The sequence below is a fragment of the Lepus europaeus genome, chromosome 15 (assembly GCF_033115175.1).
Source record: "Lepus europaeus isolate LE1 chromosome 15, mLepTim1.pri, whole genome shotgun sequence".
Taxonomy (NCBI): domain Eukaryota; kingdom Metazoa; phylum Chordata; class Mammalia; order Lagomorpha; family Leporidae; genus Lepus; species Lepus europaeus.
Window position 1 is genome coordinate 5,504,490 of NC_084841.1, and position 72,089 is coordinate 5,576,578.

Genomic DNA, 72,089 nt, shown 5'->3' on the forward strand with positions numbered 1-72,089 from the left:
ATGCCTGGCCCCCAATTATTAAACCATCAGTGCAGTGCCATCACCAAGTATTAATAGAGTGTGCTCAGCTGTTACCAGAAAAATACAGCTCGGGCTCAGGAGAGCAACTCTGTCTCATTTCATGTAAGCCTAGTTTGCTGATGTGTTATTAAAGGAGAAGTAATTGAGATAAAGTGGTGCCTATGAAAAAAGGAACTACTCACAGGGAATGAGAGTCCCCTTAGAACTCTGCCTTGCATTGCAGCTGTGAAACTGGAGAAAGGCTTTAGAATCTAAAGAGCAAGCTGCTCCACTGTGCCTACAGTAAGCATACAAACAATCCTAGCACTTGGGGTATTCCTCTCTGCCTCCAGGATCCCATAGGGCTCTTCCTGCTTGTGCTCCTCGAAAGGCTGGAATGCATGTGCTTCATGCAGCCTGGGTATGGGTGAGGCCTGCTGAGTCAGCAATGCAGGGAACACCTGGAGGCAGAGGGCAGCTCCTCCTCTTGGGTTCTTCCCCTCACTGGGAGGAAGTGGGAAGTTCCTGCCTGGCTGAGGCTCTCTTTCTTACTTGCCAAAATGAGGCTACATGTATCTGTGAGCACTTATGACCATAACCAAACAGAATTCAAATCTGTGCCTGGCACATAGTGGAAATGAAACATATTATATGTTATTATTTGCTCGTCTTATTTCTACACTCCGTTATCAGCTGTAAATGGCCTCCCATGTAAGCCAGTCACCGTTATTCCTTGGGGAAGTGTACACTGGTCCTTCATCACCTTCAGAAATTCACCAATGCACCTCTCCATCTTTCTGGGTCTGATCCCGTCTACTGGCAGTACCCACTAGGGGAAATTCTTAGGTCCAACCAAGCTCTAATGCACAAAACCAATGCTAGGCACCCTTGGTCCCCACAGTACATATATAAGGCAGAAACCCCAGCCTGTAGTGTCAGTGTGAGGGGGTGGTTTGTGCCTGTGGCACAGCATGCCAATGATCCGTGACCACATTCGCGGTGAACTGTGTGATTCCTCAGCCTTCCTCCGTGAAGGTGAACCTGATGCTCTGGTTTGCACTGGAGGGCACTTCCTGGAGCTCCAGTGGGGAACAGGTAAGGGATGTGTGTGTGTGTGTGTACCTCCAGCAAGTTTGTTCCAGCCACATACCCAGATTATAGTCCTTATGTAGCCTTGGTCTGATGACAGGTTTTCCACAATCATCTTGATCAAGAAACCAGAGCCCGTGCCCACTCACCCCTCTTTGCCACAATTGTTATGAAAGCCCCCAGTCAATGTTTGTGCCAGGACTCCCTCTGCAAGTCCTCGTGTGGCTGCACACAGCCACCAATGCCTGAGTGTCACTCTCTGTCACTCCTTGCAAACCTTCCCCTCTCCAACTCCCTTGCAACTGCTTCCAGACCCAAGGCATCTTCCAACCTGCAGGAAAGGGAGAAAGAACCAAGCCCTTGCTGAGAAGAAGACACAGAGACAAGAGTGAGAAGCCAAGCTCTCTAGATGTGATGGAATGCAGTGTCAAAGAGGAAATTTCACAAAGGGAGTTCCAAAAGGCTCTGGAGGGGTCCCTTTGCATCTTTGTGCAAGAAAGACAGACTCCTAACCAAGTGTGGAGAAAAACAACTGGAAATGAGTTAGCAGAACATCTCCAGGAGTTCACAAGGCTGGGGAGAACTTGTGTTTCCCCAGACTGGAAAGATCCCATCATTCATAAGGCACTGGGTAGAATACTTGACTACTTACAAGGGCATTGCTGCAGGGATAAGATATCACCGGAACTGCTCTCCATCTGCCTAACAAAACTCAGAAGCCAACAGTGGAAGGATCAAACTGATTCTCACTAACTTTGTCCCAAAAACAAACTCAATGCTAACACAAGAACATCTAGCACCCAATAAGGGTTAAATTCAAAATGACAGACATGAAGTCTTTCAAATCCAGGAAAGCAGAAACAAACAGACCTGAAAAAAAAAAGAAACAGACTCACAATTATAGTTACAAGTTTCAACACTCCTTTCTCACTAATTGATAGAATAAGTAGACAGAAAATCAGTAAGGCTCTGAAGAACACAAACGACACTAAGACCAAACTTGATCTCAAAGACATTTATAGAAAATGCCACCCAACAACAGAGTACTCACTCTTTTCATATCCCATGGGCTATATTCTGGGCTTTAGGTAGGCAAAAATAATTTTTTGGAGAATAAAAATTGAGTGAAGTTTATCTGATCAGTTAAGTAAAAATAATTAATTGTATTTATTATTTTAAAATACTGATTTTAATTAAACCATTAAACATAAATCAGTAACAGGAATATATCTAGAAAAATCCAAGATATATTAGAAATCAAATAGCATGCCTATCGACAGCTATTGAGATGAAGAGGGAATATCAAAATTTGTGTAGTACAGCAAAATCAGGGTTCAAAGTAAAATTTTTGGCGAAACCCATGTTATGGTTTGAATGTATGTGCCAGTCCAAATTTATTTTGTAGAAACTGAATCTCCAAGGTCACAAACACCCTGCTCTTGTGAGTGGGGTTAATGCTTTTAGAAGGAGCTGGAAGGGCCGGCACCGTGGCTCAACAGGCTAATCCTCCGCCTTGCGGCGCCGGCACCCCGGGTTCTAGTCCCGGTTGGGGCGCCGGATTCTATCCCGGTTGCCCCTCTTCCAGGCCAGCTCTCTGCTATGGCCTGGGAGTGCAGTGGAGGATGGCCCAAGTGCTTGGGCCCTGCACCCGCATGGGAGACAAGGAGAAGCACCTGGCTCCTGGCTTCGGATCAGCTTGATGCGCCGGCCGCAGCGGCCATTGGAGGGTGAACCAGCGGCAAAAAGGAAGACCTTTCTCTCTGTCTCTCTCTCTCTCTCACTATCCACTCTGCCTGTCCAAAAAAAAAAAATCCTATAAAAAAATCTTAAAAAAAAAAAAAGAAGAAGAAGGAGCTGGAAGGAACCAGCGAGGCCCTTGGCCCAAACTTCGTTTGCCTGTGAAGTGAGCAATAAGGCAATGTTTTGGAATCAGATAGCAACTTGCAGCAGACCTGAACCCACTGGTCCCTCAACTTTGGACTCCCTGGCCTCAAGAACTGTGAAAAATAAATCTCTATTATTTATCTCTATTCTCTCTATTCTATTATTCATCTCTATTATATTAGAAATAATAGGTATTTTGTTATGGCAGAAGAAGCAGGCTGAGACAACACATTAGAACAGAAGAAAAGGCTCAAAGGCATGGTCTAAATCTTCCCATGTAAAAAGATACAAAAGGGGATGGAAGATCTCTCTCTCTCTCTATCTCTATCTCTCTGCCTCTGCCTCTCTGTAACTCTGTCAAATAAATAAATCTTTTTAAAAAAAGATGCAAAGGGAAGATTAAATGAAAACAAATGTCAACAGAGAATATTGGTCAGGCAAATTATTAATCTATTTTACAAGTGTAAATTAGCAGTAGTTCTCCAGGAAATCTTGACGCTTTAATCAGTCACACATATCTGATTCAATCATAAGTGAACAGCGTGTTTCCAAAACTAAGTGCCCAAAACAGAGGGGGTATGAAATCAACAAAATGCCTAAACAAACATTGCCTCAGTGATCTGATTAGCCCAGAACTCTCAGAAGCGGCTCCAAGAACTACCCAAGCCTATGTGAGGTAAATCTGGGAAATGCATTTGAAAAAGCACATTCTCTAAGTAGGTTAAACTCAAAGCTTTAATTTTTGGTGGGTGAATTTAATTACTCATTTTAAAATGGTTAAACATGTCATTTTTGAAAACCAGGATACTCTGTTTGGCATGATGCTTGATCTCATATCACCTTACAAAACAAAACTTAAAGATCATGGCCATCTGCCTGAAACGTTTGTGATTGAGAAGGTTTTTTTGTTGTTTCCTTAAGTGAATTTTGGGAATGTTTTCTCATGGAACTTACTGAATTCACACAAACATTTTACTTGTACAAAAGGGTACATGTGAAAGTAACTGGACTTTGCTATCACTGCATTTGATCTGCTCCGTGCAGTGTGAAAGATGTAAGAATCAAAATGGAGCTGCTGTTGCAGTCAGAATACTAAACAAGCACATCCAGGAATTCAGAAGGAAGGGCTCTCACACAGGACTGCCGGACTGACTGTCACAACAGGCGTGGCCAAAACCACAACCTCCCACAGAGGCTCTGCTAGGACTTCTGCTTGGAAACCGTTCAGCCTTGGACTGGAGCCATCCTTACTGTTCATCTTTGTGACCAAGATGAATGTTTATAAAATAGATTATGTAATCATGCTCATTTTTTCATAGATCTCCCCTTGCCTCATCCTCTTTGATTTCTCAGTTTACTGTGGCAGGAGTATTCCCATTGCATTGCTCTACTATTCTCAAATAAATGTCACAATTCTTTGGAGACTCTCCCTATGATTATTATTAAAGTTGACAGCATATATAAAAAATAGAAAATATTCTTTTTGTAAAGTCAATGGAACTTATAATACAGACTGTCTCCATAAAATAAGCAAATATTTTTGTAAAATTCTCCAGTTCTCTGCATGAGATTGTAATTCCTAGAGATTGTAGATGATTATTTATATGTCCTGAAGGCAGAATTTTGATGGATTAATTCCTATAATCCATCATTCTTCTTTTCTCCCTGTCTCATACATCAGCTTTGCACTTGATTGCAGAACTTCGGATGCTGATGTTGAGAAAATGGATAGCTTTCTAGCCATCCGTGATATCCCATGATTATATGTACTGATATTTCCTCTTTCTCGAGACACTCAGCCTCTTTGAATGGATTTTGCCATTTTCACTCAGCCGATCCTTCATGTTTACTCGCTCTTCGACCCATCTTTCAAACCCTGAAAGCAAATTTCACATTTCCATTCTTATGAAGATATAATACCATGCTGCATCTACACTAATCATGGATCATTTCCTTACAGAGGAATAGTGGAAAATGCAGGTAAATGCACTTAAAAACAACTGCAAAATTAGAGTCCAGGCTGTGACCTTTCCTGAGGGAGGTTGGCTAATCGTTGCTTTACTAGTGAGATAGCACACAGAAATCCTAGGTTCATCTTCACCAGGTACTGCATGCGAGCAGTTATTAGAGAAAAACAGTTCTTCCAATATTAGATGTTTAGTAGCATGTGAGTGAGTTTTCCCAAAATATAACCCTGTATTAGAGGAAAAGGGAGGGACACAGCTGGGAGCAGGTTCCCCTGAACCCTCCCCTTGAGGATCTGCGCACAGAGGTGTTCTAAGGGGAAGGACCATGAGTGACAAGGCACCCACTGATCCGGGCTCAATCTGGACTGCTGATCTCACATGTCCATCAGTGCCCAGAAGAGCTCAGCTCTGCCGCCCTGCTGTGCTGTTGCTCTCATTCTCTCAGAGCCAGCACCCAACCTGGGCTGGCAGTGGGCAGCAGCATTCCAGCTCAAGTTCCGCACACCAGTGTCTGGAGAAAGAAAGAAACCCTCCCTGGGAGCATTCTGTTATGAATGACGCCACAGGGCCCAGGACGGCCTCAAGTCTCCCTGGCCAGAAATGCTTTACAGTTGGATAACAGAAATGCTTAATGGAGAATTCAGTGCACCCCCGGTCGGTCACTTTATTGGGATTCCAGCTGCAGCCTTGGGAGACCACTCCCTGCAGGCTCAGGCCCAGGCGGCAGCATGTTCCTCAGGCACATGCTTTGCATCCTCTGTCCCCTCCCCAGGACTCTCTGAAGCCTCACCCTCAGGACCAACCTCAGCCAATGGGATTCTGTGGCACAGGACACTTCTAGAAGGCCCGAGCATCTGACCTGGCAGCCGCTGGGGGATCGAGCCTCAATCCTACGCAGAGCTCTCCACAAGGAACCCTAGTTACTGCAGCCTACTCACCCGTCCTCCCTCCCACCTGCTGCTCTGCGAGATGATTTGCTCATCTCCGTGTCCTCTCACTTAGATGCACACGATGAAGCCACTGATAGTAACCAGTCATCTGCAGTAAGTCACCGGCTTCTTTCAGATTCCCTTTGTGAGGTTTGCTGAGGATCATATCCAGCTGTCAAGCAGACTTTAGGAGCATGTTGGAGTTTCTGTTAATATTGTGAAACTGATCTCTGTCATTCTTTAAATATTAGATGAGACCACAGAATGTGATAGCGAAACATGCAGGCTACTGAACCCACAGCTGAATAATTAACTAAAATTCATGAAATCTCAGCATTTAGTGAGCTCCTGCTCTGGATGAGACACAAAAGTAAACTTCATGCATGCATACATGTGCATACATACAGTCTGTGTGCCTGGAAGTGAGCGCGTGTAGAAAATTTCTGAGCTACATTCAGCTATGACCTCAACTCTGAATGCTAAAGGAGAAAACTTGACAATCTGGCATTCTAATATTAAAAAAGCCTGTGTTCCCATGTGCAACAAATAAATACTGTACACAAAATGGCATGCATTTATTGAAATAACAATAATGAAATCATTAATATTGAGGACTTATTATGCTTTATAAACCATGGTCCTTTACATGAATGAATTCATAGGACACTAACAAAAATCCAACAAGGCAAATGAAACACTGAAATCACAGAGCCATCCATCAAGCAAAGGTTACCCCAGCTGAGCAAGTCTCCAAGCTTAAGTTTGGCCAACACCTTCAGAGCAGGATTATCAAATACCATGGGGATTTTGAATTAGTTAAGTTAATAAATGGGTATAGAGTGTGCCCTAGAAGCAAGTGATTAGTACATTTAACAATGGGAGTGAGACGTGAAGAGATTTGTAGGCATTAGAAAGACAACTGGATGGCCGGTGCTACGGCTCACTAGGCTAATCCTCCGCCTGCGGTGCTGGAACCCAGGATTCTAGTCCTGGTTGGGGCACTGGATTCTGTCCCGGTTGCTCCTATTCCAGTCCAGCTCTCTGTTGTGGCCCGGGAAGGCAGTGGAGGATGGTCCAAAGGCTTGGGCCCTGTACCCTCATGGGAGACCGGGAGGAAGCACCTGGCTCCTGGCTTTGGATCAGCACAGCACGCTGGCCTTAACAACCATTTGGGGGGTGAACCAACGAAAAAGGAAGACCTTTCTCTCTGTGTCTCTCTCTCTCTAACTCTGCCTGTCATAAAGTAAAAAAAAAAAATAAAAAAGAAAAAAGACAATTGGTGTCTGTAATAAATGCCATATGAAGAGATACATTTCTCATGAGCCTCAATCCCCAGTATTCCATTCATGATGGTTAGGCTGAGTTGGAGTATATTTGAGATCTAAAGTCATATAACATCCAGTCTCTTTACGAGACTGAAATGATTAATCAATGTTGTTGTAAAACAATTTCCAAAGATCCATAAAATCCTTGAAAACATTTTAGCACAAGTTTGAAAGGCACCTACCACAACACTTGATAGTGTTACTACAATTTAGTGATTGTTCAGTGCATTTCCAGTTACTCTGTTTTTACAATAATGTTTTGGGGAAAGACTTTAAAAATCTAAAATAGCCTTAAATTTTAAATGATAAAATGTTGCTTCCTATACTATCTTTTCTTTTTCCAAAAAAATTATTTTAATTTTTAATTAGTTTCTAACAGATTCAATGTGGTTTGTAGATACAATTATAAGAATATGCTGATATTCTCTTCTTCTCTGCCTCCCCATCTCTCCTTCCCATCATCTTTCCCTAACCAGAAAATAATATCAATGGGGGCTGGTGCCGTGGCTCACTTGATTAATCTTCTGCCTGTGGCACCAACATCCCATATGGGCTCCAGTTCTAGTCCCAGTTGCTCTTCTTCCAGTGTAGCTCTCTGGTGTGACCCAGGAAGGCAGTGGAGGATGGCCCATGTGCTTGGGCCCCTGCACCCATATGGGAGACCAGGAGGAAGCACTTGGCTCCTGGCTTCAGATAGGCGTGGCTCCGCTATAGCGGCCATTTGAGGGGTGAATCAACGGAGGGAAGACCTTTCTCTCTCTCTCTCTCTCTCTCACTGTCTAACTCTATCTGTCAAATAAATAAAAATAATAATATCAATGGCACAAATTATGTTTCCAGGCTTGAAATAAAACATCTCCACAGTAATTTAAATATTTTCAATTTAAGAAAAATATTGTTATTTTCATTTTTATAGGTATACAAGCAAAAATAAATGACTTGTGGGGGAAATCCTGAGGTTACTATGGGAATCCAAATTTCCAAAAAGAGCATTAATTAGAGTGAGGTAAAATTCTGTGCAGTTTATGATCCAAAATAAGACAAACACTCATAGGAATCCAAGCAACATTTATTACTGGTTATGCTCTTGAAATCTAGCTGGTTCTTGTATTACTAACTGCATTACCAAACAAATGTACATGATACTTTTCAGAAATAAAAATTGAGGCTAGAGGCTAGTGTTTTGGCATAGCAGGTAAAGCCACTGCCTGCAATGCCGGCATTCCATATGGATGCCAGTTCAAGTCCTGGCCTGGGAAAGCAGAAGAAGATGGCTCAAGTCCTTGGAGCCCTGCACCCACGTTGGAGACCCGGAAGAAGCTCCTGGCTCCTGGCTTTGGATCAGCGCAGCTCCAACTGTTGCGACCATTTGGGGAGTGAACCAGCAGATGGAAAACCTTTCTTTGCCTCTGCCTCTCTCTAACTCTGCTTTTCACATAAAATAAATAAACTTTTAAAAAAACTGAAATGTAAAAGTAAATGAAAACTTGTTTTTTAAAACAGATCTGTTTTTATGTGATATTGGCTCTAATGTCTCAATATCTGCTTCAGTGTTTGCTTTATTTATTTGAGAGGTAGGCAGGAGGACAGAAACAGAGAAAGAGCGAGAATGAGGAGAGAGAGCAGACATTCCAGTCTGCAGGCTTACTCTCTAGACGCCTCCATGGCTGGGGCTGAGCCAGGCTGAAGCCAGCAGTCTGAAAAGAAACGCAGTCTCAATTGAAGTTTCCCAGATGGGTGGCAGGAACCCAGCACTACATCATGACTGCTGCTCCCAGGATCCGCACTAGCAGGAAGCTGGAGTCAGAAGCTGAAGCTGATTATCCAGTCCTGGTACTCTGACGTCAGAGACACAGGCCGCTTAACCGCTGGCCAGACTCTCACAGCGGCTTGTGAGTTTTCTGAATCGCCCGCAGCATGCTGGAAGAAGAGCTCTTGGTGCGAGGCCTGGAAAGTGAATCTCATCTGCAGCCTGTGAGGCTTCAGGTGTGTGACTAGGCTTTTATGGGTCTCAATGTCCTCATTTGGAAAATCAGGACTATATGAAACAACATTTTAAAAGCATTTGGTGAACCTTATCGTGCTAAACAAGAAGAAAGTCCTTTGTACTAATTTCATTACTAATACCACATGATTTTTTAAACTTACAGTTACATTTGGGTCTAAATCTGTAACAAAAATCAGAAATACACTGAAGTGGGACCAGTGAATGGATGCCCCGGACGTGGTGTTTAAGAATGCAGGTGACTGGCTGGGCACGAGTCTGCGTGTCTCTGTGTCTGAGGGGGTGCATACATTTAAGCTGGTAGGCAGGATCGCTGTCAAAGGGAGAGACACTAAGGAGCCAGATATGTGTGAGACTAACGGCAAGACAACACACAAGGGGGCCTGGTAATGACAGAAACAAGATTTGTCACCTGTGTGAATGTAGTCAGTAAAACAGATCATCATCACCAACAGCAACAAAGCAGTCATGCCAAAGACCAATCTCTCTCCTCTTGAAGGGGGGATGCATTCTTAGTTCCAGAAAAAGAGTGATTGATACGTCACGACTGAGGCTCTCCCAGACAGCCAGGACATCAATCAGGCCATCATCATGTAATGGAAGTGCCTTTCTCTGAGCTCTTCAGTACAAGATTAAGCTACACAAGCTCTGTAGTAACCTTTCCTTTCTCTTCACTTTATAGGTGTTAGATAGAAAGGAGATGTGAGACTCACTCTAACACCATATCCTCCCATTCCCCAACCCTCAAAGCTTCAGACCTCTTGACATTCTTGTTTTCTGGTATATTCTTGTATGCTAGGGCCGGGGGAATGCTCTTGTAGTGAGGAGACAGTGGTTCCTGGATATAATTTATGAGGCCAAGATACAAAAGAACCAAAACGCAATTGAATATATGAGTAATTTGTTCTTATCACAAGCAGCAGTGGGGATGTCAGTCTGGGGTGGCTTGCTTTACTTTAGCATTTTAAAAATTTATGGGCAAATTAATACCTTGAAAAAGTTCATTGTTAAAAGTCCTTTATACACTATTGATATTCGCCAGATAACCAACAAAATATTTTTAGAAAATTAATTGGATTCCTTGGGCCTCTAACATCTTAAATCACTGAAATTCACAGATGCACTTTAGGATATTTTAAAATAGAAATCTTAATTTTTCATTTAAAAATAACCATTGCCTCACCAATCATAATCTGTTATCTATAATCTAATACCTGCAAAAAGGAATCCCTTCCATAATTCCATATAACTATCCCATCCATACTACATCACATCGGATTTCACACTTCTTTTTTGGTGTCAATTGTTTAGTTTTTATCCATCTCATTTATTAATTTTATTTCCAGTTTTTATTGATCCAATGAATAATGGATATTACTTCTATAAAATTTTTTAAATATATAGACTTCCTCTTCTAGTTCACCATTACAATTTTCCCTGAAGACTTAGCTTTAGGCAGATATGTTCATTGACACACAACATTCACATGACCAGATTGAAGGAGCTGGGACTCACTTTTATATCTGAGCATTCAATGCAAGAAGTACTATCAGGTTGATAGACAGCATGGAGCATGCGTGATCCTGAGAAAACTCGGCAGAGCTGAGGAGCACTGGGAGGGGTTTAAAACCTTCCTCCAGTCTTCAAATGTGCAAGGTTCTGAAACAGCAGGAGACAACTTGATCCATGATGGCTTCACACTTCTCAACAGGGCTGAGCCCTGACAGATCTGGCATACGGCTGCCCCCTGGGATGGCTTCACACACAACAAAGTCTGCTTTGTCAACAACATCCCACAGTTTTGTCTTTACTAAAAGGGAGTGACATCTTCACTGCAAATGGAACATGGTGAAGAAAAAAAGGTTTGGTTCTGTTTGGTTTATCTTCAGGTTGCAGTGTACACACAGTTAAGCTATTAGTAATTCTGCTGCTCTCACATGTTGCAATGTTTAATTGCTTAGCAAATATTCGGTTTTGGTACTTGTGTAAGAGGCTCCCTTAGCGGAATACATTTTGAATACAGCTTTATTTGTTTAAAAGATTATTGATTAATTGTGTTTTCCAATTAATCAAGGCCAAAAGAAGTGCATGCCAGTGTATCAGAATAAGGACATTGAAGGCAATGTGAAATTTAGCTACTATGAAACTTACCCAACAGCCATAAGCCCCGATATACTTTAAATGTTCAGGACAGAATGAAAGATCAAAACTGCACTTTGTGACACTGAAAATAATGTCTAGTTCTATCTATCTACCTATCTATCTATTTGCCATCCATCTTCTATATGTTATCTATCTTCTATCTATCTATCTACTTGCCATCCATCTTCTATATATCATCCATCTTTTATCTATTTATTCATCTGTCTAACTATCTGTGTCCTATTGGTTCTGTTTCTCTAGAGAACCCTGAGACCACTGCACACATGACTCTGTTGAACTTATATGTAAGATATCACACATGGAATTATGCTCCCTACCTCACCTCTGTTTTTTCATTTAATATTACATCATGGTCCTTTAAAATTTCATTTATAACCGTTTAAACACCTTTATTTGAGAGGGGTGGGGAAAGAGAGAGAGAGAGAAAGAGAGAGAGAGAGGAAGGAAGGAAGGAAGGAGTGAAGGAAGGAAGGAAGGGAGGGAGGGAGGAAAGAAGAGAGAGAGCGAGAGCGCGAGAGAGCAAAAACTGCCATCTTCCAATGCCCAAAAAGGCTAGGGCAGCATCACGGTTGGAGTCAGGAGCTAGAGCTCACTCTGTGCCTCCCACAAGTTTGGCAGGAACCCCATTACTTGAGACAAAACTCTCTCCAGATCCACATTGACAGGAATGTGAAGTCAGGAGCCAGAGAAGAGGATTGAACCCAGGTTCAATGATGTGGGAAGACAGGCATCTTAAACACTGGGCTAAATGCCTACTCTTATTTTTATATCATTCAGTATAGAATCCACCCCTCTTTTTGTAAAAGCTAGAGGGAATACATTATAGGAATGAGCCTAAATGTATTTACACAATCTCCTGTTAAAGGAGGTTTTGGTTATTTCCAAATTACCATTACTAAAAACAGGCTACAGTGAATATCTTTGGATAAATGATTTGGGATCCTAGAAGGAAAAAACAGAATTTTGAGTTAAAAATTTTGCAGTGATCAACAAAACGGCAGTGTTTGCTGACACTCTCTCTAAGGCTGCGCATCAGCATATTTTAAAACTTTTCCCTCTCTGATAGAAACATAAAACAGAATTTCCTGAGCTTTGTGCCTGACTTCCTCTGGCAGAGCTGCCTGAACACCTGAGAAAACAGCACAATCTTAAATGGAAACAGTTTGTCTCAAATGAAAACCTGCCTGAATGGCATTTCTTTTTACTAATGATGCCAATGGCTGTGCATGTTCTTAAAATCTCACTTAAAATCAGTGCGTTATATTCTATCCCAATGCAAAATTCCATTATATAAAATAATACATTTTCTTTGTGCAAAATATTTTATGCTGGCAACATTTTGATGACTTTGAGCTTTATCCTAAATCATATATTGATAAAAAGTGTTTAATTATTACCATCCTCTAGCAATAATTATTATTAAGTGAACATGAAGGAAACCACACACTTCCTATTACAGAAGGAAAGACGTGAGATCCAAGGGCCTGGCTTTTCTTTATTTCACTTTGTTCTTCCTTCTGTGAAAGTAAAATTCCTGTCTCACTATTTTAAGTTGGAGAACACATTTTACATATTGTCATGGATTTTTAAAGTATCAGAATTCAGAAGTTATTAGAAAACTAATGTTTAAAGCTTAAAACATTTACTGAGATTAAGTTTCAGAACTAAATGTATATTCAGATGCAGACAATAGTACTAGAAGACGGATATATGTGTACTTCCTTGTATATTTTAAATATAATAATGATATTCATTTTTATCCTGGATTTGTCTTTACATTTTTTTTTTTTTGACAGGCAGAGTGGACAGTGAGAGAGAGAGACAGAGAGAAAGGTCTTCCTTTGCCATTGGTTCACCCTCCAATGGGCGCTGTGGCTGGCGTACCGCGCTGATCCGAAGCCAGGAGTCAGGTGCTTCTCCTGGTCTCCCATCGGGTGCAGGGCCCAAGCACTTGGGCCATCCTCCACTGCGCTCCCAGGCCACAGCAGAGAGCTGGCCTGGAAGAGGGGCAACCGGGACAGAATCCAGTGCCCCGACCAGGACTAGAACCCGGTGTGCCGGCGCTGCAGGTGGAGGATTAGCCTATTGAGCCACGGCGCCGGCTATCTTTACATTTAAAAATACCTAGCTATGCTTGGTCAATTTAAATGTATTGGGAAAATGGTGAGATAAAAAAATTAAAAGAAATGAAGCAACTTTCCATGGCATTCGTGGGAAGTTTGCAATCCTTGTCTAATTTACAATTGGCTTTATCTTGTCTCACACTGCTTGCAATCAGTGGGCACAGGCCAGGCATGCTGCTAATCATGGCGTGATGCACCGCGACACCACACCAAAGAATGAGCAATGGGGAAAATACAGTCTACACAGTTTGAGGCCTTGAATGTAAGTATTTGCTGTGATCATTTGTTTTCTTGTCTCATTCCCATGAGAATCAAAATGTGTAATGTGGATGAGGCTCTCCTGAAATGAGACACTGGGAGGAGGAGGTTGAGTGACATGCACTCCTCTCTTGGCAGGAAGAAGACATTAGTGACATCAGAGAACTGTTGCTATGGAAACCACTCTGTGTCCCTGCAAGGAGAGGGAGGCAGGGCAATGCATTGCCAAGAAGGCATTTACCAAGAGGATGCCACTGAAGCAAAGTGTGTTCTTGGGTTCATGACATATCTGATGGGGGGGGGGGGCAGTGATGCTTTCCTCACCCTTCAAGAAGAATGGTACTTATCTTGCCTTGTGAGGGTGCGTGTCCAGCGTAGCCTTTCCTGGTTGAAAAGTGTCCAGTCATCCTGATATTTTACCCCCAAGAAAGAACAAAAAAGTAACTGAGAGACTCTTGGAGTTTTTGATTTAAAATATGAACATACTGCTAAGAATGCTGACTGTACCATGTACTTACAAACCCACAGAATTTCTTAGACATTAGGTTTTGGCTGTGAGACAATACTAACATGTATTAAATCCCCATCTAGGCATTATAAGAAGAAACTCGTTGCAGAAAACTTACATTAGCTAAACCTGCACCAGGAAAGTATTATAATAAAGCTAAAGAGCATAATTCAACACAGATGTGAATATTGCATATGCAGAGAACACCTCAAATTACAGGGGTCAAAGTTATCTCCAAGGTAGATGTAGATAATTATAGGAGTTGATGTAGGCATGGTGTTTCAATACAAGGTAAGATTATTTTCTTTTTTTAATGTAGCAATGTTCAGGATACAATATTGACTGGATTTTTTGAGAAAGACAATTTTAGCCAATATATGAGAATGCAATGAAAAAATTGCAAAAATAAGGGTTCTTCACAAGTTCTTGAAGATGGAATGAAAAGATATGTTTGCTTTTGTGCAAAACTTTTTGAAATAAATTCACAGTTTTTTTGAGAATATGCATTTTCCATATTAGTATTGGAAACTGCAGATATAGCTGAGTAGTGATACTTTCTAAATAAAATCTTTCAGGGCAGGCGCTGTGGGGCAGCTGGTTAAAGCCCTGGCCTGAAGTGCCGGCATTCCATATGGATGCCGGTTCAAGTCCTGACTGCTCCTCCTCTGATCCAGCTCTCCTCTATGGCCTGTGAAAGCAGTAGAAGATGGCCCAAGTCTTTGGTTCCCTGCATCCACGTGGGAGACCCGGAAGAAGCTCCTGGCTTCGGATTGGCACAGCTCCGACCACTGCAGCCATCTGGGGAGTGAACCAGCAGATGGAAGACCTCTCTCTCTTTTTCTACCTCTCTCTGTAACTCTGTCTTTCAAATAAATAAAATAAATCTTTTACAAACTCTTTTACAAACACTATGCAAAAGTCACATTTCAAATGCCAACATTGATCTCTATGTTGATGCTATAGTTACTACACTAGTGGGATCTGTCATTTTATGCATATGCATGAATTACACTTCTAGCTGCAAAGAAAATCTTAAGTGTTCTATTCCCTGCTCTGCAAACCTGTGCGTTGGAATCTATTTCTTCAGTAAAGAACCATGTTGTTGGAATTATTTTATTAGAAATGAGACCAAAATCCCCAGATAGAAGACTAATAATATTTCTGAAGACCAAATTTCAAGTTATTTACAAATTATAAAACTGGAATGGGACTATCCAGCTGTTTTGAAGATTAAATTATCCGATGTAGAAAACAAGAATACAATTTTTTGCAATGGGATGCATACAGATACACTAGCCAAATTACAAATTGCTACATATTAGAGGCCTTCAAGGCATTTGGAAGCATTTTCTCTGGAAAATGACAAATCTGTAAATGCCTAAGTCTCACTATTTAATAAAACAGTGTAGTGTCACAATGTTTTCCCTTGCATAGTTCAAAGTAGTTAAGCTACATGCCTGAAACAAGCAACAATTTTAAGACCACTTGTGTGTTCGAGGCCCAGTGACACATGCTGAAAACACAAGGAAGAATATAACTGAACTTGGCCTTCCACCAGGGAGGAAGAGCACAGTGAGAAACCTACCAACACCACAGTGTACTGAGGGAATCCACCTGCTCGGGAGGCAAGGGAGTTCAGAGGAGAGGAGAATCAGCTGAGTTTTGAAAGAAGGCTGAGCATGAAGAACGTCTCTGGTCCTGGGCAAGCTTGAGAGTCAGAGGAAAGGGGGAGGAAACAGCAGGATGTTGAACACAGGCCGAGGTTTGCCTGAGTATGAAGAACTTCTCCGGACTTGGGCAACCACGAGAACCACAGAATCCACGGTGCATGGGCAGTGAGGGGAGGGGAAGGTGAGCAGTGTAGCTTAGGTGCTCTGTGGGTTTCTCAAGGTGTCAAAGAGATAACAATGTGGAAAATATGTAGGGGGTGTTAAGAAGACAGAACTGACTGTAGTGGACAGGGTGAGGTGGACATGCACAACTAAATGTGGTAAAACCACTTAGATTAATGCATGATCCTAATAACATGTGTTATAAGTGGTTCAGTTAAAATGATTCTTAGGTTATTTTCAATAAGGGTATTTAATAAATGAATAAAAGTTAACTACAAATTACCTATTATGCTCCATGTATATATATATATATATATATATATATATATATATATAATCTTGCAAAAGATATTAATGATTCATATTATATTCTATGATATATAAGCTATGTTAACAGATAGCATTTTAATTAGTGACTTAACATACTAAAAACCACTCACTATTGACTTATTATTAAATGACACAGTTTAAAATGCAATGAAAATTTTTCACATTTTAGTTTGCTTTTAATAATGAATTTCATTAAGTTATATGTAGTGCCAGTAATTCTAAGCAAATGATTTTTAGTTAAATATTAATAGATGGTTATTAATTTTCAAGTTTCCCTGGAAAATGTGTTTTAAAACTGAATCTGGGGTAAGGTGTTGAGCATAATGATTACGAAGTCAGTGAAGATTTCTGTGTCCCCATATCAGAGTACCTGGGGTCAAGCCCAGGCTTCTGCTCCTGATTCCAATTTCCTGGGAGACAGCAGGTGACACTTCAAATACTTGGTCCCTGCCACCACTGTGGCCTGGCTTAGCCCTAGCTCTTGCAGGCCTTCGGGGAGTGAACAAGCAGACAGAACTTGTATGTGTGTGCATGCACACACTCCTCTTCAAAGAAAGTGAGATGAGGGAGACGGAAGATGAGGGGGGAGGGAGAGACAGAAAGAGACTCTCAAGAATGTGAGAGGATAGAGAATGAAAAAAACAACAAAAAAATGAAAGCACAGGAAAGAAGGGATGGAGGGAGGGAAGGAGGAAGAAAAGGAGGGAGAGAATTGGAGACAGAGACAAAGAAGGAAAGAAAAGAAAGAGAGAGAGAGGGAGGGAGGGAAAGAAAGAAAAAAAGAAAAAGAAAGAAAGGAAGGGAAGGGAAGGAAAGGAAAGAAGGAAGGAAGGAAGGGAAAGAAAGAAATAAGGAAAAGAAAGAAAGAGAAAGAAAATGGATAGGATAGGATAGGGAAGGTAGAAGAGGGGAAGGGAGGGAAGGGAAGAGAGGGGGAAGATAGAGAAATTGAATCTGATGTCTTTGGGAAAGTGCATTGTAAAATAAAGTCCAACAAAAGGGATAAAGGGTATTTGAAACATTCAATCTGAATGTGCTTTCTGGGGTCTCATAATTGCCATCAGTTGACAACAGCATTGGTTTCTGACCTCATGCACACACCTCACCACTCACCCCTGGAACCGACCTGAGCTGCCTGCCTCGGCCTTGCTGTGGGCCTCTGTCATCTCCATTATGTTCATGGGCATCTCATTGTGAGATCTTCTGTAAAAGACATACAAAAACTAGGAAGCAGCCCAGTTGTGGCAAGGGACCAAGGCCAGGGCACAGGGGAGTACAGAATGGACCAACAGCCCAATCTGAGCCCCTTATGGGTCAGGGACATTGAGTGACGATCAGAAAAAGCCATGAGCCCAGGAAGCAGAGCACTGCGGGTACTCTATGTGCTTCATTCTATGGACTAGAAGTAATTACAGGTTCCCCAAAGCCCATGCCCCAGTCTCTTCTCCTTTGTCAATGAAGGACAGAAATGAAGACATAATTACTGGGGTTGGCACTGTGGTGTAGCTGGAAAGCCGCCACTGTCAGTGCCGGCATTCCATGTGGGCACCAGTTTGAATCCTGGCTGTTCCATTTCTGATCCAGCTCTATGCTCTGGCATGGGAAAGCAGTAGAAGATGCCCCAAGTCCTTGGTCCCCTGTAACCACATAGGAAACCTGGAGAAAGCTCTTGGCTCCTGGCTTCAGATCAGCCCAGTTCTGGTTGTTGTGACCATTTGGGGAGTGAACCAGAGGATGGAAGACTTTCTCTTTCTCTTTCTCTTTTTCTTTCTCTCTTTCTCTTTCTCTTTCTCTCTGCCTCTGCCTCTCTGTAATTCAGCCTTTCAAATAAATAAATAAGTCTTAAAAAGAAGTTCTCAGGAAACCAAATTAAAAAACAAGTTTATAAAAAAGACATAATTACAGACACAATTACTGTTTAGCACTCTCTCTGTAAAAGAGGTTAAATGTCAGAACCAGAACATGAAAGAATTTGAAGGGTCAACAGTTAGACCTGAAGACACCAGGTGAGGGTGTCAAGTAATCCATGGTTTTTAAAATTTATTTATTTGAAAGGCAGAGTTACCGTCAGAGAAGGAAAGACGGATACAGAGGTCTTCCATCTGCTGGTTTAACCCACAAATCACTGCAAGAGCCAAGGCCAGGTCAGGCTGAAGCCAGGGGCTTCATCCAGGTCTCCCTGGGTGGGTGGCAGGGGTCTAAGCACCTGGGCCATCTTCTGTTGCTTTCCCAAGTGCATTAGCATAGAGTTAGATTGGAAGTAGAACAGCCAGGACTTGAACTGGAGACCATATGAGATGCTGTCATCGTGGGTGGCAGTTTGATCCACTTCGCCACAATGCCAGCCCCAAGAAATGCATTTTAATTATTAAATAAGGGCTTTCTGTTTCTCCAAACATGAATCTATCAACAAGATTCCACTGGATTCACAAGGTCAAAGGCAGGTGATAAATAAACAAATATTCCAACTGGCATATCTCTGTATATCTACAAATTATAAATGATTTACTACGTATTACTCAGAAAAATTACTTTCAGTTTTTTATCTCTGTATTCAGTAAACAATTGCATTTCACACAGCAACCAATACAACCACATTCATACACAGATACAAAATTTTCAAGGACAGCTGTTACTTTCCTTATGTGCCATTTACTATCATATTTTCTATTCTATTCTATTTAATCGCTTCTATTTTATTTTATTAGTTATAGTATGCTTTAAAATGCTTTTCCAACTCATTAATTTATCCTTAATTATGGATCTTAACTCCTTGTTTGGAAATCATTGAATTAAAATGTCTCTGAATATAAAAATCATTTGGTTGGATGCTACTCTATACAGAAGATAATTTACAAATGATCTGCCTCCTGGCCACTTGCCAAAACCTGCACCTGTGTCTATGGCTCAGACAGCAAGCACACCATGACAGCAAGGCTTCAAGACTGACTGCACTTTGCTTATTTGTTGTTAGTAGCTGCTTCATACACATAATAGCTTGGTAGGAAGGCAAACATTTTAATGTGTGTTTAAGTGTATGCAAATGGGTAGCTGGCAATTGGAAGTGATAGCGCAGCCTTCCCACAAGGCACTGCACATACATTTCTTTCCTTTTTTTTATGGAGTAAACATACGTTTAGTATCAAGAATCCTGACTTCATGAGCCCATGTAAAGCTTCAGGAGCAGACCAGCAAATTTAATTCACAATTGGGTATTTTTCCTTAAAAACCTAAATTGTACAGCACCAAAGTCACAGTTCACACAGGAAATAGTTGACAAGCTAGGCTTCATGAAAATGAACAATGTCTGCTCTGTGAAGGACACTGTCGGGGAAGTGAGAATACAAATAACAAGTCTGGAGAAAACGTGCAAAAGACTCATCCAACGAACAATGGTTAATCAAACCACATAAAGAACTCTTAAAATGCAACAATAAGAAAATCCCAAGTTAACGTCAGGGTCCTTTTGCTGAAATCCATGATATTTACTAAGCATGGTTTGTTTGTACCAGAATTTCACGTGAAACAGTCATCCCTACAGAGAAGAAAGGCTGCACTGTCCAGTGCACCCAGGGCCAAGTCTAGTGCCTGGCGGGTGTTAAAGCTAATACATATGTGATGAATAAATTGACAAGAAAGGCCACAGTCTTTAGAGGTTAAACCAGAGCCAATGCAAACAAAAACTCAAGATATTGACATTTGGAGAAATGTGTATTCACTTTGAGAGGAGACATGCGTTTTGTGACACAGAGGCATGTCAGAATGCCGTTCTGAGTGTTCACCCTGAACGTCTAACAACGTGTTGCTGGGAGCATGAAGGGCTTGTGGGGATTCTGAAACCTCTCTACAAGCTGTGTTTCTCCAAACTGACAGCCACTGTCTTTGGGGACTACTTAATTAACAAAAGTGCTCACCTATTAACTCTGCCTTTAAAACTGCACTTTCAGGCAGTAATTGCTCTGTAGTTACTTAATTTCTTTACTAATTTACTTAATGAGCTGTTAGTTTTGTGGTCTAAGACACACTATCAGAGGCCAATTGAATGATTGGTGTCTACAGCCTACTTGCACAAATGGCAGAAAAGTACTTTCAATAGTGCTATTTGTTCCTTTAGGTTTATAAAGGAAAACCTTGATTGTGGGACTTCCCTTTTTGAACACAGGTCATGGTTCTTCCATTTTGTGTTTTCTTTTCTCCCCAGCTAGTTACTGAAACAAAATAAAACAAGTACTCAACGCCCAGGAGTTTTCAGCCCTTTGCTACTGTCCTGTACCACCACACATCCTAGTAAGGCGCAGAGGATCTCCTAAGGACTTAGGTGTGCTTCCCCCAGGCTGAGACAAAGTGCTGGGGAGGAGAGGAGCTTCAGGGCTGCTGATTCACCAAGGATTTCCTGAGCCTGCTGTGGAGCAGTGTGTGCTGGAAGCGGAGGACAACCTGGACATGGACAGGCCCCAGCCTTCAGGCGCTCAGCTCCCAACAGCTGAACGATGCCCAAACGGACACAAGGCACTTACAATCCTGGTTTGTGCCTCACAACTCTCCAAGAGGGTCTTTAAGTTCCCTTGCCAAGACAGACTTCCTCCAGAGTCTCAGTCCATGCCTCCACTTTTTGTAGAACATTTATTTTAGAAAGCTACAAGTTCTTTCTCTTTCCACTTGAGATCAAAGTCTTTTAAAAAGCCTCTTTGGAGTTTTACAACCCAAGACTGACTCTCTCAAGGACCTGCAAGTAGTCCATTTGAAACGTAAGCACCTGGGAAGACAGTACCCAGATCTGCTGCCTTCTGCAGGAAGGCAGGAGCCTAGCTTTAGCCTACCAACTAAGGACAGGTGGCCTACTCGCAGAGAAAACCACTCATGAATTCAAGAGTAACTCAGTGTGCTGGGCACATTCCATTGTCCATTGGTCTTCCTCTTGTAGGAATGTGTTTCTCAGTTTTCATTCCAAGTCCTTGCCCATGTGAGATATGCATTCAAAGCAGAGGCATAAGTAAGGTGCATAAACGGGAGCAGGATTTATTTATTTATTTTTTATTTATTTTTTATCTTTTATTAAATGAATATAAATTTCCAAAGTACAGCTTATGGGTTACAATGGCTTCCCCCCTCCCATAACTTCCCTCCCACCCGCAACCCTCCCCTTTCCCGCTCCCTCTCCCCTTCCATTCACATCAAGATTCATTTTCAATTCTCTTTATATACAGAAAATCAGTTTAGTATATGTAAAGATTTCAACAGTTTGCCCTCACATAGCAACACAAAGTGAAAAATACTGTTGGAGTACTGGTTATAGCATTAAATAACAGAGTACAGCACATTAATGACAGAGATCCTACATGATATTTTTTTAAAAAATTGATTAATTTTCTATGTAATTTCCAATTTAACCCCAAGTTTGTTTTTTTCATTTTCAATTATCCTTATATACAGAAGATCGATTCAGTATATACTAAGTAAAGATTTCATCAGTTTGCACCCACACAGAAACACAGAGTGTAAAAATACTGTTTCAGTACTAGCTATAACATTACTTCACATTGGACAACCCATTAAGGACAGATCCCACATCGGACATAAGTACACAGTGACTCCTGATGTTGATTTAACAATTTAACACTCTTGTTTATGACATCAGTAATCTCCCTAGGCTCTAGTCATGAGTTGCCAAGGCTATGGAAGCCTTTAGGGTTCGCCAACTTCAATCTTATTCCGACAGGGTCATAGTCAAAGTGGAAGTTCTCTCCTCCCTTCAGAGAAAGGTACCTCCTAGCTTGATGGTCCTGTTCTTTCCACTGGGATCACACTCGCTGAGATCTTTCATTTAGGTCTTCTTCTTTTTTTTTTTTTTCCAGAGTGTCTTGGCTTTCCATGCCTAAAATACTCTCATAGGCTCTTCAGCCAGATCCAAATGCCTTAAGGGCTGATTCTGAGGCCAGAGTGCTATTTAGGACATCTGTCATTCTATGAGTCTGCTGTGTCTCCCACTTCCCATATTGGATCGTTCTCTCCCTTTTTGATTTTATCAGTTAGTATTAGCAGACATTAGTCTTGTTTGTGTGATCCCTTTGACTCTTAGATCTATCAGTGTGATCAATTGTGAACTGACATTGATCACTTGGACTAGTGAGATGGCATTGGTACATGCCACCTTGATGGGATTGTATTGGAATCCCGTGGCGCATTTCTAACTCCACCATTTAGGGCAAGTCCGATTGAGCATGTCCCCAATTGTACATCTCCTCCCTCTCTTTTTCTCATTCTTATATTTAACAGGGATCACTTTTCAGTTAAAATTTAAACACCTAAGAATAATTGTGTGTTAATTACAGAGTTCAACCACTAGTAGTAGAGCAAAAAAATAGTAAAATGGATAAAGTATTACCATTGTACAACAACAGTCAGCACAAGAGCTGATCAAGTTACTGTTTCTCATGCAGGAGTGGTTCAATGTTCACAAAACAATCAATGTGATACACCACATTAACAGACTGCAGAAGAAAATCCATATGATTCTCTCAATAGACGCAGAGAAAGCATTTGATAAAATACAACACCCTTTCATGATGAAAACCCTAAGCAAACTGGGTATACAAGGAACATTCCTCAATACAATCAAAGCAATTTATGAAAAACCCATGGCCAGTATCCTATTGAATGGGGAAAAGTTGGAAGCATTTCCACTGAGATCTGGTACCAGACAGGGATGCCCACTCTCACCACTGCTCTTCAATATAGTTCTGGAAGTGTTAGCCAGAGCTATTAAGCAAGAAAAAGAAATTAAAGGGATACAAATTTGGAAGGAAGAACTCAAACTCTCCCTCTTTGCAGATGATATGATTCTTTATTTAGGGAACCCAAAGAACTCTACTAAGAGACTATTGGAACTCATAGAAGAGTTTGGCAAAGTAGCAGGATATAAAATCAATACACAAAACTCAACAGCCTTTGTATATACAGACAATGCCACGGCTGAGGAAGAACTTCTAAATTCAATCCCATTCACAATAGCTACAGAAACAATCAAATACCTTGAAGTAAACTTAACCAAGGACATTAAAGATCTCTACGATGAAAATTACAAAACCTTAAAGAAAGAAATAGAAGAGGATACCAAAAAATGGAGAAATCTTCTGCTCATGGATTGGAAGAATCAACATCATCAAAATGTCCATTCTCCCAAAAGCAATTTACAGATTCAATGCAATACCAATCAAAATACCGAAGTCATTCTTCTCAGATCTGGAAAAAATGATGCTGAAATTCATATGGAGACACAGGAGACCTCGAATAGCTAAAGCAATCTTGTACAACAAAAACAAAGCCGGTGGCATCACAATATCAGATTACAGGACACACTACAGGGCAGTTGTTATCAAAACAGCAGGGTACTGGTACAGAAACAGATGGATAGACCAATGGAACAGAATGGAAACACCAGAAATCAACCTAAACATCTACAGCCAACTTATATTTGATCAAGGATCCAAAACCAATCCCTGGAGTAAGGACAGTCTATTCAATAAATGGTGCTGGGAAAACTGGATTTCCACGTGCAGAATCATGAAGCAAGATCCCTACCTTTCACCTTACACAAAAATTCACTCAACATGGATTAAAGACTTAAATCTATGACCCGACACCATCAAATTATTAGGGAGCAGGATTTATTTAAAGTGGGGGAGGAAGCATGCATTCATGTGTGAGTGCAGTTAACCCCAAGAGGAGAGACACTCCCCCTGTAGTCCAGAGAGCTCCACATGAGGCAGTGCAGAAGGCCAGAGAAAGGGCATTCTCAAATCCAGCAGTCTCCTTAATGGGGGTAAGCACTGTATGGGTGCTAGGGGTTTAGTGTTTGAGGATTTCTTGGTTTCATGGCATCTCCACATGGAGTTCAGCTTACACAGGTTCACCACAGTGTTCCTTCTTGTCAGCCCTAGAGGAGATGCAGATGCCTCATGGGAAAATGGGCATACTGGATTGGCAGGTAAGGGGTTGGAGTTAAAGTTCAGGGTTGAGAGAGAAATTGTGAGAAAATCTTCTCTCTGATTTTCCCACTAACTCTCTGCCTAATCCCATATCAACACAACCCCTGTGCCCTCTAGCTCACCCCAGCTGTTACAAACCCCTTGAATGAAGTCTTCCTTGCCCATTTAACATTGTCTGGTGTGGTTGTTGCTGTGACAAAACACATGATTCTACGGACACATTGCTTAGGTGCTGATTCAGAGTCCACATTTACAAAACATTGTCCCTAAAACCTGTTATAGTCTTCATTCTGTAAGTTATGGTCAGTCAACAGGAGCAAAGATAAAATTGTGCAGGTATTTGAAAAGTATCACACACTATGTCATGCAGAAAGTATCAGTGTCATAAACAGTTTATTGTATTACTACAGTTATAATAGTTAATAGCTAACCTAGCACATTTAATAGTTTTATATATTAATGTGTACAATGATTGAAGGCATGCTAATCTAGTAGAGTAACATGCTAAGAGATATTATTGATCTACAGTGACTTCAAAACTACATGTAAAGCCCCCCCCCCCTTTGTTGACCTCAACCTTTCCTTCTCCTGCAATATGAAGTAATGAGCATTACAAATGGGAAGGCCACTGCACTTGAATTTTCTTAGGAGGAAAATAACACCTCATTTTATGCACAAAAAATATGCAGCCCCTTCTGTTCCTCCTCCAGAAGACTGGGACATTGAGCTCTGTCTGCCAGCTTGTGCCCTCTCTCTGCAGCAGCTCATGACACTGGATGGGAATTCACACCACGTGTAGGACTTAGTGGCTACTCTTAGCCACTGGATCCAGTCAGCGTCCTCCCCTGGGACTCCAGAACTGTGTCTAAAACCTCTGGAAAATGCAGACCTACCATACAATGATCTAGAGGATACAAAATCTCCTGCTCTGGTTGAGCCACAAGATCCAATGAAAATGACCTCAGACATACAGCAAAGTGTAGTAAAGAGGCTGATGGGAGGGCATGTCCTCACGCTGTCAGGAGGTCTGAGTTCTGCTTGCTCAGGAAATAAGGTGTAGAGGTGGCAGTGGCAGGATGGTGCCCCTGAGCAGTCAGAGGGGACAGTCACAGAGCCTGTTGCCTTTGCTGGACAGCTGTGCTGTCAGAGCCAGCAACCCCTGTAGACTGCTGTTGTGAGAAGCCATCCCTGCACTGCCATCCTTAGGGTAATTCTGGGAGTACACTGAGCAATCTGTGGCAAGGCTGGGAGATGAGGAAGCAGAGCAGATGGGTGTGCAGCCAGAGGGAGGCTGGAGAAACAGAAGCGTGGAAGAAAGTGAGAAATGCCATCAAAAGGCCAAAGACTTCCTGTGGTTTGTTGTTTATTGTGTTGCCATACTGACAGAAAATTAATAAAATATCAAATATCAATTTGTTCAGGTTCATTTAAAATTTCTAAATGATTAGGAAAAGGGAGATTTTGACAAGATGTTAAACTATTCAATTGAAAAGAATTGGAGGTCACTGATAAAAACCTATCAGTACATATTTCTGTGCGTCTTGTATCTGATTTCATTTATGAGATCCAACAAAACAATGGAGCTTAACGTTTCAGATCAAGGTGCTCCCTGCAGGTTTATGCACTGCTGGTCTCCAGTGGATGGCTCTGAGGTGCCACCCCCACTCTCTGGCCATCTGGGCATGTGATGGGTCTCCTCGGAAGCCTCCTTCCCTGGACTTCCAGGTCAGAACACAAGGACCTTACCTATTTCCCCAATGCCTTCTCCACCACTGCCTGTGCCTTTTGTTTGCTCTGTTCTCATGCTCTCTGTCAGTCTCTCACCCTCCCCAAGGTCAATCTTGGGATGATGATACCCACATCTGTCTTCGAGGTGCAGATCTCACTGCTGAGTTGGGGCCTGGACCTGTGGCTGAGCCTTGGGGGTGGAGCAACCACACACCCACACACCCACAGGCATCCTGGTGCCTCTCCATGCCCCTCGCCGGCTTGTCCCCACTCCTTTTCTTCCAACTCAGGAATTTAGCACCAGGAACCCCAACTCCAAGGACTGAGCCCAGAGTCTGCTACATACTCCTTGCTTCACCCCGGACTCACCAAATCTTCACCATCCACTCCTGGCCACCATACTTTTGTTACTAAATTTAGAATACCTTCTCACCTGGATCCTCCCAGGACATTTGCTCCCCTCTGCTGACGTCTACCATCACACATTTGATGACCCTCCTACTGGGATCCTCTGTGAGAGGTGACATCACAACACTGTCACCCTTGGGCTGTGCTGCACCTGACCCCTCTTGGCCTCCTCTCCACTCCCACCTCTGCCTCTCTGTGCTCTGATCCCCAACATGAGGAAGTAGGTGCAGCACTGTGCCCACAACTGCTCTAACCCTGCACATGTGATGCCTTTGCCCAAGGCACCATCCAAGCACCCTTCCCCTGTATGACCTCTGTCCTGCTGTCCCCGATCAAACAGCAGGATTGTCTCTGGAACCCTCCATTCTCTCACAGGCAGAAGTACCTTCTCCAGGTGCCCAGGTGCCTTAGACGCCCACGGGGGAAGTCACTCATGGGTGAGGACAGGATCTTTTTCTTTCCATCTTCATAGCCTGCTCTTGTGCCCTGCATAATTTGTTTATCGAATGACTAAATGTTATGATTATATAGAAAACTACTCCAGACACATTCTGAAATGGAAATGACCACATTTTTCCTTCAAATAGAAAATTAAAACAAGCCAACGAAAAGAAAGACTGAGTCATCTGGGGAGCATTCCTGGGTCCCACAATGACTACCAAGGCGTCAATGCACTGGCATGGAGGCACACTCGGGGCCCCTTCAAGGAGGATGCTCACAATGATCCTTACCAGCCAGCAGCACGGCTGGGAGGGCGGGAGCCAGATCTGTGCTCAGCTGAGTTCCAGCCGAATGTTCTCTCCCAGTTAGGATGTGGCAATGTCGTTTTTTCTTTCAGGGATAGAAAAGCAGAGCCTGGCACACAGCAGAGATCCAAAAACAAAAGTGTCTCTTACATACGAGAGGACCCAATAGCCAGATTACCAGCTGAACTCTCAGAACACTTTTAGAATAAGCACATATTCACATAAACCATAATCAGAATACCAAACGTGGAATAGCTTTTAATTCCATGATAGTGACAGACATAAAATTTTGCAACAGCTAATTCCAAAGTAAGTATTATTCAAAGTATCATATTGGAGAAGCACTGTGATAAAGAAGCTATTTTTTTTTTTTTGAGAGACAGTAAGGAAGACACACCATACACACATGATGGGGGCAGGAGAGAAAGAAAGAGAGAAAGAGAGAAAGAGAGAGAGAGAGAGAGAGCTCCTACCCAGTTACTAGTTCACTCCCCAAACGCCTGCAAGCACGAGATATGGGGTAAGGCTGAAGTCGGGAGTCAGGGATTCAATCTAGGTCCCCCAACAGGGAGGGAGTTATGTGAGCTATCACTCTGCCTCCCAGGGTGCACATCGGCAGGAAGCTGGAATCAGCAGCTTGAGGCAGTCACAGAACCCAAGTGCTCCAATGTGGACACCAGTGATGTCCAGCTATGCATGTGCGTATTGTACTGGCTGATCTGATCTGACACCTGTCTGTGCCCATGCCAACTACCATGGTAATGAAGATCATTAACATACCCTGACAACCACTGTCTCCTTTATCTTTTTTCAGTGTTTAGTTGTTTCTGGAGGGAGAGAGTCTAGTTCTTCATTTTGGCCAAGTAGTATAAGGGAGCAGAAAGGAGTTGTCCTGTAAGTGAAAGGAAGTCAACACTGTTCATGAAAGGAAGAGCTAACAGCAGCCACAGAAACTGGAGCACAGGCCAGCCACACTTTTTCATTCAGATGAACACCAGATGGCAGCTTGTAATGGAGCAGAATGCTACCCTCTTCATGTTACTTCCTGACAGATTGGGTTTTTATCACTTCTAAAAGAGTCCCCAGAATATTAAGGGAGAATCCAAGTGATCAAAGTACAGACTGCAAGGGGACAAGTCCTCGTTTCTGCTCCCTTGCACCACTTGGCCAAGGAGGAGTGCAACCAACAGAAGGAGTTCTGGACTTTGAAGATGCTGTCCCTCCCACCTGAGTATGAGCCAGCACATGCCGCTGAGGAGAACACCCCAGGTCTGGGAAGGAATCAGTTGAAAGAATTGGAGGAAACAGTTCTATGACCTACATAAAGCCAGAAAATGCTCCTCTTCCGACCAGCCAGTATGACAAGCTAGAAGGCACTAGGTAGAAGGCTTTCCCTCAGTAGTGGAACAGTTTGGTCCACAAATAAATACCATCCTAGTACCCCTTCAAGACTAAAAACAAGCCTTTAAAAGATTAAACTATTTCGGCCGGCGCCGCGGCTCAGCAGGCTAATCCTCTGCCTTGCGGCGCCACACACCGGGTTCTAGTCCCGATTGCCCCTCTTCCAGGCCAGCTCTCTGCTGTGGCCAGGGAGTGCAGTGGAGGATGGCCCAAGTCCTTGGGCCCTGCACCCCACGGGAGACCAGGAGAAGCACCTGGCTCCTGCCATCGGATCAGCACGGTGCGCCAGCCGCAGAGCGCCAGCCATTGGAGGGTGAACCAACGGCAAAAGGAAGACCTTTCTCTCTGTCTCTCTCTCTCACTGTCCACTCTGCCTGTCAAAAAAAAAAAAAAAAGATTAAACTATTTCTAAGTAATTAAACTGCACCCTACAATGTCTATCAAGATTATCTATAAAATGACAAAATCTATACACAAAAAAGGTAAAACGATAAAATACACAATGTCTCATATCTACTGAAAATTTTCCAGGCATTCAAAGAATCAGGAGGAAATTATCCATCAGAGAGGGAAAAGCCAACAATCAAAACTAATGAGAAATGACACATGTGATAGAATTTATAATGTTATTTAAAACTTCAGGGGCCGGTGTCAGCATCCCATATGGCCGCCAGGTTCTAGTCCCCATTGCTCCTCTTCCAGTCCAGCTCTCTGCTGTGGCCCAGGAGGACAGTGGAGGATGGCCAAGTGCTTGGGCCCTGCACCCACATGGGAGACCAGGAGACGCACCTGGCTCCTGGCTTCGGATCAGTGCAGCGCCGGCTCTAGTGGCCATTTGGGGGGTGAACCAATGGAAGGAAGACCTTTCTCTCTGTCTCTCTCTCTCACTGTCTATAACTCTACCTGTCAAAAAAAAAAAAAACCTTCATAATAGTTTTATTCCATATGCTCAAGACACTAAAAAAAATGGAGCATGTTAAGCATAGATATGTAAAACTAAGCATATCCACAAACCAAACTTGTAGAGATGAAACTACAATGTCTAAGATGAAAAATAAACTGTATGGGATTAGTAGTATATTTGACACTGCACTAGAGAGATAGGTGAATTTGTAAACAGTAATGGCAATCATCCAAAATTAAATACAAGAAAATAAGACTGAAAAATAACAACAGAGTAGCAGTTGTATGTTGAAAGCTGTTGAAAATGTATATACTGGTGTCAACAAAAGAAATGTAGAGGTGAAAGGTTATGATATGATAAATCTGTAGGAATAAGAGCTGACTGTTTTCTAAATTTAACATGAACTATAAACTCACAGATCTAAAAAAGCTCAACAAATTACAAAACCACATCCAGGCATTTTGTAATGAAATTACATAAAACCAGTAATAAGGATCAAATCATAAAAGCAAATAACGTGAAAAGGTAACACAGAGAGGAAGAAGGTTGAGGCGAGCCATCGAAGCCAGAAGAGAGAGCAGCAGCACTTCTAAAGTCCTGGGAGAACCTCCTCTTGTAGTATTCCTTCTGAAAACATCTTTGTAAAATGCAGATTAGCGAAGATGCTTCAGAGACAACCCTGCATCAGCAGCAGACCTGCAGTACCAAAAACCATCAAAAAGAAGGGGGATGACACCCAGTGGGAATAAAAGTGTACATAAAGGAATGGAAAGCACCACAAATGGCAACAATGTGGGTAAATACAAAACACAGATTTCTTTTTTTTTATTTAGTAAATATAAATTTCCAAAGTACAGTTTATGGATTACAATGCCCCCCCCCATAATTTCCCTCCCACTCGCACCCCTCCATCTCCCGCTCCCTCTCCCATTCCATTCACATCAAGATTCATTTTCAATTATCTTTATATACAGAAGATTGATTTAGTATATATTAAATAAAGATTGCATCAGTTTGTACCCACACAGAAACACAAAGTGTAAAATACTGTTTTAGTACTAGTTATAACATTACTTCACATTGGATAACATATTAAGGACAGATCCCACCTGAGAAGTAAGTACACAGTGACTCCTGTTGCTGACTTAACAATTTGACATTCTTGTTTATGGCATCAGTAATCTCCCTAGGCTCTAGTCATGAGTTGCCAAGGCTATGGAAGCCTTTAGAGTTCACCAACTTCAATCTTATTCCAACAGGGTCATAGTCAAAGTGGAAGTTCTCTCCTCCCTTCAGAGAAAAGTACCTCGTTTGATGGCCCCATTCTTTCCAGTGGGATCTCACTTGCAGATATCTTTCATTTAGGTCTTCTTTTTGTTTTTCCAGAGTGACTTGGCTTTCCATGCCTACAATACTCTCATGGGCTCTTCAGCCAGATCCAAATGCCTTAAGGGCTGATTCTGAGACCAGAGTGCTATTTAGGACATCCGCCATTCTATGAGTCTGCTGAAAACACAGATTTCTTATTAATTTAATCTTTTAGGATAATCTTACACTTTTTAAACAGATTTATGTGAAAGGCAGTTAGAGAGAGAGAGAAAGAGAGAAAGAGAGAAAGAGAGAAAGAGAGAGAGAGAGAGAGAGAGAGAGAGAGAAACCCATCTGCTGGTTCACTCCCACAATGGCTGGGGTTGGGCCAGGCCAAAGCTAGGAGTATGGAATTCCATTTGAGTCTCCCATGTGGGTGGCAGGAGCACAAATACTTGGGCCATCTGCTGCTGCTTTCCCAGCAACATTAGCAGGGAGCTGGATCACAAATGGAGCAGCTGGGACTCTAACTGGTGCTGTGATTATGGATGCCAGTGTCACAAAGGGCAACTTAACTTACTGTACCACACATCAGCCCTAATTTTACACTTTTAAAGCAAACTTAATAAAAACTAATCATGTGGTAGTTTATAGCAGACATAGAAGGAAATGTAAGAAGGAAACATAAATGTAACATCAAATTAGAGATATTTAAAAGGAATACTATAGACCCTAAAGCAAACAATAATTCCCTCTCTCTCTCCCTCTCCCTCCCTCTCTCTGTCTCTCTGTCTCTGTCTCTCTCTCTCTCTCACACACACACACACACAGCAAGAGTTAATGTTAATCAGGGGCTGGCACTGTGGCTCAGTGGGTTACAGCTCCGGCCTGTAGCGCTGGCATCCCATACAGGCACCGGTTCAAGTCCCGGCTGCTCCACTTCCAATCCAGCTCTCTTCTAAGGCATGGGAAAGCAGTGCAAGACAGCTGGAGTGCTTGGGCCCCTGCACCTGTGTGGGAGACACGGAGGAAGCTCCTGGGTCCTGGCTTCGGATCAGCTCAGCTCTGGTCATTGTGGCCATTTAGGGAGTGAACCAGCGGATGGAAGACCTCTTTCCCTGGATCTACCTCTCTAACTCTTTCAAATTAATAAAATAAATCTTTAAAAAATAAAATAAAGTTAACCAACTAAGAAAAAATGTAAAATAGAATAAAAACACTCACTTAATCCAAAATAAGATATAAAATTAAAAAAAAATGAATCAAGAATAGATGAGACAAATAGAAAACAAAACATAAGCTGGTAGGTTAAACACAACCAAGCAAGTGTGAGCATTTAGCCTAGTACTTAAGATGCTAGTTGGAACATGCTGGATTAATGCCATTAAAACACCTATTATATCAAAATATATTAATTTCCTTTATTTATTTCATATATGTCTATTTTGGCTTTAATAGGATGAGAATAATCCTAAAAGACATGTAATATTTTGCAAAATTGATTCATTTTAGAAACATGGTAAATTTATTCAGATAGATTGTGCAGCTGACAGTCTTCATGCTAATACGTCTGGTGCTCTTTGGGGGAAGATTAGAAAGAACTAAATAGGCAATAGAGAGTGAACTTTCCAGCATCATGGGAAAAGGTCTCTGATTAATTACAGTGAGCATTTTTTTTTTTTTACTGACTTCTAGAATTTTCAGCTAATGCAAAGGTAGGGGAGTATGTGAAAATAATTCTGCTCCCAGGAAGTAAGAAAAGAGGAGAGAAAAATGTTAAATATTTAAGATGATAAACATATTTCTTCTTGATTTAATCATTCCTCATTAAAAATTCTAACCATTTTGCACTCTGTAAATATATGCCACTATAATTTGTCAATAGGATGAAAAAAATTTAAAGTAATGTTAGAACCAAGAAACATTTACCATATTTATGATTAAATATAATTTGAGGTAATAGATTTAAACTTTTCATACTTACACATGGCTGGGCAACCTGCTGCCCTTCCTACATCATAGCAAGGAAACAATGAATGCTTAACCAGAGTCTAGAGCAAAACATCGGCACCTCTTACATTTATTCTGGTTTACACGAAAAAATAAATATAAATTGTTCTAAAATATAGAAATTAGAGTAACTCCCAGAAGAAAAACCTACTGCATATTTCCACTAAGCTTCAACACTCCCCACCAAAGAAAAAGAAAAAAATTTAGGGTAGGGGGTCTGAAAACATCCAGTATGTTTCAAATTCATTGAACCTTTTTTTCAGTCCTACTTTCTCTATAGTTCAAAGGGACATTTATGTTCTTTGTGCACCGACTGGGCAGAAATTGTGCCCGCATGAAACAAACAGCCACACTGGAAATGGTTATCATGGACAAGATAATGTGATTCCTCTCGACACTGAGCTTGCTAACCCAGAAAGCGGAATTATTTCACATCAAATTGTGTAGGATCTGGACAGGCATCATTTGTGCCTCCATTTAATGCCCCAATGCTGTATCACAGGCAAATTTTAATGTTTGCCTCATAGACCTAGTGTTAGTGCAGAATAAAAGAGAATCCTCTGCTTATGTCCATTATGTTGTTGTTCCAAGCTGTCTCAGTTCTACTCACTGGTCAGCACATAGCAACAGATCATCATAAAAAGTTCATCAGTGTGGCCAGTCATCATCCCAAAGCAGCAGAAAGTGAATGCTTTACAGAAGTTCTTTCTCTTAATTTGTAATTGAGCAAATAAATTAAATTGGTCTTGGCACAGAGGCTCAGCACGACATTCATATAGCAAAGGGGAATTTGAGGGAAAAGAAAGGTCTTCTTGGCTAGTATCTGCCTGAAAAGGAGATTTTAATTAACTTCGTTATCAGAGTCCACTAATGGCCTATTACTTAAAAAAAAAAATTGTTGGCCAGTTTAAACATTTCTTATCATAAATTATAGTAGCATTATTTTTATCTCAAATTACTATTTTAAATAGCAGTATCTTTAATCTCAAATTATTATTTGAACCATATGTCTTCCTCCCCTGATTCAGAGTCAGGGATGAGGGGGCACAGCAGTTTTGTTCCTGTGATCTCACTGGCTCCCAGAGCACACAGCTGGGTCTCAAGCAGAGGACAGGACCAACTGTGTAGCTGGGGTTCCACAGCCCAGGTTAGAGGCCTGGCTATAACACACACAGGCTACATGGTCAAGAGCAGGTTACGGATCTGTCTGTCTCCTTCAGCATCATGTTCCGCTCCCAGCATTGGGGCCACTAAATGAGTTTATCCGTGCAGAGGACCTAGACAGTGCCTGGAATCCTATCTCTATTTTTATCTCCTTGCTAAAAATGACATGCCCTACCCATCTTTTGTCTAAAATCAGCAAGCTCCCTGTCTCCATTAGCACTCACTACTCCTAAGCCAGAGGGGAAGTGACATCTCTTTAACCACAGTCTCCACTGCCTTGCTGAAAAACACATGGGGGCCAGAGTTGTGGCATAGTGGGTTAAGCAGCTGCCTGCGACACCCACACTCCATGTAAGTGCTCCCTGCTAATGTGCCTGGGAAAGTGGTGGAGGATGGTCCAAGTGCTTAGGACCCTGCTACCCACATGGGAGACCTGGAGGAGGCTCGTGGCTCTGTCTCTAGGGGAGTGATCCAGCCACTGGAAAATCTCTCTCTCTGCCTTTCAAATAAATAAATAAATAAATACATACATACATACTTTAAAAAAGAATGTTCTTCAAAAAAAAAAAAACAACAAAAAGCATACAATGGTCTTTAAGTATTCTAAATCATAAGTTGATAGCTTAAAAGAAATTTGCCACAACATTTCCTGTGAACGGAAAACCAAAATGTACTTAAAACAAGAGCACAATCAATGGAATCCTCTGAGTATCCTTTCTAAACTCATCTAGCCCCATGGCTTAAATCTAACTCCAACTAGACTGAAAATCATTGTGTTAAGGAGGCAATTCAAAGTTCTGAAGGGAAATTACTTGCTTAGATTTATTGAACCTAAATTACAGAACAACCACCTAACTGGTAATGTTGGCAGCCCCTCTCTCACAGTCACCAGGCAGCAGAACAAAGTAAATTACTCTCTCACCCCCAGTGGTGAAATTTATACTGTGTCTGCTCCCATTAGTGTGGGCTGGGGTGGTTGAGAAAAATCTTTGCAAAGCGCTTTTACACATCATTAATTTTGAAAGAAAAACAGGGAGCTGTGTACTTGATGAAATAAGAAAGCTAATTTGTCATATTTCTGAATTGCTATATTATACCAATTATGAATTAGTGCTTGGTGTTCTAAGCTATTAGATAGTTAGATATTTGCCATGTTCTCTTCAGACATGATTTTATCCAATTCTATGACTTCAAAGATGATTTGAGGTCTCCGTTACTGACCCAAACCGTTCTCTCTGGCTTCAAAGGACTTCCGACTGTCAAAACCTACCACATGAATCTAGAACTCAAGGCATGCAAAACAGAACTCCAGATCAGCCCTCTCTCCCAAGTCTGAGCACGAACCTAAAATCCCCAATTCACTTGTTAAGATGAAGTATTCAGCCTGGCCCAGACTCCCTTTCAGGTTCATTTCCTGTTTCTCCAGCCACAACTCCAGCTGATTTTAATGTTTCACTCTTCACCCTGGGTCTTTCTATACCTGCATGGTTTACATGTTCAATGCCTTCTCCCAAGAAGGTCCTCAGCTTCTCCTCCAGGCAACCATCTCCACACCTTCCAAAACTCAGTGACTGCTCCTCTGAGCTGGGGGCATATGTGGCCTCAAAGGCCCAGGCAACGCTCCTAAGGTCTGTGTGATCAAGGAATGTTAGTCCTCCTTCAAGTATGAGTGTGTGTTGGCTGAAACCACAGGGTCAACATCTTTGTTTTCTTGTAGGAGATGTGTTTCCCTTGGCATCATGAGCTCACTCTCATTTATGATACCTTTAACTTCTGGGGACACAGTAGACCATTAGTCAAGTTTTACTGAAGGGATACAGGATAATTCCCCAATTCTAAAAGTACTCCTTAGAAGCTGATCTTTAAACTCAGTGTTGGCATTTATCTTTCAGTTGTCCTGGTTATCACTAAATAACAGCAGAAAAACAATCACATTAAATAATCCTATCACATATCTTGACAACTTAAGGTGCCAGAATTCACAGCTTGTCCTTAAATCTTGAAGTACCCCTGTTGCTGCTGCCCATCCTGCAGAAAGTTATCTGAGAGTGACAAGCTGACGTGAAGTGAGAGTGGGGCCACAAAAGGAGAGGGCCAGGTAGAGCAGAGTGCTGTTGGTGACTCCAGGAGTTTCTCAGGGAGCTCACTGACATGCACACTGAAGGGCTAGCCCAAGACTGGGATGCAGGAGGGCTGCAGTGGAGCCAAGACTGCATGGACAAGAATGCCAGGCAACTCTATGCAAGGGATCTAGGACAATCCTTTGACTAAGAATTAGGGGCTGCTGGATACAGCTCATGTCATCAAAGACACCAACAGTGACATCAGAGATGGACATGCTGGGAGACACCGTCACCACTTCTCCACTTCTTTATGGATCTGCACGGTGACTGGATCATAGGAAACACTGTATCTTGGACCTCGTTAGAATGCTGCCACAGCTGCTGAGGAAGACGATAATGATGAAGATGTTAAGGAGGCTACAGCCCTCCTTGCATCTCAGAAGCCCCTCTCCCCATACACTGAAATGGTGCTCCTACAGATCTTAAGCAGATACAAAGGGCCTTTGCCTGGTTGCCTGTTAGACTCACTTAGGGGCTATAAGGCATTACATATGCCAGATCCTCCCTTCATTTGCAGAGAACTAATTGGTCACAGGAAAGGGCAGGTACTGGTATTTTTAAAGGCTCCTACAGTGAGAGGCCAATGCTGTGTTGCAGAAGGTTAAATATCTGCCTCTGAAGCTGACACCCAATATCAGAGTACAAGTTCAACTCCCAGCTGCTCCACTTCTTATACAGCTTCCTGCTAATGCACTTGGGATAATGGCTTGAATATTGGGTCCCTGCCTTCTTACTTGGCCTGGCTCAGACCCAGCTATTGCAGCCATTTCAAGGAGTGAACCAGTGAATGGAATTTTTTTTTTTATTTTTGACAGGCAGAGTGGACAGTGAGAGACAGAGAGAAAGGTCTTCCTTTTGCCATTGGTTCACCCTCCAATGGCCGCCGCAGTAGGCGCGGTGCGGCCGGCGCACCACGCCGATCCGATGGCAGAAGCCAGGTGCTTATCCTGGTCTCCCATGCGGGTGCAGGACCCAAGGACTTGGGCCATCCTCCACTGCACTCCCTGGCCACAGCAGAGAGCTGGCCTGGAAGAGGGGCAACTGGGACAGGATCGGTGCCCCGACCGGGACTAGAACCCGGTGTGCTGGTGCCACAAGGCGGAGGATTAGCCTAGTGAGCCGCGGCGCCAGCCCAGTAAATGGAAGATTTCTTTTTCGTCCTTTCTGTGTTGCTCTGCCTTTCAAATAAGCAATTAAGTAAACCTTTAAAACTAAATCTCTCTTTTTAAAAAAGATTTATTTATTTATTTGAAAGCCAGAATCACAGAGAGGGAGACAGATCTTCCACCCACTGGTTCATTCCCCAAATGGCTGCAACAGCCAGGGCTGGGCCAGACTGAAGCCAAGAGCCAAGAGCTTCTTCCAGGTCTCTTACGTGGCTGGCAGGGGCCAAAGCATTTGGGCCATCTTCTATTGCTTTCTCAGTTCATTAGCAGGGAGTTGGATTAGAAGTGGAGCAGCCAGGACTTGAACTGGAGTCCATACAGAATGCCAGACATGCTACTCCATGACACCAGCTCCTAAAAATAAACCTCTTAAGGTGAATGTAACATGGATTCATAACAGAAAAGAATCAAAGCTCAGAGCATGTGAAAATATTAAAATAACTGCCAATGATGTCCAATTAATGATTAGACCATTAATCTGATTAATGTATAATTCATTCTCAAGTTGTTAGGCTGATACCTTGGAAGACTGGAAGACTCTGTATACTCTATAAGGTTGACTATTCCAAAGCGAACATGCAGCCAGGGTTTGGGTTTTCTAGCCAGCTGCAAAGACTCTGCTCAGCTGACAGCTCCCAGCAGTGAATTCTTTCAGGATACATCACATTTTCTAACCAACATCAACCATTCTAGAGGAGGTCCCCAGCCTGCAAGTTGCCAAGGACATGTTCTTCTCAGAGATGCCAACAGTCAATTGTTGGGTGATGCACTGAGTCAAGTTCTCAGCCATTTTTGCTCAATCCCCTCAAGAGAAAAACGTTGACGTTTCATATTACTATAGAGTGGGTAGGATGCAGCTTGCAGAGTCTCAAAGTCCTAGATTTATGGTAATAAGAAAGTGGAGGCTTGGTCCAACATGGTGTAGGATGTGTGCCTAGTAGAAGGAGCCTTAGAATGTAGGGGCATGTCCTTCCTCAGCACATGGTACATGAAGGGTACGTTACGGTTCAAGAAGAGCTCCTTGAGTGCACTGACTTTCTTGGGCAGGGCCATGAGCTCTATTTGATGTGGACCCTTCCAACCACAGTTTCAGTCCAGGTTGGTTCAGGGCTTAGACGAGAGAAGACTGCATAAAACTTGGGAGTCACTCTGGTGCCTCCTTGGTAAAGGGAACATGATGAAGGAAGGAAAAAAGAGTATGTGGAATATATTTTCCCTGATCTGTGGTAGCTAATAGAGTACCTAAAATGTATTGTAGTGGAGTAAAATGGACATGTTGAGATTCGATGATTGTTTATAGCCCTTGTCTCTACTGTTGAGGAACAGTATTTTTTTCTTCATACTATTTGTTGAACTCTTTACTTAATGTGGGGTTAATCTTAAGAGTATAAAGTAAACTGAAAATATATCTTTGTAAAAATTAAGTGTGGGGATAGGAGAGGAGGAGGAAGAAAGTGTGGGGGCGTTGGCTGGAGGCAGGGTAGAATGGGAAGTATCATATGTTTCTAAATCTGTATAAATGAAACTTAAAATTTATATTTTTTTTAATTAATTAATTTATTTTTATTTTTTGACAGGCAGAGTGGATAGTGAGAGAGAGAGACAGAGAGAAAGGCCTTCCTCTTTGCCGTTGGTTCACCCTCCAATGGCCGCTGCGGCCGGCGCATCTCGCTGATCCAAAGCCAGGAGCCAGGTGCTTCTGGTCTCCCATGCGGGTGCAGGGCCCAAGGACTTGGGCCATCCTCCACTGCCTTCCTGGGCCATAGCAGAGAGCTGGCCTGGAAGAGGGGCAACCGGGATAGAATCCGGTGCCCCAACCGGGACTAGAACCCGGTGTGCCGGTGCCGCAAGGCGGAGGATTAGCCTGTTAAGCCACGGCGCCGGCTTAAAATTTATATATCTTAAATAAAATTTTTAAAAAAGAGTGGGTAAGAGGACCATCGGTACACACAGGTTGGGAGTAGAGCCATTGGTGGTAGAGTAGAGGTTATGATTACAAAGGAATGAGGCCCAAGTGCGCTAGACAGGGTCTAGAACAAAGGACAGAGTCATTATTAGAGGAGCTAAGAAAGGTGCTGTCTAAGCTACAATTAAGTTTTCTGATTGAGAGGCAAATAGAACCTGACAGAAAGGGCTTGATAATAATCTGGTGGGCTTTAGGCCTTGTAAGTTAAGAGGCCCAGACCTATCTATCTCTTCACATGGGGTACATCCGAAGGGAGGTGTGAACCTCCTAGGGGAACTCTTAGGATCATTGGTTACTATCCTCACCCTGTCTTTTATTACCTTGTCTAAATATGATAAGAGTCGGCGAACTTGGAAGGCTTCCATAGCCTTGGCAACTCATGACAAGAGCCTAGGGTGGTTACTGGTGCCATAAACTAGAGTGTCAATTTGTTGGGTCAACAACAGCAGTCACTGTACACTTGCTCCTCATGTGGGATCTCTGTCCTTAATGTGCTGTACATTGTGATTTAATGCTATAACTAGTACTCAAACAGTATGTTTCACTTTGTGTTTCTATGTGGGTGCAAACTGTTGAAATCTTTACTTAATACATACTAAATTGATCTTCTGTATATAAAGAGAATTGAAAATGAATCTTGATGTGAATGGAAGGGGAAAGGGAGCGGGAGAGGGGAGGGTTGCAGGTGGGAGGGAAGTTATGGGAGGGGGAAGCCATTGTAATCCATAAATTGTACATTGGAAATTTATATTCATTAAATAAAAGTTAAAAAAAAAGAGTGGGTGGGAAAGAGGGGAAGCCAAGGATAGCAGCAAGCTGTCTGCTTCTAAGTCAACCTCTTTCTTGTGACCCCTGAATTTCTACAATATTTTGTGAGCTCATGTGATCCTTGCTGAAAAATAAGCAAGGGTCATGTGGTGCTTGCTGATTTTTAAACTCAGAAGAGAGTGAAAGGACTGAGTCTGTGTATGTCTGACAGTGAGGAGACATGTTCTGCCTCCATGTAGGTACGACATGGTGAGCATCAATCCAGGGATTACTTAGCAGACACCACAGGGAGGGCTGTAGACTTTCTGGGAATGAAACTGGAATCCAAAATAAGGAGCCAAATATCTCAGGGGCAGGAAAACAATGGCTGGCATCCAAGGGGAGAGAAACACTGAGATGAAAAGAAATAAAAGGAAATTAATGAGCTGAAAAGCTCAAGAATTACTCCCCACACAACTGTGGCAGATTCCAGCACCCCTCAACTTGCTGGTTTTGGTACTGACTTTCCAGAGTGACTCCCCAAATCTTTTTCTTGGTATAGACATTTTTTGGGTGATCCATTAGACATCATAGCTTACTGGGCAGAAGGCTACCTATGAGTGTTAACTAAATTCACTGCTTTCCCTAACTGGGGTTTGGGTAGTTGAGGCGAAGCCTGGATTCAACACTAAGGAATGCATTCTCCATCCAAGAAGGCCATGGTTAGGGGTCCAGTCAGACACCAGGAGAAAGAAGTTGAAGGCCAAGACAGCTGCTGCCTTGGACATAGCAAGAGGGAGAGGCCAATAACCACAGGGCTCAGGACGGCTCCTCTGCTTCCTGGAAGGGAAATAGGTCATAGGACACAGGACAAAGGTCAGACACTGGGGCAAAGAAGTGACCACAGGTCATGGCAGATGTAAAAGGCAGGGTCACTGAAACTGGGTGAGAGGTCAGAGCCCAGCCAGGACAAAGAGGAGCTGTTATTGAACCTGGGCTCTTACAACACTGGCACACTCTGCCCATAAGGCCAGGAAGGACCCAGAATCTGAGGAGCACAGAGGTCCAGGTGCAGGGTTCCGGCTGTGAAAGCCAGGGGATCTGAGGACAAGCTGCAGGCTGAGTCAACCGGGTCACAATTCAACAAAGCCCAAGACAAGCAGCTCTAACTCCGCCCATGCAGATAGAAAGAGATGTGCCCTGAGATACTGCAAATGTCAACACTGTGTAATCAATGTGATCCCTAATTGAAAGAAAACGTTATAGTTTAACTCAAAGAACAGCAGCTCATTATGAAGATTACCTTTTACAGACCCAATTTACCAATGACAAGTCAAGGCCTTGTGGTTGAAACTAGCTTTTCACTTTGAACCAATGCTCTTTTGCAAAGAACAAGTTCAGATTTTAAACATTAATTAAGCACTTATATCAAGTTTTTAAAGGAAACTCTATAAATCTCACTAATTAAGGTTTGAGAACATATGTGATATTAAGGGTCAGATTTTTTCCCCCTGAAATTTCAGAAAGATATTTAGGAATTCATATAACTAATTGCTGGAGATTTTATCTACAGCAAAAAACACATAAAATATACTGCCCTAAAAAGCCTTTAAACTACTTTTTTGACAATTAAAAGCAACTTCTGAGTTCAAACCACTATTATTTTAAGTGTGTCTCACCGACAGTACACAATGCTCAATACTGGATCCTCATAAATTCTGATCCGTATTTTTTAACTCAAGGAAGAAATTTACTTTCTTATCCACATTTCCTTTCTTCTCTGTCAACACAATTTTAATTCCAAAGGGTTGGCATATTTAATTGGTTTTATTATATTCTTCTAGATCTCAAAATTTAGATAAAAAGCATCAGCTATCTGGGGCTATAAATCTGACTATTGTTTCAAGGCTCAAAATTGGTCCCAAACATTAAATATGTTAGCTTTTTCAGGCTTCATGAATCCAAAATGTGCACTAAATGCACATAAATATCAAGTTTTTTGATACTTGGGCATAACTAAAGTAATGCCAGTGAGGATGAGAATGTGAATGGTAAATGGTGGGCAATTGCTTTCCACCCATTCCAGTCATTTAACATCACTGAGCACTTATTCAGCTTGGTCAACACAGAAAAATCAAAATGTATTTTTTTTTTTGACAGGCAGAGTGGACAGTGAGAGAGAGAGACAGAGAAAAAGGTCTTTCTTTTGCCGTTGGTTCACCCTCCAATGGCCGCCATGGCTGGCGTGCTGCGGCCGGCGCACCGCGCTGATCCGATGGCAGGAGCCAGGTGCCTATCCTGGTCTCCCATGGGGTGCAGGGCCCAAGTTCTTGGGCCATCCTCCACTGCACTCCCGGGCCACAGCAGAGAGCTGGCCTGGAAGAGGGGCAACTGGGACAGAACCGGCGCCCTGACTGGGACTAGAACCCGGTGTGCCGGCGCCGCAAGGCGGAGGATTAGCCTAGTGAGCTGCGGTGCCGGCCAAAATGTACATTTTTTATTTCACAATGATTTCTGTTTGGTCTTTAAGGACCAGTTTCTTTATAATCTGAATCTCCACTATTCTTGTCTTCTGGTAGTTGGTGAAGTCAAGACCACACTGGTTCCTCTCAAATGTGTGGCTTGACAGACCCTCTCTTATCTTAAAGAAGAAGTCAGAGAACCGTATGAGTGCAGGTCTTCTTATCACACAGCTTTCCCAAAGACACTGGCTCCATCCAGCCTAAGCACTAAGCCAATCTGTTACTAGTGCTTATGAGGCTAGTGTGGGATTACCTGATAAGGTCTTCACAATTGCCCTTTGGTGAGGAAAATTCCATGAAAAAAGAAGAAACTGTGAGGATTATATTTCTACTTATTACATGTTCCACAAAGGGATGAAAATATTATAAATATACATGAAATAGTTCTGATCACTATATCACAGGGTTATTCTGTTGCTGTTTTTTTTTTTCAACCAGCCAAGAAGAAAGGGGTGAGGAAGGAAGGAAGGAAGGAATGGAGAAAGGGAAGAAGGAAGGAAGAAAGGAAGGAAAAGAAAGAAAGGATGCGAACTCCTATGTGGATAAATATTCCAACGATAACTATTGTGTTCTATGTAACCAGGAAATGGTTACTTTTAGACGGAGCTGCTGTCAATCACTGCAGCACTACAAAGCTGTTTTTTCAAACCACAGTTTACCCCAGGCATCCCAGTGCAAAGGAGCCCGGAAGTACTAAGCAACACATGATGATGTGAAGAAAGCTCATTTATTCTAATAGGCTCCAAGTGGGAACTCTAATATTAATAGTTACATGTAACTCTTTTATTTCTAGACCTGTCAAGTCTTTCTTAAGAGAGCCATCCATTGCCACATCCTCCAAGGTTACTTAAAAAGAAGTGACAGCTGATAACAAAATCAGACTAAGACATTTGAGGAAAAGAAAACTATAGACAAGCATTTCTTTTGAATATGGACACAAAAATCCTTAGCAAAATGCTAACAAGCCAAATTCAGCAATATTCAAATCCAGAATACACTATGGCCAAGTAGGTTCAGGAATACAAGGTAGATTTTCCTTGTTTTAAATTAATTAATGCCATGTACAATATCAATAGAAAGAAGTATAACAGAAACAATCATATTGAAACAAAATTATTTGACATAATCCCATATTCCTACATAATAAATATACTCAACAAACAAGGAACAATGGAAAATTACCTTAATCTGATACTATATATATATATGTATGTGTGTGTGTGTGTGTGTATATATAAACAATCAGAGTTAGCAGAGAAAGATTCAATGGTTTGCTATTAAGGTTAGCAATAAAACAAGGATGTCCATAGTCATTACTTCTTTTTTTTTAAGATTTATTTATGTATTTGAAAGGAAGATTAACAGAGAGGCAGAGGCAGAGAAGGAGAAGTCTTCCATCCACTGGTTCACTCCCCAAATGGTAGCAACGGCCAGAGCTGTGCTGATCCGAAGCCAGGAGCCAGGGGATTCCTCCAGGTCTGCCACATGGATGCAGGGGCCCAAGGACTTGGGCCATCTTCTATTGCTTTCCCAGGCCGTAGCAAAGAGCCAAATAAGAAGTGGAGCAGCCGGGTCTTGAACCGGTACCCATATGGGATTCCAGAACTGTAGGCAGTGGCTTTACCTGCTACGCCACAGCGCCGGTCCCCATAGTCATTACTTCTATTCAGCTTTGTAATTCAGGTCCCAGCAGGGCAATTAGGTAGAAAAATGAAAACAAAAGTACTCAGATTATAAGGAAGAATTTAGCTCTGTTTTGAATCTTGTGCACAGTGAGTCCTAAGGAATACACTAAAAACTATTAAAATCAAATAATGCAGCTTAGTTGTAGGGCAGATGTTCAAAATATAAAAACGAATTTTTGCATTTCTATCCTCTTGCAGAAAAGAATCTGAAAATTAAGAAAATTACATTTATAGTAGCATCAAAAAGAAATTCCTAGAAACAAACTGAACAAAAACAGAATAAAACTTTTACTTGAAAATTAGGAAACATTGTTGAAATGTTGAAATGGAAAGACATCCCAAATCATGGATGACAGAAATACTTCCTGGATTGATTCAGTGTAATTCCCATCAAAATCTCAGCTGGCATTTTGTTTTTCAGCAACTGACACACAGATCCTAACAATTAACTTGGAAATTCAAAGGCTTCTGAATGGAAAAGGACTTGGAACAAGAACAGAGTTGGCACACTAACAACTCTCAGTTTAAAACTTAATATAGGGGCCAGCACTGTGGCATACTGGGCTAGGCCTCCACCTGTGGCACAGGCATCTCATATGGCTGACGGTTCGAGTCCTGGCTGCTCCTCTTCTGATTCAGCTCCCTACTATGGCCTGGGAAAGCAGAAGAAGATAGTCCAATGGCCCAAGGTGCTTGGATCCCTGCACCTGCATGGGAGACCTAGAAGAAGCTCCTGGCTCCTGGCTTTGGATCAGTGCAGCTCGGGCCATTGCAGCCACTTGGAGAGCGAACCATTGGACAGAAGGCCTTTCTCTCTGCCTCGCCCCCTCTCTGTCAATAACTCTACCTCTCAAAAAAATACAGAAAATCTTTAAAAAATAATATAAAGCTATAGTAATCAGGACCATGTAGTATTGGCATAAGAATAGAGACTAGATGGATGGAGAAAATTGACACTCAAGAAATAAACCCTAACATTTAAAATGAACTGATTTTCTACAACGAGGGAAAAAAAATCTTTAAACAATGGTGCTGGAATCACTACATACCTATATGCAAAATAATGGACTTGGATCACCCACCTTTATATCAAATTCAAAAAGTAACTCAAAAAGGACCATCCACCTTAACATGCGTTAACACTATAAAACTCCCTGTAGTGGTCCTGGGATTGCTGTCAAAGACACAGCACCCCCTGGAGGAGAGATGCAGTTACCTCATGGCCTGTACACGACTTCAGAAGATTCCATTTAGAAGATTCCTCAAGAGGGGAGGTATTCATATCTCCAATCAGGAAAAACAAGAACCACACAGCACAAAGAAAGAAAGAAGGAGGGCGTAAAGATGGCTCTTGGGTGCAGGCAGAGATGGCAATGGCTCTTAGAGTTTTACTACTGACAGGTAAAGATTTTTTCATTTGGTTTTGGCTAGTGGGAAAATTACCCATTAGAACCTCTAAAACATGCAGCATTTTCTCTTTTCTGTCCTTTTCCACACTCTACATTTTTTTTCAGTGAAGACATTTGCTTATGGAGCACTGGAAATCCAGAAACAAAACTTCAGAGAGAGACTTCTTTTCCCTCTTTATTAAATGTGAACAGACATAGTAACCATAGCAGGTTATATATTTACTTTTAATCTTAGGCTATCAATATTTAACCTTTTTTCCAAGATGGATGAGAGAAGCATAACTGTCAGGTGAGGATGGAGGAGGGGCTCCAAAACACCCTTACGTATTTTTATTCAGCACTTAACTGACCGCTCCCTAAGGTTGCCTCTCCTATCCCTGTTAAAGAACCAGGTCCTTGGTTCAGTCCTAGGTGAACCTGCTCCTATTCCCACAGCTGAAGGAGGGCCCCTTACCCAGAGGCGGACACAAACTAGCCAGTAGCCATGAAGATGACCTTCCCTGAACTTCTCTGCGCCACCAGAACCACTGTGATCAGGTGGGCCACTGGGATTCTCTTTCAGGGGAAGAAATCTGGAAAACCAACATGAGCAGCCATTAGCTGTGAGAGTTAGAAACCTGCTTCTCTGCATTCAAACCTCAGACTTTCTGCAATCAAAGTATCACTTCCTTCTGAGCAAGATACAATCCCAAGCAGATGATCAGGTAAAGGCTCCAATAAGTATCTTACTTAACTTTTGGCTGGGTGTTGATTTTGTTTACTGATTCAGCAACAACAAATAAACACAGTAGGAGTGATGATCTGAAGCTGAATCACTAGAATGACATTGACATTCCATTTTAGCATTTTAGCAATTATACAGGCAGGTAGAAATTATAAGAGATAGTTATAGGGGCGGGCGCTATGGTGTAGTGGGTAAAGCCACCACCTGCACTGCTGGCATCCCAAATGGGTGCCAGTTCGAGTCCTGGCTGCTCTACTTGTGATCCAGCTCTCTGCTCTGGCCTAGGAAAGCAGTAGGAGATGGCCCAAGTCCTTGGGCCACTGAACCTGTGTGGAGACCCAGATGAAGCTCCTGGCTCCTTGCTTCAGATTGGTGCAGCTCCAGCCATTGCGGCAAATTGGGGAGTGAACCAGCAGATGGAAGATCTCTCTCTCTCTCTCTCTCTCTCTCTCTCTCTCTCTCTCTCTCTCTGCCTCTCCTCTCTGTGTAACTCTTTTGAATAAATAAATCTTTTTTTTTAAAAAAGAGATAGTTACAAAGCTGCTAATCATTCTGTGGATTCTAGTTACTTTATTCAAACAAGCTAGAAGTAGAATTTACAAGAATGAAGTCAAGGAACAAGAAAAAATACATGAACTATTCAGTCTTTACAATCTTCTAAATAGTGGTGAACTGTGGGAAATGGTGGCACTGGTGACTTCTCAGCTTGCTGTGGGTTCTCACACAAGCTGAATTTTCTTCATAATATTCTCCTCTTGAACATTTGAAGGAGTAATTTCTGGAGGATATGTACTTGTGTTTTCATTTACTATGTATTTTCTGTTGTAGGTCCCATGATTTTACCATTATTAATGACTAGGAGTTCCAGAGTAGCAGTCTGGGTTTTGTAACCAGATTGGAGGTCAAGAGCATTACCAAGTTGAGGCAGGTTCAGGTGAGGCATCAGGTGCTTATCTCTTGTTCCTTCCTGGTGGGCTAATGTTATCCACCATGCATGTCCTTGTTCATCCACTTTTTCAGACAGGTAAGCCTGAGCCTCCTCTTTCCCCCATAATTAAGGTCATACAACTCTGACTTTAATATCAACACAAGCACTATACTGAAACAAGGACACAGGCCACACCCACTAATCCATCACATGGAATCTATTTGGTTAGTGAACACTGAAAGCATAGATCATTAGAACTCCAGTTATAGCTTCAATTTGTAGGAATGCAGAAAATTCATTTTCAATTTGAGTTTACACAAAGGTAAGAGAGATAAGACTAAAAGTCTCATAGTAACATGGCCGAGATTTGGTTCTTTAACGAATAGTTTTCTTTTACTTTATGCATTAACACATTGGCATTATGGAGAAAAGAGAGAAACGTTAGACTTATTATACAAATTGAATTTCCAGTGAAATTTTCTCTCATGAATTCTAATTGAAAATTCTCATCCCACCTTACAAGGGACATAAGAAACACAATAATATCACTTCTGCACTATGATCTGAGCAGTGACTCCCTAAGTGACAAAAACAAAATGAAATAAAACCTTATGAAGACATATTATGGGGAGTAATAATTGACAAGCATTTGCAACAATTGTCAAGTGTGTTTAACCACAGCCAACGAAATGGACGTGGATGGGGAATAGTTTACATACAATACTTGAAGATCTCTCTTCATGTTAGAAAGTAAGCAGGTCTCCTCATTAGTGAATTATCCTGGATAAAAATAACTGCTAGAGATTCTTAACTCTGGTTTTTGTTTTTGTTTTTCACAGGCGGAGTTAGATCAGTGAGAGAGAGAGAGAGAGAGAGAGAGAGAGACAGAGAGAAAGGTCTTCCTTTTTCCGTTGGTTCACCCCGCAAGTGGCCGCTACAGCCAGTGCATTGTGGCCAGCGCGCTGCACCGATCCAAAGCCAGGAGCCAGGTGCTTCCTCCTGGTCTCCCATGCGGGTGAAGGGCCCAAGCACTTGGGCCATCCTCCACTGTACTCCCAAGCCACAGCAGAGAGATGGACTGGAAGAGGAGCAACCAGGACAGAATCCGGAACCCCAACCGGGACTAGAACCCAGGGTGCCGGCACCGCAGGTGGAGGATTAGCCTAGTGAGCCGGGGCACCGGCCTTAATTCTGTTTCTAAGTTCTCCACTTCAACACCCATGGACTTACTAATTATACCTACACATGTTCCATGAGGAAAGGTTCAACAGTTAACCTGTATAAGTGAAGGTTTTGATTTACAAGTCAAGTCCACAAGACTTGGACCATTAAGAATATACAGTATTTGATAAGCACTATTAAAAAGCTCTTTGGAATACAGCATCACTCTCCAGAATATTAGCCTTTTTATATAAACAAGACATTAGTAGTTTGGGGAACCAGAGGCTACTATACTTAAATTTCAGCTACTGCCATTAGGATAAAAGAGTTACAGAAAAAACACGTAGCAAACAGGACCAACATGAAACGATGAGCCCATTTATATTTTTGTAGTTACCAATACTGATCATATGAAACATGAGGGAGGAAGGTCAGAAGTAGGTGTATAGAAAACATGGAAATACAGAAAGAAAAAGAAGACCAAGAAGAAAACAGTTTAACTGGCTGCTCCACATAGCAGAAGCTGACTCTTGTATATGAACAAGCTTACAGAATATAATATTACATTATTTTGTGGATTGAGGACTAAACACATCAGCTACTAAAATCATCTAGAAAGCATATTGAAAAAACAAAGTATAGTAGTAAAGAATTAAATTTAAAAAATAAAAGTCAAGAATTAATCTCCCTGATTGAATCAAACATAATCATTTAAGACGATTTAAGTGGCATGTCATATATTAAACTTTTTTAATGGTAATTTTTCTTTTTATTTACATCTGACAAAATAATAATAATAAACTCAACTGTTTGTTTAGGTTAATTAAGGGGTATCACCGTGAGGTAAAAGAAAGCCAAACTTCATTTTAAATTTGGCAGTAAGCAGATAAGGAGTCAGGAAAGTTACTACAGACAATCAAGATGTGGTCAGATATGACTCCCTTGCTACTCCTCACTGAAATTATGTAACTCAACATACATTGAATTATAAAACTAAACATTAAATTTTATGAAATTTAGAGTACATCTCCCCCTTGTCTTTATGCATAACCCTGAAACCACTTAAAAAAACCTTTGAATTAAATTTGCCTTTATAAATTCCAGTGAGAATAAATCATTTCCATACTAAAAAGCCTTTCTTCTATAAGAATTTCCACAATTTAATGCTTGCTCATGACACTGAGGTAGCTAGAAATTGCTGTGAACGTAGAGAGAGGTCATTGCTCCGAGAGACAGAAATCTTTTACTTAATTTTCAGTGTCTTAAGGATCTCGCCAGGTTCACAATATCACACTTTCCTCTAGAGCCTTAGGCACCTTTGTCAAGGAGAATGATAAGAGATGTCCCTCACTCAGCAGCCTCTCCCCCCACCCCCCCAAAACTGGAGCTAAATGGCTTGGAAACATGCTAGAAGAATCTACACAGATAGGTGAGGTCTGGAGCAGGATTTCAGCCTTTGTTGAGAACATTGTTGAGAAAACTGTCAACCTTACAACAGAATTTCTATAGTTCGCAGAACATTTTTTTTATAAGTTCATTTTAGAAGTTAGGCTATTTCTGCTTTTATTTTATTTAATAGGATTTTATTTATTTTAAACTATTATTTGGGTATTTTGTGTGTGTGTGCTTCTAAAGCTTTTTTTAAAAAACTTTTATTTAATGAATATAAATTTCCAAAGTACAGCTTATGGATTACAATGGCTTCTCCCCCCCACCCCCATAACTTCCCTCCCACCCGCAACCCTCCCCTTTCCTGCTCCCTCTCCCCTTCCATTCACATCAAGATTCATTTTCAATTCTCTTTATATACAGAAGATCAGTTTAGTATATATTAAGTAAAGATTTCAACAGTTTGCCCCCACATAGCAACACAAAGTGAAAAATGCTGTTGGAGTACTAGTTATAGCATTAAATAACAATGTACAGCACATTAAGGACAGAGATCCTACATGATATTTTTTAAAAATTAATTTTCTATGCAATTTCCAATTTAACACCAAGTTTTTTTTTTTTTTTTAATTTGGGTATTTTTAAAGATCTTATTTATTTGAAAGCGTTGCGGGGGTGGGAGAGGACAGAGAGATAATCTCTTTCATCTGCTGGTTCACTCCCCAGATGGCTGCAAAGGACAGCCCCGAGCCAGGCCAAAGCCAGGAGCCAAAAGCTTCATCTGGGTCCCCCACAAGGGTAGCAGGGGCCCAGTGCCATTAGCAGGGAGCTGGATTGGTAGTGGAGCAGCCAGGACATGAACTGGCACCAATAGGGGAATGCCAGCATCACAGATGGCAGCTTTACCTGCCATCTTTACCACAATGCTGGCTCCAACTGATTATTATTTATATTTTCTTTGAAAGGCAGAGAGACAGCACCAGCACCAGAGAGATTTTTTTTTTTTTTTTTTGACAGGCAGAGTGGATAGTGAGAGAGAGAGAGACAGAGAGAAAGGTCTTCCTTTTTGCCGCTGGTTCACCCTCCAATGGCCGCTGCGGCCGGCGCATCATGCTGATCTGAAGCCAGGAGCCAGGTGCTTCTCCTGGTCTCCCATGTGGGTGCAGGGCCCAAGGACTTGGGCCATCCTCCACTGCCTTCCCGGGCCATAGCAGAAAGCTGGCCTGGAAGAGGGGCAACAGGGATGGGATCCGGCGCCCCAACCGGGACTAGAACCTGGTGTGCCGGCGCTGCAAGGCAGAGGATTAGCCTGTTAAGCCACGGCGCCGGCCGAGATCTTTCATCCACTGATTTACCCCTCAAATGCCCACAAGAGCCATGGCTGTGCCAGACTGAAGCTAAGAGCCTGGTATTCAATCCAGGACTACGACACGTGTGGCAGGGACTCAAGTGCTTGAGTCAATGTCACTCTCGGCCACCCAGGGTGTGTACCAGTAAGAAACTGGGGCTCAAACACAGGCACTCCCCTGTGGAACACGAGCATCCCAGCTGGCATCTCCACTGCTGTGCTAAACGCTCCCACCACCACCCCCACACTACTTCTGGATTTTGATGATTAGCTGTAAGTAACACTAAAAAACATCTGTTTTATACTTAAAATGTATTTGTAAAGAAACAGAGGGGGAAGGGAAGTGACTGGTTGTGTTTCCTGATATTCATAACAAAGCTAAGTGGGAGACAGGGTGAGTTCTGGGCCCCTTCTGCATCAAGGTGTCTCCATTCGCTTCTCTGAGGTTGCACTGACCCGGAGTCCCTCAGCATCTCAGCCATGCAGGTCCCCTCTCTCTTGCTCCCTCATGTTTCCTTCCCTGTGAGATGATCCCTCTCTGTCACACAGGACAAGGTTAATTCCCCTAGCAAGGAGCAACAACAACTTGTGTGAAGTGTCTCCTACCAGGAAAGCTCACAGAAATGTGAGCACATGATATCAGTGTCCGATATTGTAGTCTAAATGCATCAGTGAGGATCAGTTGGCTCGCATTCTAGTCTCAGCTCCAATGCACACTTATCTGGGAGACCTGTTACAGGTCCCTTTGTGTGTGTGTGCTGGCGAGGTGAGAATGATTTCACCCACTCCAATGAAGAAAGTGTATTTTTAAAGCAGATGAGTTAGCAGTTTGGAAACTATGAAAATCAATGTGTGTGTGGAGGGGGAGTACAATATGATGTTTTCATATATAAGTAAATACAGTCACTCAAATTAACATATCCGCCACTTCACATAGTGACTTCATCACAGTTTTATTATCCTTTTATCCATCAAAAGTCACTTAGACTGATTTCATATCTTGGCTACTGTGAATGAAGAACAATGGATGTGAGAATACATATTTCTCTGCAAGGGTATGATTTAATTTCTTTCTTTTGGGTTTATACACAATGGTGAATTTCTAGGTCACAGAGAGTTCTATCATTAATTTTGGAAAAGATTTATTTGAAAGGCACAGTGACATAGAGAAAAGGAAAACAGAGAAGTAGATCTTTCATCTACTGGTTTCATTCCCCAGATAACGACAGACAAGGTTGAGCTGGGCTGGAGCCAGGAACCAGGAGCTCTATCCGCATCTCTTACATGGATGGCTCAAGTGTTTCGGTCATCATCTGCTGCCTTCCCAAGTACATCAGCGGGAAACTGGATCACAAATGGTGGAACTGGGACTTGAACTGGCACTCCTATATAGGATGGCAGTGCCACAGGAGTGACTTAACCTGCTGTGCCATGCTGTTGGCCCCAATTTGTATTTTTTTCAGAAATCTACATGTTGTTTTCCATTAATGTTATGCCAATTTATATTCCTATTAATGAGAGTTCTCTTTTCTCCACACTCTCCAGTGCATTTTGCACTTGATCTTAGCCAAAAGGCTGAGAAGCGATTCTCCAGTGCATTTTGTCTTTCACCTTTTCCTAAGAGTCATGCCAACTGGTATGCTTTGGATTACATTTACCTGATGGTTAAAGATGTTGAGTGCATTTTCATGTTCTTGTTGACCATTTTTTCTCCTTTAAAACATGAACATTCAGATTCTATGCACATTTTTTCAATCAGGCCCTTTCTTTTTCTTGCTACTTAGTTGTTTGAGTTTTATATGTAAATATATGTGTATGTACATATGTACACATGTATATATACATGTATATATTTGTACACATATATGTATATCTATACACACACACACACACATATATATATATATATATATATATGCTGGATGTCAACCCTTTATCAGACAAATGACATGCAAATATGTCCCAATCTGTACGCTGACTTCATTTCATTGTTTCCTTTGTTGTGCATCATAAGCTTTGCATTGATATAAGCAGTTTTGCTTATTTATTCTTATTTCTTTTTCCTGACTTTTTGGGATGATATTCAAAAATCATTGCCAAGTCCAATGTCAAGGAGATTTTCCCTTGTCTTTTCTTCTAGGGGTTACATGGTTTCAAGTTTGACTTTAGGTCTTTAATACATTTTGGTAAGGGGTGCATTTTCATCCTTTGCATGCGGATATCCAGGTTTTTTTAGAACCATTTATGAAAAACTATCTGGGGTGGGCATTTAGCCTAGTTGTTAAGGCGCTGATTAAGACACCTATGTCCCACATTGGAGTACCTGAAGTAGAAACCAGGCCCTGGCTCCCAACTCCAGCTTCCTGCTAATATGGACCCTGTGGCAGAGCAGCAGGTGATAGATCAAGTAATTGGATTCCTGTCACCAATACAGGAGACCCAGATTGAGTTTTGGGCCCCTGGTCTTTGGGGGCATTTGAGGAATACACTAGTAGATGGGCGCTCTTTCTCATTGTCTTTGCTTCTAAAATGAATAAATTCTTAAAATTTACAGGGAAAAGACTATCTACTTCCTATTGGTTGGTTCTCTTATTGAAAACTGGTCACACATGCTTGAATGTATGTCTGGGCTTTCTATTCTGTTTCATTGGTTTATTTGTCTATTTTTATACCAGTAACATACTGTTTTGATTACTATAGTTTTGTAATGATTTGAAATCAGGAAGTGTGTTGCTTCCAACAATGTTCTTCTTTCCCAAAATTGCTTCAGCTATTTGGTGTCTTTTGTGATTCCATATGAATTTTAGAATTAGTTTTTCTATATTCATGAGAAATGACATTGAAATTTTGGTAACTATTGCATTGAGTGTGTAGATCACTTTTTTTTTTTTACCAACACTTAATCATATTTTAATAACATTAATTATCCCAATCCATGAATATGGAATATCTTACATTTATTTGTGTCTTCTTCAAAATATCTCATTAATATTTTAGAGTTTTCAGTGTACAGATATTTTTACTTCTTTAGTCAAATTTATCCCTATGTATTTTTATTCTTTTTGATATTATAAATAAGATTGCTTCCTTGATTTCTTTTTCAGATAAATATTTATGCAAAGAAATGCAACTTATTTTTATAAGTTGATATTGTATCACATACTTAACTCTTTTTTAAATATTTATTTGAAAGACATGTACTAGAGACAGAGAGGGAAAGATAGAAGAGAAGGAGAAGGAACAGGGAGAGGGGATGGGTAAGGGGGGGGGATCATCTATTCACTGGTTCATACCCCAAATGGCCACAATGGCAGGGACTGGTCCAGCCCAAAGCCAGGAGCTAGGAACTCCATCTGGGTCTCCCACTGTGTGGTAGGGGCTCAAGCACTTGAGCCATTCTCTGCTGCTTTTCCAGGCAGGTTAGGGAACTGAATCAAAATTGGAGAAGCCAGGACATGAAACCACACTGCAATATGAGATACTGGCATTGCAGGTGGCAGTTTAGCTCACTGCACCACAATGCTGGACCCTTAATTCATTTATTGATTCTAACAGTTTCAATGTTGTTTTTGTTGAGTTTTTTTCCTACACATAAGATCATATCATTTACATACAGGGATAACTGTACTTCTCCTCCTCCACTTTGGGTGCTCTTCTTTTCTTTTTCATGTCTAATATCTGCAGCTAACACTTCCAGTATGCTGAAAGAAGTGATGAGAGTGAGTATCGCTGTCTTGCAATGGATTTTAGGGATTGTGTTATCTGTAGGCTTTTCACAAATGGCCTTTACCATGTGAAGACACTTTCTCCTCATTTTTGAGAAAATGTTATATGTGTGTGTGTGATTTTTAAATTCCTTTTAAAATTATGTATTTGAAAGAGTCATAGATGGGGGGGCAGATCTTACATTATCTGGATCAGAACTGAAGCATCCAGAGTCAAATCCACACTCATATGGGATGCTGATTTTGCAGGCAGTGGCTTAACCTGCTGCATCACAATGCCAGCCCCTGAAATTTCCTTCTCTACCTATGTTTTTGAGTTTTTATCAACAAAACACTGATGCTGAACTCTGTGAAGTTATGCATCTGTTGAGATGACTGAGCACTTTTATCTTTTTTCTGTTACTACACCACATCATGTTGACTGATTTTCATATGTCAAATCAACGTTGCATTCCCAGAGATAAATTCTTCTTAGTCATGTTGTATAATCTTTTTGATAAGTTGTTGAATTTGGTTTGCTAGCAGTTCATTAAGGACTTCTGTGGCTACATTCACCAGAGATATTCATTTTGTTCTGTAGCTCTCTTTCACTATGGTATCTTTTCCTGGCCTTGGTACCACGGTGATGCTGGCCCATGAAATGTATTTGGAAGTATTCCCTCTACTACTATTTTTTGGAAGACTTTAAGAAGGATTGATATAATTCTTTGACTGTTGGGTAGAATTCAGTTGTGAAGCCATCTGGTCCTTGGCTTTTCTTTGTTGTGAGATTTGATGACTATTTCAATAAAATCATTTTATTATTTCAGCTGTCAAAAACATTACTTAAATTTTTAATATAATTCTTGTCAATATTTATATTTCAAGTTATTATCTAGTCCAAGTGGTGTCAGCTATTCGCATGCATTTAGAAAACGAAGTTTTGGCTATACTTTAATATCTCTAAAAAATTAATATGGGTATTTTTAAATCAATATTTCCAACTTTAACATTTCTTCAACAAGCCAAGTTTAATAATAAACCAAAGAAAATCATGGTGGGATGATCTTTTGGTATAGCAAATAGTGATACACAACACAATGGAAAACAACGAATTTCATCTTCATCTAATAGTCAAGATATAGATTCCCCCAAGTTTCCCCCAAAGATTTCTCCTATTATCTAGCATCTGGGATCTACTAAGTCCTATTTAATATCAGCACTACAAAGATGTAGATAGAAGAGAGAATAATGAAATGATGAGGAAATTCTTGTTTCCAAGTACTTCTCAGAGTGAAAGCTTTATTGCTGATCAACAAACAGTTCCATGAAGACAAATACATTGAATCCATGAACAATGTCCTTCCATCCCCCATTTCATGGTCTTGTTTTCATTAGTTTTGTTTTGTTTTATTGTGGAATAATCAGTCTTCTGTGTCATTTTATTGTTATTTAACACAATGGCATCCACTTCCTAACACTCAATGCAAACTTCTAAGCTTAAAGGAGGCCAAGAGTTAAAAGTGCAACATAACTTTATTTTATTTTATTTTTCAAAGATTTTATTTATTTATTTGACAAGTAGAGTTACAGACAGTGAGAGAGAGAGAGAGTAGAGAGAAATGTCTTCCTCCCATTGGTTCACCCCCCAAATGGCCACAAGGGCTGGAGCTGCGCCAATCCAAAACCAGGAGCCAGGTGCTTCTTCCCGGTCTCCCATGCGGGTGCAGGGGCCCAAGCAATTGGGCCATGTTCTTCTGTTTTCCCAGGCCACAGCAGAGGGCTGAACTGGAAGAGGAGCAACCAGGCACTAGAACCGGCACCCATATGGGATGTTGTTTCGCAGGCGGAGGATTAATCTAGTGCGCCACAGCGCCGGCCCAACATAACTTTATTTTAAATATTTATTGAATGCACAAACCACACTGTAATAACACATAATCTGTATCTTGGGTCACTGCATTACTGTGACCATTTCTAACCTTGTTAATTAAACTCCCTATCTGAACTTCATAGAAATGACATCCCAGGCTGGACTCTACTGCAAGGGTAGATAATTCAGAGCAAAATGTCCTCAGCAGCCACTGTTGAAGGATTAATTATGCCGTTTTATTCTATTATTTCTCAAGATACAGAACTTCAGGTATCAACGTAAAGCAATTCTGTATTAATGTTACCACATTTCTTATAAAGTCTACCATAATTCATATCACATTTGACTGAATATAATAAAGTTCAGAAAAATGAAGAGATATCTGTCTACTGTTCCCGAAGCCATCTCTCCCTGAGTGATTACATACTTGCATTTATATCCTAATAGATGTTAATATGGGAAACATGGCAGCAAGTGTTGAGTAGGGGCTAGAAGCCCCATCATCAATTACTGACCCCAGAAGACCAACAAAGCTGAGGCAGCTCTTCTCATTTCCAAGTGTTATCCTCCTTCATTGACCTGACTCACTCCACACAATTCATGAAAACCTGTCCAACCATGGCCATGGGCAGAACCCAGAGACAGTAGCATGTGAGAAGCAGGCAGTGAAGTGAAACCAGGAAAAAAATAATCACAATATAGGAAAAAGGCCATAGGAGATGAGGTTCTCAACGGCAATGAAGGAAAACATTCACAGAATGTGCAAATAGTCAGTAGAAGCTTAATTTTCTTTGTAGGAAGAAACTAAGCAGCTATTTAGATGTAAGACTCAGTTGTGCACAGAAACACAGTTATCAATATTCTAAGGGAGTTACTAGATGCCAATTGCTCTTTTGATCTGAGAAAGCCTTCAAAGAAGTTGCAACAAAACATAACACAATTTCAGAGCGCAAATAATGCCCCTATCCTTAGCTGGATTTCTAAGAGAACAGAGATATGGATGCAGCAAGGAGATGAACCCAGAACATGTCCTGGAAAGGCTGTCTGAGACGGCAGACTGGAGGGCAGCAGGGAAGGGTCACCCAAGCAGCAAGATGCATTTATCCACACTAGCAGCAGAGGTCTACTATTTTGATCTATATTTTAAATGGCCCTTGGCAGATTTTCTCCAATTTGAGCTTGCTCAACTAAAATCAGTTTGAAAAAATAAACATCTTCAAACCTGGATACTTTTTCTAGAAAACAAATTAAAGATTTCAAACTGACTCCTACAAAAGATAGCATCTAAAAACACATGAAAACATTGCCATAGTTGAAATTGAAAGATCCAAAAGTTAAATTATAAAACATATTAGTTACAGAGGTAACAAACAGAATTGTCAAGCTAGTTTGGACAAGTCTCAGTGTTGTCTGAGAATTGAACATCCAGGAAAACTGTATGTGCCAGCATTGGGTGCCTGCACATGACGCGAGAAGTCTCTGTAGAATCCCATGTATCCATGGTTGTCTCTGGCTGCAAGGTACCACCACATTGTAAATTCCTCCTCTCTTGTGTTGAACAAACGACTTGGTAGAAAACAGAAACCATGCAAGAGCTTTGTGTGACAGCTATACTGATAATCTCAGGCTCTGATGTGAATTAGGAACATTTCCATTATGTCTGCCACATAATTTCAACTTGGAAACATTTTGTGAATTAAAAACAAGAAAACAAGTCTGAGGAAGGGTCTATTGCAACCATGGGCATGATCAGACTGCCTGGAATCTTCACTGTGGTCATGAGGTCATTAAAAGTGTACTTAGAAATCACATTTCCAGACGGCTGCTGCTATGGTTTGGATGTGGTTTTCCCTGGATTCATGTGTTGGGAGCCTGAACTTCAAGGTGGTAGTATTGAGAGAGGATAGCACCTTTAAGAGGTGACGTCTAATGGAAGGTCACATGGCCATTGGTGATATGACTGCAGAAGGGACTGTGCCACCTTAGTCTCTTGGGTTTTCTGTTTAGGGAAGTGATCTTTCATTTTTGTTCTTACTTCTACCATGATACCATTAGGCCCTCACCAGTAGTCAAACCAATGGGGTCACCCAATCTTACTTTCAGCCTCCAAGATAAAGAAACCTCCAGTCTGAATGAAGTTAACTGTCTGAGGTCTATTATTACAGTAATGATAAATGAACCAATGCAATTGTACTTGTAAAAAAAAAACAAACGTGATTTTGACTATAATTTCATGTAAAAGTTCATAATTCAGGCAGGTTTATCTGTTGAAATGGATTGGATTCAGATTCTGTTCCAAATCTATTATTTGGAATACAAAGTTTTATATATATTCTGCCCTTATGGGCATGTTTTTTCAATATTGTAGAACAAGTTAACTCTTGGAAAATTATACTACAATTCCCATCTCATTAGAAATTATAAGAAATTTCCAAAATGAAGTTGTCATAAATATAATGGAACCATACATCACCCTTTCATGCCCACTGTCATGGAAAGGGTCAGAGCCCCATGCTGGACATGAGGCTGAGGCTCTGCAGTGACTCACTGTTGTCCAGTCTCGTTCCCCCCAACCATATCTACTCCCCTCTCAAGTACTGATGGAGACCTCAATATTGTCTTCTCGACTTCTTATGGCAATGGTCCTGGATTCTGTAGAATTAGCCTGAATATTTATGATGAAAAGCTAGGAACACTTTTAGAATGTCTAGTTCACCCATTCCATAAACCTACCACATGTCAGACATCCTCTGTGGCATTAAGGATAAAATGATAGAAGGAGACATAATCCCTGTCTGTAGCCTGGTAAGCAAGACAGCTAGTGCAATGGTGATTCCTTTACTTTCCTAAAAACAAACAACAGACAGAACCAAATAGAAACCCCTTACTTGACCGTCCACTGCTCCAGAGACCTCACAGCTTCTGGAAGAGCCACTCCAGGCAGCTGTTCCCACCTGACTTCCTCGCATTCCTGTCCAGATTGGCTTTTATGGGCAGCAGTGACCTCCATCCAAAGGTCCTCATCTTACTTGACAACTCAGCAGCACTGCCTGCACCTAACCCCTCCCTGCATCTTAGGCGCAAGGCTGGCTCCTCCTCCTCAGTGAAGTTCATCTTAAACTTCATCTCCAGTCAGAGGTAGACCCTGCCAGCCAAGTGCAAGAGCCTCTGTGGAGCTCACCCACACCTCCCTATTTGCAGCCTTTGCACACACTTACTGTCACCTCTATGCCTTTCACTCATTAATTTGTTGATTATCTGCCAGGCCCCATTAGAAAGTAGGCCCCAAGAGACCAGGAAAATGTCAGTCTGTTCACCAATTATTCTCAAGGATTTTAAATGAACATGACAGAAAATAAAATTCAATAGTCTTTAGTGATTTCATGATAAAAATAAACAAATGATAAATGTATCATTGCAAAATGGAGATGTTTAAGGAAATATATTATTAGGATAAAATAATAGATGTTTTATTTCCCAAGAAAGTGTCAATTATACAGAAAGTGAAGCATAAGGAGATTGCTTCTTGACAATAAAAATATTTTGCTCCATTATCTTTGAATGACTCAGAAATTACCATAATGATGGCAGGATTGTATTCTACTTAACAATATCCTCTAACAAAGGGTTCTGTAGCTGTAAACTACCCAAACTAAAATGGTTTCACTGAGACAAATTATATTGTGAGAAGTTGAGAGGCAAAAATAGGGATACTATGTTTTGTTATTCAAATTGAACATATGAGCAAAATGTGGGAAAAAAATGAAAAATGAAAACTAAACCACAAGAACAGATGACGGCAGGATAAACAAGCAGTGTGGGTTTTGCTGCTTGTGAGGCAGGAGGACAGACCTGAAGCTTTATACTAAATAGAGTATTTAGAATTTAAAACATAAAACCAGGATATAGGGGCCAGTGTTGTGGCACAGCAGGTTGGGCCACCACCTGCAATGCTGTAATCCTTTATGGGCACCATTTCAAGTTTGGGATGTTCCACTTCTGATCCAGCTCCCTGCAAATGCACCTGGGAAAGCAGTGGAAGATGTCTCAAGTACTTGGACCCCTACGACTCATTTGGGAGAGCCAGAGGAAGCTCCTGGTTCCTGGCTTCGGCTTGGCTCAGGCTGGCCATTGAGGCCATATGGGAAGTGAAGCAGCACATGGAAGATCTGTTTGCCTCTCCCTCTTTCTCTGTATCTCTGCCTTCCAAATAAATAAAATAAATCTTCAACAACAACAACAACAACAAGCAGGAGATAGTAGAAAATTAAGAGGAGACCAGAGCTCCTACCTGTGGCCAAATGGGTGGTGTGGACAAGTGAGTCTCTGTGCTTACCGTGTCTGTATCCAAGTGGGAAAAGCGGCTGTTGTGCATCACACAGGAGGGCACTGTTGTCGCGGGCTGCAGCACCTTGTGCGTGAGAATGAGCTGCATCTTGTAGGTTCCTTTCCATCAGGCTCATGTACAGTCCCACAGTGCTGCGCTGCAAGGGAAGACAGGCTGCACTGCTGGAACCATCCAGGTCACTGTGGCCACATCGGCTGCAGGGTTACATGGGAACAGAATGAGCTACAACTCATAACCGATTGTGCAAGCAAGCTTGCCTCTCCATTTCGCATCCCCGTCCATAGCATCATTCCTGTTGTAGACTTGAACTCATTTGTAGTCTCTCCACTCCATTATAAAAATAAATAATCAGAAGAAGACATAGAAAGGAAGTTATTCCTGACTTTAACATGAATAGCTGACGCATGGAAACTCCCCAGCATATCTGAAGTCTCTAAGGAGCTGCCAGTCTAACTGCCTATTACTATATCTGCCTGATAAATCAGGTACCCAAATTGAAAAAGGCACAGTCTCAGAGATTTATTTCTTTCCCTGCTGGAGCAATGCACCTATGAGGCCATGAAGAGACAACTGTGCTAGCTTCATCTGCAGAACAGATTACATTATAATATTCACAAGGGCTATAAACAGTCTATACTTGCTTTATTGCTTTCTATATACTATTATTCCAAGATGATATATAATAAACTCCACTAAAGCATATACTTACTAGAAATCTGAGAAGAATCATGCTAATTTTTTTTATTGTGGAAAGGAGGAGAAAATGGGAGAGATAAGAAAAATAAAGAGGAAAGAAAGAGACTTTGAAAGGGAGGAAAAAAACATGAGTCGGGAAGTAGCATCTATAAGGACACCAACAAGAACTTAATTCAAAGACCTGTGACACAGGCCTGCCACACATTGTGTCTGATGTATTCTGCCAAGGAAGAATTTAAAGATGAAGGAAATGGTTTCAGTCCCAGCTACTTCACTTCTGCTCCAGCTTCCTGCTCACGTGCTTAGGGAAGCAGTAGAGGATGGCCCAAGTGCCCTCCCCTGTGCTCATTCACCCATGTGGGAGAACCGGATGGAATTCCAGGCTCCTGGCTTTAGCCTGGCTCAGACTTGGTCATATAGGCCATTTGGGGAGTGAAAATGAAAGACTCCCACTCCCACTCCCTCTCCCTCTCCTACTCCCTCTCCCTCTCCCTCCCCTCTCCTCCCCCCCCCCTCTTTTTCCCATCCTCCCTCTCTCTCCCTATTACTCTGCTTTCAAATCTTTTTTTTTTTTTAAAGCATAGGAGGGGCTGGTGCCATGGCTCACTTGGTTGATCCTCCACCTGTGGCGCTGCCATCCCATATGGGCGCCAGTTCTAGTCCTGGTTGTTCCTCTTCCAGTCCAGCTCTCCACTGTGGCCCAAGAGGGCAGTGGAAGATGGCCCAGGTGCTTGGGCCCCTGCACCCACGTGGGAGACCAGGAGGAAGCACCCTGCTCCTGGCTTCAGATTGGTGCAGCACCGGCTGTGGTGGCCATTTGGGGAGTGAACCAACAGAGGGAAGACTTTTCTCTTTGTCTCTGTCTCTCACTGTCTATAACTCTACCTGTCAAAAAAAAAAAAAAAAAAAAAAAAAGCCTAGGAAAAGTTTAAGCTTTCCTAGGCCAAAGAACTCAGTCAGGAAACCACAAACCTTATCTTTAAACCCTGGTACAAATAATGACAACAATTCATTAGGATTTTATATAAGTCAGTTAGATAGAAATAGATTTCCCTATAACAATGACATTGTGAAGCTTTATTTAAAAAAAACATATAATTTAAGTGTAACTGGCATGCTAAAAACATGCATATTTAATATGTATGACTTGATAAACTTGAATATAAGTACACACTTAGGAAACCATCACTGGCATGTATGATGTAAGCCTTTTTTTTTTTTTTTTTTTTTTGACAGGCAGAGTGGACAGTGAGAGACAGAGACAGAGAGAAAGGTCTTCCTTTGCTGTTGGTTCACCCTCCAATGGCCGCCGCACTGCGCTGATCTGAAGGCAGGAGCCAGGTGCTTCTCCTGGTCTCCCATGGGGTGCAGGGCCCAAGCACTTGGGCCATCCTCCACTGCACTCCAGGGCCACAGCAGAGAGCTGGCCTGGAAGAGGAGCAACCGGGACAGAATCTGGCGCCTCAAATGGGACTAGAACTTGGTGTGCTGGCGCCGCTAGGCAGAGGATTAGCCTGTTGAGCCATGGCGCCGGCTGCCGTAAACCTTTCAATTAACTCTGGAAGTTGCCTTCTGCTTTCTAATTTATTACTACTATTCGTGAAAAGAACCAAACGTAAGATTCCTGTATAGCAGACTATTAGACAAAAGCATTAATATTTCAGTAAATCAGCAAAATCAATTTGTAAATGAAATTTAAAACATGTATAATAACAATAGGTACATGTTACCAAGAAATCTCCTGTGCAAGATCTCTACTAAGAAAATTTCAATGTTTAAGTGTAAAACAATTAAAATGACTTCAATAAACCATTTTTATTGTTATAAAAAAAAGATGCACTGTTTCAGTGACCAGCCAGAGTTAGGAACAGGATAGTGCCCTTCACCCATCTGAGCCATCACTTGTCCTCTCCCACGGTACACAGTAGAGGCAGGACTTGATCCCAGGCACTCTGCTAAGAGATGCAGGTGTCCCAATCAGTGTCTTAACCACTATGCCAAATGCTCACCCCATCCCAGGCATTTTATCTTGTACTGATTGCTCTTAGTAAATCTTTAGTGAAATCTCTCCTCAGTTCTTTTGACCACTGAATTATTAAGCTTGCGTGTAGGGATGTGTGTGTGTCTGTGTGTGCATGTGCACACGTGCACTAAAATTGCATGTGAAGAGTTCCTTTTATTTGAATTTATTTTAAATACTATCCCTTAGTTGGATGCATGCTTCATGAATATTTTACCTGGGATATAGCTCAGGTGACACCAAATAAACCAAACATATTAAAGTAACACCATTAATAATTAAAAAAATAAAGAGTAAACTATCATTGGAACCACAACATGAAAATCATCCCATATTCTGCATATTAAAACAGAGTGGCTGGGCCGGCACTGTGGCACAGTGGATTAAAGCCCTGGCCTAAAGTGCTGGCATCCATATGGGTGCTGGTTATAGTCCCGGCAGTTCCTCTTCCAATCCAGCTCTGTGCTATGGCCTGGGGTAGCAAAGTCCTTAGGCCCCTGCACCCACATGAGAGACCCAGAAGAAGCTCCTGGCTCTTGGCTTCCGGATCAGCACAGCTCCAGCCATCTGGGAAGAGAACCAGCAGATGGGAGACCTCTCTGTCTCTACCTCTCTCTGTAACTCTGTTTTTCAAATAAATAAAATAAATCTTTTAAAAAAACAGAGTGGCTATCTAATAAAATATAATATTTAAATAAGATCAAAGTATTCTAAAATGACAGGAAAAATGTCTACAATAAAAATTCTTGTCTCATACCAAGAATCAGTAACACAAAATTTGAATGGAAAAAATAATCAATGCTGGGGGCCGGCGCTGTGGCTTACTTGGTTGATCCTCCACCTGCGGCGCTGGCATCCCATGTGGGCGCCAGTTCTAGTCCCAGTTGCTCCTCTTCCAGTCCGGCTTTCTGCTGTGGCCTGGGAGGGCAGTGGAGGATGGCCCAGGAGATTGGGCCCCAGTACCCTCATGGGAGACCAGGAAGAAGCACCTGGCTCCTGGCTTCGGATTGGCACAGCGCCTGCTGTGGCGGCCATGTAGGGGGTGAACCAACGGAAGGAAGACCTTTCTGTCTCTCTCTCTCTCATTGTCTATAACTCTACCTGTCAAATAAAAAAAAATCAATGCTAACATCAACAAGAATATGAATCACATGTTACAATTATCTGGCAAGCATATTAAAGCAACCACAATTATAAGGCCTCAGTAATCAATTATTTAATCTTTGGAAAAAGGAAAAATATAGGATATCTTATCAAAGAAGTAATAAAATTATAGAACTAAAAAATAAAATGATAGAAATTTGTAAAAAAAGTATCTTGATGGATGGGCTCAATAACAGAGGTCACAGAGGATGAACATGAGGGGAGATCAATAGAATTTATTTCATTTGAATAACAGAGAAAATAAACTGGCAAAAAAAAACAAAACAAAACAAGGAGAACAGAGCCTCAGATATGTGGGACAACAAAAGTCAAACCATATTGATTGCTGGAAACCCAGGAGAAGAGAAGAAAGTTAGACTTAAAGAGTATTTGAAGAAATAATGCCTGAAAATTTCCCAAATACAGCAAAAGACACAGCAACCCAGATTCAAGAAGTTAAGAAAATCCAAATCAGATAAATGCTGTTTTATTTCTTAACTTGTTAGGTTGTCAGGAGGAGAGATGCTAGGGATGATCTTGGTCACCAGTTGAACTGAAATTTCCTTTCTGACAGTTGAAATCCCTTTGATAGAAGAGTTTTGGAAGTTCCTACAACTCGCTTCATCTCTTCAAGAAGGAGAGTGACTCATTAACCTTGTCCTCCTCTGACTCCCAGGGCTTCATCTTGTGTGACAAAAATCGTCATTTTTGTTAAAATCTATGGTGATGGAAAGCAGATTAACACCTGCCTCTTGGGAGTTGACTGGAGAATGGGGACTGACAGCAAAGGGACTTGGAGAAATGTGGTTGAAGGGTACATTGTCTACCTTGATTCATACCTGTATATCACTGTTGGAATGTTGTAAGCCACACAGCTAATTGAGAACACTGTAATGTATCTAATTTATATCTCAATAAGGCTAGGTGAAAGAGAATACAGATAACTAAAGACAGTAAAAATGAACAGTTTCATCTAATAATATTGCATTTTATCTCAGCTGGACAGAATTTTTCTAAAGAGATCATTTGTTCTTTGGAAAGTACCTGCTATTAATGTGAATGGGAAAGAGTATCACAGACTGGGTGGCCAAACAATGGAAACTGATTTTCTCAGGGTTCTGGAGGCTAAAGTCTGAGTTCCCAGCAGGGTTTGGTGAGACTTCCCTTCTTGGCAGGCAGACATGTCTCCCCATGACCCCCCATGCAGGGAGAGCACGCTGTGGTGCCTGCTTCTCTTTTACAGGGAAACCAGCCCTACCACATCAGGGCTCTGTACTTGTGACTTCATTTGACCTTAATTTCTTCCACATTCCAATACACTCACATGGGGGATTAGGATCCAAAATATGAATCTGAGGATGCAGGAGAAACACAATTCAATCCATAGCATCCCACATGGAAAATCAGTGCAGAACACAATTCTTAATTGCAGGAAGTTAGTATGCATACACACTTGAGAAAACCATGTTAATTAGGTTGCAAGGTAACCTTATATTAGTAATACCAAAAGTGAACAACAAAGTTTGCTATCCATTTTATAAAAATACATATTTCTTTCTATGTTATTAATGTAAAAAATTCATCACTACGGTGACATAAAGTAATTGATGAATGAGACTTTTCTTTTTGAAAGCTTGAGACAAAGAGGGAAATAAAGATGAAATGTTATTTATATTTGTATTTGCCTTATGCCCACCATGAAAATATTTTGTCTTCATATAGACATATTTTTGAAATACTTCAAGTACTTTTAGCAAGACCTTTTAAAATGTTTGTCACTTGTGAAAACTGAAATAAGAGGCTGGCGCCGTGGCTCACTTGGTTAATCCTCCGCCTGTGGCACAGGCATCCCATGTGGGCACCAGGTTCTAGTCCCGGCTGCCCCTCTTCCAGTCCAGCACTCTGCTGTGGCCCGGGAAGGCAGTGCAGGATGGCCCAAGTACTTGGGCACTGCACCCCCGTGGGAGACCAGGAAAAAGCACCTGGCTCCTGGCTTCGGATTCGGCGGCCATTTGGGGGGTGAACTAACGGAGGGAATACCTTTCTCTCTCTCTCTCTTGCTGTCTGTAATTCTACCTGTCAAATAAATAAATAAACTCTTTTAAAAAAAACTGAAATAAAATAATTTATAATTTTAGTGACCTTAACTTAGCAATTACGATGACTACAGTGTTTTGTTATTCTCTTAGTTGTGAGAATCTGCTCTCATGAAGCTGGGGAATCCATTCAGAGGAGGGAAGGATACCAACAAAACATCACTGCTTGCAACTTTCTTGCCTTATAATTAATGTAAAAGAGGGAAGATGGGGCTCACAGAATTTTGCAAATGTTTAACTTAAAACTCAACTGAAATTTGGGGATTACATAGACTATCAGTTAAATTTTATTTTCAGCATGTATGCAATGCCACAGATCCCCAAGGGTACCTATAGTCAAGTAAGTTGGATTTATTTCTTTATTTTTGTAAAGATTTATTTGATCTATCTGTCTCTCCCTCTCTCTAACTGTGACTTTCAAATAAATAAATATATCTTTAAAGGGGGGGGGGGTATGTGCCATTGTAGCACATCAGGTGAAGTCACTGCCTATAGTGTTGGCATGCCATACGGGCCCCAGTTCTAGTCCTAGCTGCTCTACTTCTTATCCAGCTTCCTGGCAATGTGCCTAAGAAAGAGTGGAAGATGGCCCACGTAGCCACTGCCACCCATGTGGGAGACCCAGATGAAGCTCCTAGCTCCTGGCTTTGACCTGGCCCAGCCCTGGCTGTTATGACCATTTAGAGAGTGAACCAGTGGATGTAAGATAGATACTCTCCCTCCCTCCCTCCCACGCCCTCTCTCACTTATCCTCTCCATCACTATTTCAAATAAATCTTTGTTTATTTGAAAGACAAATTGACACAGAGAGGAGAGACGGGAGAGAGAGAGAGAGAGAGAGAATCTTCCATCTGCTGATTGACTCCCCAAATGGCTTCAACAGCCAGGGCAGGACCAGGCCAAAGCCAGGAGCCAGGACCTCCATCTGGGTCTTCCACATAGGTAGGAGGGGCCTAAGAACTTAGGCCATAATTCACTGACTTCTTAGGAGCATTAACAGTAAGCTGGATCAGAAGTGGAGTAGCTGGGGCTGGAACCAGCACTCCAATATGAAATTCTGGTGTTGTAAGCTGTAACTTAATTCACTGCACCAAAACGCCAGACACAATTTATTGATCTAGCATGTGTTCATACATACCATGGAGAATTACGAGAGTCTCAGTAAGAATATGTTAAATGAGCAGGTTATAGGATTTGGATTCTGATTAGGTTTTTCAGGGGAGAGTGTGAAGTGGCTTTCTTTGGAGTGGATGTTGTCAGAAAGCTGAGTGCTTGAATGATGAGGTGAAGTGGCAGTCACTGATTTAGCAAGAGAAAAGGGAGTGTTTGCCATCCTTTGGGTAGGGAAGTCAAATCGTTTCCATCTGTGCATGACAACAAAAAAAAAACTAAGGTGCTTTGCTTTGTCTCATTTTTTTAAATTTTTTTTTCTTTTTTTTTTCTTTTTTAAATTTTATTTATTTATTTATTTATTTATTTATTTTTGACAGGCAGAGTGGACAGTGAGAGAGAGACAGAAAGAAAGGTCTTCTTTTGCTGTTGGTTCACCCTCCAATGGCCGCCGCGGTAGGCACGCTGCAGCCGGTGCACCGCGCTGATCCAATGGCAGGAGCCAGGTGCTTCTCCTGGTCTCCCATGGGGTGCAGGGCCCAAGCACTTGAGCCATCCTCCACTGCACTCCCTGGCCACAGCAGAGAGCTGGCCTGGAAGAGGGGCAGCCGGGACAGAATCCGGTGCCCCGACAGGGACTAGAACCCGGTGTGCCGGCGCCGCAAGGCGGAGGATTAGCCTAGTGAGCTGCGGTGCCGGCCTCTTTGTCTCGTTTTTTTACAATAGTCTCAGAGCAATCTTGTCTGAGGTTGGTGGTCTATCAGATTATGTTCAACAGGAGAATCCCCTGAGTGGTGACTGTCAGGCAACCCCTGGATGTCAAGGCTGCTCTTTTTCCCTCCATGTTTTGCATATCTGGTGAGATGATGCCATGCACTGAGCCCACTTATACCATTACAGATCCCATTGCACCCTTAGATCTATTTTTTAAATAATTTTAGCAATTAGCCGGCGCCGCGGCTCAATAGGCTAATCCTCCGCCTAGCGGCGCCGGCACACCGGGTTCTAGTCCCGGTCGGGGCACCGATCCTGTCCCGGTTGCCCCTCTTCCAGGCCAGCTCTCTGCTGTGGCCAGGGAGTGCAGTGGAGGATGGCCCAAGCCCTTGGGCCCTGCACCCATGGGAGACCAGGATAAACACCTGGCTCCTGCCATCGGATCAGCGCGGTGCGCCGGCCGCAGCGCGCCTACCGCGGCGGCCATTGGAGGGTGAACCAACGGCAAAAGGAAGACCTTTCTCTCTGTCTCTGTCTCTCACTGTCCACTCTGCCTGTCAAAAATAAAAAAAATTAAAAAAAAAATAATAATTTTAGCAATTAGAGAATTTTTCATATTGTTTTATTCTAAGGGCCTTTCTTGTATTAAACAGGTGTCTGAACTTCACAATGCCATTAGAATAATGACAGTAATGACCTTCTGTTTTAAAGGTGAATGGAAAGATAGAGAGAACAGTATCAGAACAGGGACAGCAAAGTATTTACTGAGGCAGCTAACTTAGCTATGGCTTTGGTAGGTTGAACTTACTTGACATATAATGGCTTTGAAAGAAGAGCCGATAATGTTTACAGCAAGACACTCACCTACACTCATGTGAAGACTGAAATACCAATGGGACCTCTCTGTCTAGCATCACTGACTATTCTGACCTAACCATCTGACTATAGCCTGTGCATCTGAAATACACCAAAAAAAAAAAAAAAAAAAAAAAAAAAAAAAAAAAAAAGCACAATAACCAAAAGGGCATCAACTACACAAGAACTGAATGAATTTATCTTAAGACCTAGGTTGGCATGTTTTGTTTTGTTTTGGTTTTTTTTTGACAGGCAGAGTGGACAGTGAGAGAGACAGAGAGAAAGGTCTTCTTTTGCCGTTGGCTCACCCTCCAATGGCCACCACGGCTGGCGCACCGTGCTAATCCGATGGCAGGAGCCAGGTGCCTATCCTGGTCTCCCATGGGGTGCAGGGCCCAAGCACTTGAGCCATCCTCCACTGCACTCCCTGGCCACAGCAGAGAGCTGGCCTGGAAGAGGGGCAACCAGGACAGAATCTGGCGCCCCGACTGGGACTAGAACCCAGTGTGCCGGCGCCGCAAGGCGGAGGATTAGCCTAGTGAGCCGCGGCGCCGGCCAGCATGCTCTTTTATGTATAGAATCAAATCACCTATAGTGTGGTGAAGTTTTATAGACATTGGTTGAAAATAGTTTTAGAACTGACAGAAAGAGAAGAAAGATATACATATGGTACCAATCTCACTGCTCCCTGGAATACCCTAGGAGAAGCAGAGGAGGGGAAGGTGGCAATAGTTCAGGAGCCTATTAAACAAGGAAAGTGTTGGAGAGCAAGTGTGTTGACTGCAGAGAGGGAGTTCCAACAGCATCTGCCTGACCTCAGTGTGTCTTCTGTGGCTTGATGTGTCCACTCCACATGGCCATCCCCCACTCTGATTTTTCAGTGAGATTTATCCACATCATCTTCCACAGAAAAGCTTTCTCTGCGGTTCCAATTCACCCTGATCTTGTTTTTTTTTTTTTTTTCCTCCAGAAACTGTTGCTGTGATGCTATAACTAAGTGTCTTTCAATAAAGTGATCAAACAACTAAGAAAGAAATACAAACTGCTATTTTTGAGAAGATGAGTAATAGTTATGGATATACAGGCTATGCCAAGCTGTGGACTTTCAGGACAACGGCCTCTAGCTGTGGAGCCCACTATAGAATTGGAAGTTCCATTTTCTGGAAAAATGAGTTTCTTTATATTAATCCAGCAGTACCCTGGTTCCTTTTCAAAAACAGAAAGAAAGAATATTTAATTCTGTCTGAACCATGGAGCCCTCAGTTATCAAGTATCTCCACTGACCTATACTTACAGATATGACAGATGGAGCAGGGGTGTTTCAAACCTTATCACAAAGATTAATAAGGTGCACATTGTCTTTTTTCCTTATTTGAATATCTGAAGCATGTTTCTTGCTAAAATGCAATTGGTTTCAATTTGTGTCACCTATGAATTAACCAGAGACAAGAACTCATAAAACAGGCATCACCTTAAACATACAATGAATGTGAGTGAAAGAAAGATACTGGAGGTATTTTTTACATAATTATTATGGCTACCCATGAGTAGAAGATGTGTAATTAAGCAAGGGTGGAAATAGGCATGTGGCTGCATAAAGATTTCATATATGTGCCTGGAGGGGCATATGAATGCAGATGTGGCTTTTATTACATGTACTAGACTTACTTAGGAATTATAGTTTCATATAAAAATCCATACGTAGAAAAAATGATGCTTAATTCTACATTTTAAAAAAAATTTTGTTTTCAAAATGGTGATGCAAAACAAAGTCTCTGAGATTACTCCGGAAAAATGGAGAAAAATTGAGACAGTGAACAACAGAAAGCGTGGAAGACAATCTAGTGTTCTTGATGGAATATTTTTCTTTCTAATACTCATTTATGAGTACTTTATAAAACTGTTTTACTCAGTATGACATAAATTTATTATTTTTTTAAGTAAGCCAGACATGGACAGACAAATATTGCATGTTCTCCCTTCTATGTGGGAGCTAAAATTTAAAAGAGATAGAAAGTTTTATTTTAAGTAAATTGATCAGTGAGACACTAGCACTTACATTGAAGAAAACATTTAAAAATTGATGTTATAAAAATAATTTTTAGAGGCTGGCTTCATGGCGCAGCAGGTTAAGCCACTGCCTGCAAAGCCAGCATCCCATATTGGTGCCAGTTCAAGCCTTAGCTGCTCTACTTTCCACCCAACTCCCTGCTTATGGCCTGTGAAAGCAGTAGAAGATGGCCCAAGTACTTGGACCCCTGATCCCATGTGGGAGACCCAGATGAAGCTCCT